Source organism: Passer domesticus, chromosome 3 (genome assembly GCF_036417665.1).
Source record: "Passer domesticus isolate bPasDom1 chromosome 3, bPasDom1.hap1, whole genome shotgun sequence".
Taxonomy (NCBI): domain Eukaryota; kingdom Metazoa; phylum Chordata; class Aves; order Passeriformes; family Passeridae; genus Passer; species Passer domesticus.
Genome location: NC_087476.1, coordinates 28,255,518 through 28,327,606, shown reverse-complemented (window position 1 = coordinate 28,327,606; position 72,089 = coordinate 28,255,518). Strand labels below are relative to the sequence as shown.

Sequence of the window (72,089 nt, the reverse complement as noted above, 5' to 3'; positions counted from 1 at the left end):
AGAGCAATCCTAAGGAGAATGGTTTGGGGGTGTTAGTTGCAGAGAAGCACAATGTGACCAGGTGATGTGCATTTGCAGCCCAGAAAGCAAAACACACCCTAGATTACATCAAAAGAAGTGGGACCAACAAGTTGAGGGAGGTGATTCTCCTGCTCCGTTCTTGTGAAATCACACCCGGAGCACTGCATCCAGTTCTTGGGCCCCAGCATAAGGATGTGGACCTCTTGGGACAAGTCCAGATGAGGGACACAAAAATTATCTGAGAACTGGAGCATCTCTGCTTTGAAGACAGGTGGAGAGAGTTTGAGTTGTTGAGCATGGAGAAGAGAAGGCTCCAGGAAGAGCAGCTTTTCAGTATGTAAAAGGGGAAGGAGAAAGCTGAAGAGGGGCTTCTACAGAGGCATGTCATACTTGGACAAGGAGGAATAGCTTCAAACTGAAAGAGAGCATGTTTAGACTAGATATTAGGGAGCAGTAATTCTTTGTTATGAGACTTGAGATATAGGAACAGGTTGCCCAGAGAAACTGTGGATATCTCATTCCTGTAAGTAGTCATGTGGGATGCAGCTTGGAGCAACTTGGTCAAGTGTAACGTTCCCTGCACATGGTAGGGGGACTGGAACTTAGATGATCTTTAAGGTCCCTTCAAATTGAAACCATTCTAAAATTCATTGATCCATACTAGGTATAGAGGATGAGAGGAATGTTCCCAAGGTGTTTTATTTTAGAAGCTTCTATTAATCCTTTATTTTGGGTTGAGACTGATGATCACTACCATAATCAGCTTTGCAACAGTCAAGTGGAATTTGATGCTGATGGCTGGCTTCAAAAAACAACATATATATCTGCTGAAAGGTAATGAGAAGTGGTCTCAGCTGTGGGAAACAGCTGCAAACAACTTCTGTATGCAAACAGGTGGCCTTTAATTGCACACAGACTAAAGAAAATGAAACGTGCTCTCACAGGTGTTCACTGGAAGTAAGCAGGAGTGATTGCTACCTTCAGGTGGGTGGTGAGAGGCCCTAAGTCTAGTGTTTGTCATTGAGTGCTTCTCCCCTGGAGTTAGCCCATCTGACTGCAGATGAAAGAGGCTTTTTTTTTTCAGCTTTTAGGGAGCTTTGCAACCCTCACCTCCCTGCACACCTGGATACTCAATGTGTTCTCATTTATATTCAAAGGCAGTTGCCCAGGAACTGTACAAAGTCAATGTCTTGGGCTCATTTTTTGATCACTGCAGCTGTGAGACATTCTTGCCCGTTTCAATCTGTAGGCATCTTCACAAGCTATTTGGTGGGCCAAAAAATGCATATAGTATTACAGAAAATATTGTTACTACATATAATGAAATTAATAATTCCTTTATTCAGTAAGTAAAACCTAGTCTGACAAATTATAGGATTATTTTTTCACTTTTATTATGTCAGACTGGCATTCTGTAGACTTTCAATGACTAATATATGCAAACTTTTCTGTTTCTCAGCAGTTTTTGGCTAATGAGACCACAACTTCTTGAAGAATTTCCTCTCGTTAACTCCTAATTGAAAGATATTTTAATATCCAATGTTTATTCCATTTCTATTGCTTTGTTTCTCAGCTAAAAACAATTCTTCCTCCCAGTGTAACCTATCAGAACAATTAATCAACACATACATAAATTTTGTGCCAGGGGAATTAAAAAGAAAGCTGTATTGCATCACTCCATGGATATTTCTTGAGGGGTTCCATAGCTAGGACATATAATTTTGCAATTACTGATTAAAAAAAATTATGACCTTGACCTGTCAATGCCAGATTTTAGCTTATCCATAGGCTGAGCTGGGTGTTACTGGTTTAACCCCTGTGCCATGGGCAGTGACTGCTGGCTCCCCTGCTCCAGCTGCAGCTCTGGACACACACAGCCCCCAGGCCCCAAGTCATTGTCTGCCAAACAATATCCTTCTGTGTGCCTGGGGCTGGGGAACACTACCAGGCTGCAGTGGGAAAGTGAGCTGTGATTAAAAAAACTAAACCAGGAAAAGCTCACATTCAAGCAGGAGGAAACCTCTCCACCATGAATACCATAGGCCTCCCTGAAGAGACCTCACAATGCTGAAAATTTGCTGCATGCCTCCTACACCAGCTAAAACTATCCTTCTTAGAATACAGAGGAATATTAGAATAATGAGTGTACTACCTGGGGAAAGGGATAGATAATGGCAGGTTTGTCATGTAGAATAACTTCTACCTTTAGTATTACTATCAAGATCTATATTGTATTGATTAGATAATTTAGAAAGTGAATGTTAGTATTATTGTAGCTGGACTAATAATAATGTTTATTGCATTTTTCTACACTGGTAAAACTTTTAAGAATACTAAAAATGAATTCTCGGCTTCACATATATATTATACTCCTCTTTTTCTTTTGTTCATATAATGTCTTAACTGTTAAAAGCTTCACTAAGTGCTCATTTTAGTAGCCCTATTTCAATATGATGTATCCTTGAGTACACTTCAGTTAATTGTCTCCCCATACTCAGTTTCTCTTTCAGTCCCTTTTTCCACTTTCATTCACCTTTTCCTATTTGGCACCTTTGCAAGTATATATCTGGCTCATGCTGTGTGCATTGGTGTACATGCACTTCAGCTGGGCTGTTGAATCCACCACCTTTCTGGGGGGACTAGCCCTAATTCCTGTGTGATCAACCTGGGATCTTTAACACTGGATGGATCTACTTCTCCTACTTACACTGAAATAGTAGACTGAAGGATCTCAAACACTGCTGTACTGCTCCCAGGTTTATCCAAACCTGGATTTACTCCCTTCCTCATTCAAATTTATTTTAAAGCTCCCTGCTAACTCCTGTGCAAAGATCCTTTTCCCGCTTTGAGACAGGTTCACAGCAGAACCCTTATTTACTAATCAGGCTCCATCCAAAAACCTTAAAAAAATATGTTGCTTACATACCAATCATGTCACTGATTTAGTCTTTACTGATGTGTAGTTTATGTTCTTTCAATCTATAGGATCAACTCTTGCATCTTTGATTATAGCAGTAAAGTAAAAAATTTGGAGCTCTTTAGAACCTTATGGGTCTGATCAGTTGGTTGACGAAAAAGAAAATGAAAGAAAGATGATAAACACCACACAATGGCTTCCTACTCTTGTTTGAGAAATGAAATGAAAGCTAGATGTCCTCTAGTGCAAATCCTCTATGAAGTTCTTTCAGTCAGAACTTCATGACTCTGCATGTTTAATTGATAGGCCCTTTTGAAATTCCACCAAAAAGTTTCATAACACCAATGTTAAAACATTTCTGATTTTTCATTGCCTATATTTATAATTATTGCTACTGTAATCCATCATTACTTATTTGAAAAACGTATACAATTTCAGGTTACATGCACCAGATATCTTCACAGGTGCATCACCATTTTTTCTTTAGTCACTACCTCATATTTTTCTGTATCCTTTGGATGGCAGGTTTCTAAAAGTGTGGCTATAATATCTTAGAAGCTTAAGGATCAAGTGTGTCCTCCTCAGACTTCCTGGTGTTGTTTCTGTGCCAACTTTCATCAAAGTGGCAGGATGGAGGCAGACAACTCTTTCTATAGATAGATAAATTAGGAAGAGAAATTAAGGCAAAGGTAAATAGCTCACACTTGAGTTGTGCCAAGAAGCTGGTCTGTGCCACTGTAGCCTAGAAAATAGGACTTTTTCCACTGCTTGCATAAGGTCCTTGGCTGTGCATTGATCTGACAGTACAAGGGCTCCACTTTGTTATGACCTGGTCTGGGTGTTGCTTGTTTAACCCCTGTGCAGGTGCTGGTGGCTGCTGCCTCCCCTGCTCCAACTTGAGCTCTGGGGGTATCCCTGTTGGGGCCAGACATCCCCTTTCTGTCACTGTCTGACAAACCCTTGGGACAGAGAGGGGAGGGTGGCTCTGGGGCCAGTGGCAGGCTACAGCACTATCTGTGGGGGAAGCAAGTGAGCTGTGACAGTGAAACATATAAACCCAAACTCAAACATACTGCAGACTTGAACTGGAAGAAATTATCATCCCCATACTTCTCCTGGCAAAGAGTAGGAGGAAAACCCTAGCAGACAAATCATCCTCTTCCCTTCAAAGCCATCAGGGTGCTGACAGCTCATTGCAGCCTGCCCTTGTTCTCCCTTCTTCTAGGCTGATGATGTTAGGATGCCAGGGGTAGCGAAGGGAGAGCACAGCACCAGGACAAGTGGTTTGGTTTGGTTTTTTCTCTTTCCCCCAGTACAACCTGTTATTACAGAGGTTTCTCTGAGTTAATTTGGATTATTAGTGAATATTAGCATAACTGAACTAACACTTTGGGCTATTATGTTTAAACTTCGAGCTAATAATAAACTTTTTGCTCTATGTATGTAGTTTGTGCCCTTTTGTTTATAGCAAACCTGTGACCACAGTCCCATTTAATTCCAAGAATGTGAGCCTCATCTTGACCACAGGTGCTAAAGCAGTCTAAACAATCTGAATACACGTTGATGAACATAAGGATAGGACTGCAGGATTGGATTGTCTCTACTCAGTTGTGTATCATTCTGTTTGAAAGGGTCTACAATATAATTTTCAAGAAGTATCAGAATCTTAGCTGACTCATTAGTTTGGTTAGGATTTCTGTCCTGTTTTATTTCCCTTGGCATTGCAAAATTGTTTGGTTTTTCAGTTGTTCATGTGTATTCATGTACTATATTATGCATGCAAGTCTCAGACTGTAGCTATTTTTATCTATTATTTATCTTTTCTTTTCTTTGTTGTATTACTTCATCCAATGCCTTCAAAGTTAAAAGTGCATGCTTTTTTGCAGCAACATAAAAGCATATATTTCACACTTCAGTGCACTGAACAATAGTTAATGGCATTCTGATTTAGTCTTACATTTGAGTAAGCTTGATTGTATTCTTATTTTATTTAAGCAAGTTGCAGTATTAGGGAAACTAATTAAGGTTGTACTTGCTTCTTCCTCAGGGAAGGCTGAGCCATATTTCTCCAATTACAATATTCAGCATGACAGAAATACTAAAGAACTACTTCACATGGTGTCATTGTCTTCCCACAAAATGGGTCACAGAAACTAAAATATGTAGAAAAGTTTTCTTTGGATAACTTTTAGATGTACCAGTACTGACTTTTATTTTTAATTGGAGAATGTGATACTTGAAAGCTGTCAGTGTGGCACCTCCTACAGTCTGAAATTTTCTCTTTATGAATATGAAATGTGCAATCCTCTAAGTAGGTGCTCACAATTTCATAGTCTTTGAATCTCAGCCATGGAGAAACCACCCTTAGAACTGTGAATCAGATCTACATGTCTTCCAAAGAGAAAAGGTTAAAAATTATACAGACTAGCATATTTATTTCAAATGTGGGTGTTGATCTGTCCAAGAGGGGTCTGATATTTAAGCCCTTCAGTTCTCAGTATGACAAAATCTAAAAAAAATGCTGAATCTGATCTTCTGAATTTTTCCTCATCAAATACAGACCTATAATGTTCTTTGAGGATGACCAATTAAGTCTTTGTGTATCAGTATTTCCCAATACTACAGTATTTTGAAACTTAAAGTCAGCTCTAAACAGTTCCCTTCAAGTACCCAGATACCTGTATTATCCAAGTGATTCTGCTTACAGAGATCACTTAAGCTTAGCCCCAAAGAGAAGCATTTTCCTCTTCTTTATGTTCTTGCAATAGACGCTATCTGTCAAAATGTCAAAAGCAGAAACAGAATAAATCTCTGGTCATAATCTGTTTTGAGGTCCTCAGTTGAAAATTTTAGCACAAGAGAAATATTTGTTTATTTCAAGGGAGCAACATTCGGATGCTGGTTTTGTGAAAATTATATGCATCTCTATAATTGTTTTGTCAGGTGAGACTCATACTCTTCACAAAATGGAAGAGACATCTCTTTTAATATCTTTTTCATGCAACTTTATGGTCAATTTTGCCAGACTGGTTTTTTTTTCCCCTTTGCCTAGTAATGAGCTGAGAAACAGGAAAGACTTGTAAAAAATTGCTTTAAGACTAAATTTTTGTCAATTTAAGTTTCAAGTGAAGACAGATTAAAAGATCCAAGAGCTTGACTCCTAAACAATCCTACTCACACAGAGCAACACATATATTTTAATTACACTATAACTTCATCAATTGAATATATTTGTATTTATTACATAAGGACAATGAAATAATTAGAGACTATGCAGCTTATTGTTTGTGCCACTGGTCTTGTTATGTGTAGTTAGGATTCCTTTCACTGGACGTCTCTGAACAAGATAAAAAAGGTAGTGTTGGTCATGGTAGGGAAATCTGTGGGAAAATTGTATCATGGGCATAAATGTAGCCTAGTAAGCTTGTTTTGAAATGAATATACACCTGGCTGGGGAGCTCACTGAATACAGAATCATTAGTTGATTCAATGACCATAATGTACCAGTAATTTTAATCTCAAAGATAAGAAAAACCCAAAAGCATATTCTACTGAGGCAACATATCAATCACAATGTAATTAGAAGAACTGTTAAATTTGCAGAAGGTTGCAATGTCCTTTATAATAGCCTGAAGGTTTTAGATAAATATAGACAAATTTCCATAATGAACCGTTATTACTTTTGTATTTATATTTTTCTTTTCCTTTGAAGTAATCTGGGTTTGTAATGCTATCTTTTTAAATGAATAAGTAAATAAAGTGAACTATACACTTCCTGTTGGGTAAAAATTTCTGGAAAACAATATAATGCTCCTTATTTGCCCTGATATTTATATGTAGTTATTCAGTATAAAATTCACCTGTATTATAATTATAAATTTGAGATATATATATTTTCCTGTATTTGTCTCAGTTTTTAAAGAAATATTATTGAGAAGAAAGTTAAAGAGAAGATTGAAATAAAGCAAAGAAATTTTTTGATATATGTATTGCTTTTACTTTGTAATGAAAGTTTTATTTTTTCAAAATGATTTTGATGTTATTGGTTGGTGATCTTGTTAAGGTGTCCATTAATTTCGAATACTTAGATATTTCAGAGGCACTTAGTCTCACTTTCACTAACATTTTCATTGAAAATCACTTCAAAGCTTCATCTTATACTGAAGTATGTCCATCATGCCCATCTAAGAATATTTTAGTTCTAGTCCAAAATTACTACACCTACCAGCTTGATTCTTAATAAAGTTAAATATATATAATAAGTTAAATTTCATTACATATTTAAAACTACATTCTATTTATTAATTATAAATTTCATTATATGTACATATTCACGCACTCGGATTAACACCAATTTTTTTCCCACTGGCCTACATTGTTGGTATGAGCTGCATTTAAGGTTTGAGGTTGACTCTTCATGAACACCTGCTTTAATTTACTTCTGTCTTTGCTGTTTTCCTTATCCCTTTTGTGAAGTCTTACGGTCTGACCACATCATAAATATATAACAATATTCACTTCTTTCTCTGTGCACAAGGTAGCATTTCTGAGGAATGTTCCATTTATAAATTCATTCTACTGAAAAGGCTGACCACGGAAGAGGAAGAAGCAAGCTATAATATTTTTATCTTGTGAGAAACAGTGGGTTAAAACTCCAGAGATAATTTCCTATATACTATATTTCAGCAGTGTTTCTATCTATAAGCAATCTGCTGATTATATTCCATGGGTTAGGAAAAACAAGGTGTGGTTCTCCAAGGAATTATAGTGTGCTCAATAGCTCTAATTAATAAATGCCATGCACATACATCATAAAGCAGGGATTGGATCACCAACTAGGGCTGATTGCTGAATAGTTATCTGAATTTATTTTTCAGTGGTGTACAACATCAGGCATAATTTTATAATATTATTACCATTGTTTGCATTAATTTCCCTTTTAATTTTTTCCCTTTTTTAATTAAAAGAATATCAGTGAACAGCATCTTCATTAATCTTGTTTTATTTTTAACTTTATACTGTCTTACAGGACCTCTCTTGAGTATGTGATCAAATTCTGATGACTATTCTTTTGTATTTTCTTTTCAAATACTGTCACTTTCTTTTCCTTCTCTGTTGGCAGATGAAACTTATTTGATTAGTATGATAAATATTTAATGTCTTTTTTTTTTCCTGACAAAACTGGAGCTGGATTATGTTAATGCACAGTTCATAAGTAAAAAGGCTTGATTACAGTTCATGTTTTTGCCTTCATTCCCGAAGTCCTAGACTTTAAACACTGAAGCAATTCAGGCCAAGTCAATGAGAAACTGGCTTACAAGTTGGGTATCTAAAGTGCATATTTAATTTCTGTGCATGAAGTTCAGGTCAAGCAAGTAAGAAGCTCAATTTTTCCATCTGTTAAAACTCCTCTGCAGCATAAGGAATGTAATCATATTAGATGGATTGTTGTATTAAAGTATGGCTGTCCTAAAGACAACACAGCACCTTAAACTTGCATAGCTTAAGGGAAGCACTCTTAATTGCAATTACCTTGGTAGGATAGCCATTAGCTCCTTAGTTATTTGAGAAATAACTCACCTGGATTTGATGCATGGTATAGTAATTTTGTCTGTCAGAAACAAAATATTGAAAACTTCTTACTTTTAGCAGATTAAGATGGTGAGTCTCCTAGTTTTAGAAAATCTCATTCGCTGACATTTGACACTCTGTCTTTATATCATTTTATTGAGTATAGAAACTAAGTACTTAGTACAACAAAGAGAAAAGAAATGTTAAAATAGTGTTATGGATTTAGACACTGTAGATCTAATAGTCTGTATCTAGATCTAAAAAATAAGCACCAGGTATTAATTTTGGAGCATTTATTTGAATTTTTACAAAGGTACTATTAAGTAATTTTAGTTAATAATGCTGCAATATAAACATGTTTATGAAAACATAAAACTTTTCACTCACTCTCCTTCTTAAATGTTGTGCTTCCACATCTTTAAGCTGTGGTAGATATTTTTTGCTCCAAATCAGCCTGGATAAGAAAAAGAATATTTGATCATGTTTTCTATTTTCTGGTCCTGTTACCATTAGGGAGAGGTGGATCTTAATGAACTGTGCACCTTTCTCTCAATCACTAGAACGGATTCATTGACATTTGTATCTTAAATGGTATGTACACATTTGCTATCAAGTATTATTTGGCTGTACAAAGATTTATCTGCCATAATACTGACCATATTAGTATAATCTGACAAATAATCAATAATTATCTGAAGCTCTAGAGGCTTGACAGCTATTCCAAAATAATATAATTGGATGGTGAATGATGGAAAATATGTATATGATATTTGACCTTCTTCCAAAGTTCTGCATATATTCAACCGGGTTTCCAAGACTGACAAGTTCAAATTAACTCTTAGAATTCCAGAATTTCATCTGAAAAAGAACAACTTCTTCAAGGGGAAGCCATACTTAGCATTAATGAAAATTGATAAAACCAAGATTTTGCATAGGAATTTCAAAAGGAGTTCTTATTTTAAAAAAACTTTGGGGATAAGCTTGTTTAAAAAATATTATTTTTATTAAATTAGAAATATCTTTAAATGTGCATCATTTTTAACAAAAAGTCTTTCAGGTAAAGAAGGAAATGCAAAAAGTTGATAAGAGAAGAAGAAAAAGAAAAAGGAGAAGTGGAAAATGGGAACAGGGAAAGAAATGGAAGAGCTAGTAAATAAAAAAAATGTTTTGCCAAATTAATAGGACAGTCACTTAAAATAATGGAGAGCAAGATCTTTCTCTCTAATTTTTAAGGTAAGTATCCATCCAAATAAACTTGGTAATAAAATAATCAGAGTTCTCATATTTTTTAGTTTAGCAAAAGAGATTTCCTGTATATATATAAAGTTACCAACCTTTTATATTTGGAATGACAAATTTTTCTTGGAATCAATATCAGAACTGTTTTGAAATACTGTGGATTCTGTTCCTACATTAGCAGGAAGTAAACTCTTGCTCAGTTATACTCTTGAGCTAAAGGCATTTTTAAATGTAATTTGAGGAAAAGATTTGAAATTTACATCTCTGGAAGTTCTGGAAATAGATATAGTTTACTATTGTGGATTAAATATTATTCAGTGGTAATTTACTCCTTTTTTGTAGCTACTAGAAATGTTTGATTAAAAAAAAAAATCCCCTTAAGTCTCAACCTAGAAAATAGTTGAAATTGAGCCAGAATGAGTCTTATTTATTGTGCATATATATATGATACTGCTGGGCCTAAAGGCCCAACAGTAAATTACTTTCCAGTATCTTGTAAAAGTAAACGTCAGAGATTAAAAACTGAACAACAAACTTGTATGAACATGTTTGTCAGATTTAGCAGACACAGCAATACCTGAATTTATACAACCTTAGTCTTAAATTCACTGCTTCTATACTTAACCTAATCTAGTTTTCATTAACTTGAATGCTTAAGTATTTTGTTATTTTAATCAAGATAAACCAAAATAGTATCAAGAGCTATACCAGCTATGTTTTTAAAAATCCTTTCTTGAAGAATCCTGTTGGTTTTGTATTAGCTTTTTGCCAAGAGGAAGCAAACTAAAATCTGTCACCTATTGATTAAAACTTTAAACTAGTTCATCATGTGATATAAACTGCTACTGAAAAAACAAATTACCAGTATATTCAGTAGTTCCCGGTAGCTCTTATTCTTCAAGTAAAAGTTTCTAGTATTTTTATACCTGTTAAAGTGATTCTTCACCTACCTGGGTCCCAAAACCCCCGTGCAGTGCTACAGGCTGAGGCAAAAGTGTCTGGAAAACTGCCCAGCAGACAAGGGTCTGGTGGTGCTGGGCAACAGCAGCTGAACATGAGCCAGTGTGTGCCCAGGTGGGCCGGAAGGCCAGCGGCATCCTGGCCTGTATCAGCAACAGTGTGGCCAGCAGGACCAGGGCAGGGATTGTCCTTCTGTACTCAGCACTGGTGGGACTGCACCTCAAATCCTGTGTCCAGTTGTGGGCTCCTCGATACAAGAAAGACATTGAGGTGCTGGAGCGAGTCCATGGAAGGGCAGTGGAACTGGTGAAGGGTCTGAAGAGTAAGATCCTATGAGAAGTGGCTGAGGATTTTTAGCTTGAGGAGAAAGGGGCTCAGGGAGACCTTACCACTATATAATTACCTGAAAGGAGAGTGTAGCAAGGTGAGAGTTGGCCTTTCTTCCAGTCAGTGACAGGATAAGAGCATATGGCCTCAGGATGCACCCGGAGAGGTTCAGGCTGGGCATTAGGAAGAATTTCTTAGTGGAAAGGATTATTAGGAATTGGGACAGGGAGGTGGTGAAGTTAACATTCCTGGACGTGTTCAAGAAATAACCGTAAATAAACCGGCATTTAATGCTATGGTCTATTTGTCAGAGTGCTATCAAAGGTTGGACTCAATGTTCTTGGAGGTCTTCTCCAACCTAAACGCTTCTCTGATTCCAAAACATGCTGACATCTTCCATTTTGAAAATTTTTGTCACAGTTGTTGTCAATAACTCTAAATTTTGCACCTAGGTTCTATACTTTTCAGAAGCTCAGAGGAAGATAAAAAACACCTAAAATCTTTGAAACTATAGCAGTCCCTCAGTGGGGCCCAGCTCAAAGCTCTTAACTTCTCAAATTTAGCATGCACTTTAGTTACCGTGACTGACACATTAAGTTCAAGGCCAGTAACTTCAGGCATAAATTTATTAAAACTCATAATCCTGGACAGTATTGTAGTATATGTCATAAAAAACTTCAGTTAATCTATGAATCCACGTGTCTTCTAAGCTAGGGCAGTATTTGTGCTCTCTGTCTGTTTTAGTACCTATTAAAATGTCTTTAATTGATTTCCTTTTAATTCAGCTTTCAATATCATTAACTATGTTAAATATATAAGAGTGTTTCTTAGCCATATGCAAGTCTGTCTTTCCTAAGGTATTTAGTGAAACTTAGGTTAATCCCCTCAATAGTGCAGGAATAGGGTTCTTTTATTATTTCTCCAGTTAGTTAGTATTTTCGAATATTTATTTTATCAGGTAAGTCCCTTGTTGCATCCTGTGAGTTAGACCATGTGATGGCAGTTACCTTGCTATTTACTGTCAAATGTTTATGGAATTTAATGGTGTATTTTGAGGCATATATTTATGGCAAAAAAAATTTTCTAGGAGACTGAGTCTATGCCCATTTGTCTATTAATATGGGATTTTTAAAAAAAGATATGCCGTAAAGAGAGTCTGAAGTTGGTCTGACCTATAAGATGTCTGGTACTCTTTGTCTTTGAGTAATATATATGATTAATTTAAAAAGAAAATACTAATAATATCAGAAAAATATGAATTATAAAAAATAAAATGTGATCTTCTGGTAAATATAAGCAGATGGTGTGGCTAATCTGTTCAACAAACCTGTGTGTCTGCTTTTGAAAATAATATCCTCCAAACTGATGGAAGAACAGCTATAAAAGGAATTTTTTAAAATTAATTTAATTCTTTAAATAGCCTTTGAGGGTTTATAACCAGACTTTTTGTCAGGACATATTTAAATACATACCCAAGTTTATGCAGCAGAACTGTAGTTTTGACTTCCAAGGGGCCAATCTTTACCCAGTATACTAAAAAGATCTAGAGGACCCATGTTCTCACCTAAAAAGCAACCTAGTGTGAAAGAAAATTGCTGTTACTTACACTAGTTATGTTGTAGCTCTCTTACAGATTTATTTTAAATTTTGTCTGAGAACTTAAAATTTGTGTCCCCATTCAAAAAGTGGAAAGATGGTAAATAATATTGCATCTTGGTACAATGTGTTAGTAACACCCTTCTAGTGAAAGCATGAGAAAATTCAGTTTATGTATGCTCACATACACAGAAATAGGTTTCTGCAGTGATCTGGCACAATGAAAACCTGAATGAGCTGTTTACATTCTGTACAAGATAAGGATGACTGAAGTCTAGCAATAGTCTACAAATGATAATATAAAATATTGAGCAGGTATTAAATGTAATGTTCAAAATTTAATTCAGATTCTCCAAATAAATCAGGTTCCTTACTGTGATCATAGGCATAATTCATCAACATCTAGAAGTCATTTAATACCAACTTTACGTTCACAGTCTTCTAAAAATTCATCCAATGTAGCACAGAATGAATGCCATTTTTCAGTTATAGGTAATATAGCTGATAAACAGTTTTACAGAATAACTACTCCTGCCTTTGGCTAACAAGGAAAGCTTATTTGAGAGTTTTAGTTGTTACTCTAAGTAATCATGCTTTTAAATTACCAAGACAAAATTAAACCCCTCTATTCTTACATTGATGCAAAGCAGGTCCATTTACCAGACTGTGAGAATATACCATTCTTATCACTCAGGACATGTTAGTTATGTAAGCTTAGCCCTGAGTATATGGAGTAATTTATCTTCCTGAAGCCTGTGAAAGCAGCTGAAAACTGAACTTCAGTTTAATTTTTCTACATGTGTCTTCTGCTAATTCATACACTGGGTGGCAAGTTTTACTGTCAGAGGAAGATGTTAACAATAATCTTGTATGACCTCCTGTGTAATTTTTAATTGCTGTTTAAAATTTGCTAATTTTCAGTCCAGAATTACTTTTTAAACCAGAACATACAATTTGGCTATAGTATGGCCTTTTGCACTAAAAAAAAAAAAAAAACAAAAAACCTGTTCAGTGGCAAAAGATGGTCTCAGAAGATTTCAAGTGCCTTCATCTCTTGGCAAAATTAATAGCAAATATCTTAAATTTTTATTTTATTGCTCACAGATCTCTATCCAATTTTTTAACTTCCATTACAAAATAAGGACACTAGAACTAACCCTAATATTCTAGCAAGAGACCCACTATGTCATACAGACAGTTACTACTAGTATCTTATTCCTACTTAATATTTTTGGTTTGTATATCCTGCCATGCTATTCAAACTAGAAATAAGTAGAACCATACCTTACAAAATGTTGTGTTTTCATACAATAATATTATCTAGTTTGTTGATAAATGAACTGGTTCATATTGAAAATTTTGTAAGTTCTGTGACGCACTGAGTTGATTTTTGTTCCTGATTTTTGTTATACATTATCTCTGATACTGATTTGCCTTTGGGTGTAACTGCATGATTATTTCATGCATTAGAGAGCTGTTGTTGTGTTAGATTCTTTGTTTCACTCAAAGTACTTGAAATATATGACCAATGTGCAAATAAGAACATGAGGTTACAAACTGTAAAGCTGCATCAAACTTCAGGCTTCAGAATCTGAAGCTGAAAGTCTGAAAATAATCTTAGACTTTCACTTTCTCAGAAAAATAATCTTTGTTTTTAAATTGCAGGAATTTGCATTGCATACTAAATTCTGGAGTTTAACAGACTATCTATAAGTACCAGATTTCATTCCACTTAAAAACTTTTTGCAAAACTGGTGCAGTTAGAATGTAAGTATATAATAAGAATGAATATTTTTGTAGCTGACATAATGTGATTTTAATAAATTCTCCAGTAGCAACCTCAGGATTTTCTCTTGGTAGTTTTTACTTATGGGTAAGTTGAGATCAATGAGCATGAAATAAATCACTGTGACTAAAAAGCATATTTTGAACTTGCTTTCATTACATTTTATTTGGGCACATGGACAGAACACTCCTGCATTTAATTTAGTTACAATACACAGTAAGCAATAACATTGTATCTGAACAGAGAAGCTGAAGTATATTTTTCATAGATATGTAAGTATTGATAAATTATATTAATAATTTCTGTGAGGATTTATTTACATTATATACTTTATAAATATTATAATATTTATTTACATTTATATATATACACACATATATTAGTCTTACTACAGTTTACTGTCTTTTTCTTTGGGTGGGATCATTCAATTCTTCTTAGTCAATCTTAGTCGACAGGTATCTGATATTGTCAGCACCAATTTGTACCTGTGTACACTGTGTTTGGTACAGACAAGTAGTAAGAGGACAACTTCTGCATGTTTCAGTCATGAATTTAAACTTACTGGTTTCTGATTAAATTTACCAAGTCATATTTAATGGTTAGATGAAAGAATTCTTCTGCAAGATGACTTCACCATGTTCTGCTCTGTGCTTTTAAGGTATGAACACTCCTAGTTAAATCTGCAGTATTCTGCACTGTTCTTAAGGCAAAAAAAACCCCTCCAATAATTCATGTTTCATTACATTAAGAAGAACTGTACCATAAAATCCCTGTCATGGTTTAGAAATGGTATTCTCCAATTTAGTGCTCCCACTAAAACCATGCACTGCTCCTCTTCCCTGCTATGACTGAAAGCACAAAAGGCAAAGATCATGAGTTGAGTTAAGAACAATTTCCTGGAAACCACAATGAGATAAAATGAACTGTAACAGCAGCAATACCAATGACAGAGGATATAAGTCAGAACCAACTCATGTATACACCCTGTCCTCCCCCGACCCCTGAATAACAGATATTACCAGAAGGCTCCCTCAATCACATTTTCTCAATCAGAATGAAACCCTTCTCCCAGAAGAGATCCCTTTTCCTTATCCCTGGCAATGATCAGAGGTTATAACATAAGCTGTGTCCTAGCCATGTCCTCTCATGGCTACCGCAGAAATGAACCTTGTCCTGGCTGGAATCTGGAAAACCCAAATCTGTTTCTTACGTCTACACTACTTGATCTTATTCAGTGTCAAATCTGTATTTGAGTCACTCGTTATTCTGTTTCTCTTCTTTTTCTTTTTTTCTTTTTTTCCCTTAGCTTTCTCATTTTTATTTCCCAAATACATAGTCAAAACAGAGCAAAAGCTGTGAAATGGTCCTGTGTCATTGTGCTTTACAAGTGCTTTTCTTGACAGTGATACCTATTTATATCTCACACTGATATTTATATCTTTGGCTATTGCCAGTGATGTACTATTTATGATGAAGCAGGCCACTATTCTCCTCCATGGAATTCTGAGCAGTCATGTGACTCTTTCCTAAGTGTCTGTGCTTTAGAAATACTTGTCTGAGGGCACAAAAGCAGCAAAACAGTGATGTTTAGAAAATGACATATTTGCCTGTAGGAAGTCCATTTACAAAGCCGTTTTATATATAAACATGGCAGAAATTTGCCTATATTTGGGAAAAATAAATCTCCCAGGATTTGCTAATCACAAGAAGAATTTTGAACAGCTTTTTTGAGTCACCAAGAAAAAAAGATTAGCTGTGGTTTTTGAATAATTTGAAGTGGATAACATGCACAGGTGCTGAAAGCACCAGGGCATTCCACCCTTTGTTCTTGGGCTAGATTGCCAAATTTTCTGGTAGAAATCTGACTTGAACTGTGTTTGCTGAAAATGACGTTATGCTTCTTTTGTGCAAACTCTCAGTGTGTTGCATTTTTGCACTTTATTTCTCTTCTGTGAACCTGAGTGGATTTTTCTATATCAAGACACTCTAAAGATGTGGCTATATTACCTACATAGCTGTGATTTTTAGTAAGGGCCTTCAAAATGGACTTGATGATCTCAAAGATATTTTCCAACCTAGTTTATTATGTGATTCTGTAATAATTGCAAACTTTTCAGCAGCCGCTGAAAATAGAATGTTTTATTGTGATACTCTATTTCATATCCCGTAGATCTCCTGTAACCTCCCTTAAAATCTAAAAAATTAGTACTTTACATCTGACCTAGTGATAATATTTGTTTGAGTGTATAGATGCAAAAGCATAGTTATGCCTCTCTGAATGCACAGGGCAAATTTTAAAATGTAATTGTTAAGTGGAGAAAACATAAATTACCTAAGCAAAAGAATGAAACATTTTTAGACGCAGAAGTACTCTGGGGAGACTTCTCCTTTAAAACACTTAAATGTAATTCTAATAAAAATTATAGGTAGTTGTAGAAAATATTTGCTTTTAAAGCTAAACTAGTAGGATAATAAATATTAAATAAAATATGGTATGGTTACGAGTATGGTTTGGATCATCTGGTAATTTGGTTACAATCTGAGATAATTATTTCAACACAACCACATGCAAAGCTGTCTATATGAGAATTTTATGGGACATCTGCCTTGAAAAGCACTAACTCAGAGGTTTGGAGATATCTTCCTCATACTGAGTGAACCACTGTGTTACCAAACACTAATTAAATGTTTATAAAAAGAGAAACAAGTAGTGGACAGAGAAATCAGTTTTCCTTTTCCTTCAGCACTTGAGTGGACAGCCCATAGGAATCTGACCTTGCTTCTGGTGTCAACTCATTGGACTGAATGGGAAATTCCTGGAAAACCTCTAACTAGAAAAACAGACATAGTCCAGTATGCAAAGTGGGAAAAGCTGTACTATGTGAAACTTGTGGAGTGTGACCTATTTGCCCTATTAATGGGCCTTAGAAAACTTTACTAGTTACTCTGTATCTGTGTATAAATCTCTGAAAAGGTCTGAAAAGTTTGAGTTTGAAAGTCAAAGAAATTATGCATGAAATAGATTTCCTAAAGAAAGTTAATTCATAATCAGATAAAGTTTATAGGAAGAGAATAAACTTATATTAGCTACACTTTGTAATTCATGGACATGTGAGAGGTCTTGCATTAAGCCAAGCTGGTTTTGTCCTGACTGCCATGAGAGTTACTAACTTAAGACCACCATCAGTCTGCTGGATCATGCAGGATTACTCCAGTAATACAAAATAATTAATCTAGTAACTGTATAAACTCTCTCAGTAGTTCTAGACCTCTGCAGCCCATGGAGGGTGATGGTGGAGAAGATGTACACCATACAGCTTCTGGGGAACCCTACACTAGAACAAACGGCAATATCTCATACAGTAACAGGTCTTACTGAATAGTTTGTCCCCATTTTTCTCATGGGGAAAGACCTCTACCCCTTGAAGTAAAGAAACACTGCAAAGAGATAGCTCCACAGCCTTCTCTTCTCTAGTCTGAACAACTCCAACTCTCTCAGACCTTCCTCATAGGAGAGGTGCTCCAGCTCTCTGATCATTTTTATGGCTCTTCTCTTCCCACTCCAATCAGTCCTTGTCCTTCTTGTACTGAGGACTGCAGAGGTGGACATGATACTCCAAGTGGAGTCTCACCAAAGCAGAGTGGAAGGATAGAACCAGCCTCCCTGACCTACTGGCCATACATATTTTGATGGAGCCCAGGTTTTGAACAGCTTTCTGGGTTGCCAACTGACATTGTCAAGTCATATTTTGCTCCTTGTCAACCCACATCTCAAGTCCTTCTTCTCAGGGCTACTCTCAATCCGTTCTGCCCAGCCTGAATTTGTGATTGGGATTACATAGACTCACATGCAGGACCTTCCTCCTGCCCTTGTTGAACAACATGAGGTTTGCAAAGACTCTCCTTGCAAGCTTGTCAAGGTGGATGTCCCTTTCCTTTACCATGTCATTCATCTAGATGCCTTCTGCAAACTTTCTGAAAGAGCATTCAATCCCAGTATGTCATTGATGAAAACTTTAACATAATGTAGGATCGAAAAGAAACTTTTTCCTTTCTGAGGTAGCAGAAATCATATTCCAACTGCTATGATTCTAATTATGTTTTGGAGTTTTGCCTATTACTGGATAATTTTTACAGATTAAAAGCACCACCAAATTCACGTGACCCAGGTTTGTGGTTATACAGGATAAAATAAAATATTACCACCACGTGTACACATGGTTTATATGTTACACAGACAGGTGATGTGTAAGCCTGAGGTGAGACTCATTGTCATACTAGTGTAGGTATCTCTGAACATCATATATTTGATCTTCCTAGGCAAGGATTGTAGGCTGAGACTATAGTACAAAATTAATTCTCTCCATTATTGACAACAGTATGGAAAGAACTGACTGATCTCTACTATTAAAATGTAGGTACTCTTAATTCAAAGATCTCCTCCATGTCAAGAATACCATTAGCATTCTAATGTAACTGGCTTCCATTCCTGGAACCGATATGCAGCCAGGAGAAATAAACATGAAAATGTTATCATCTCTTTATACCAAATGATATTTTAAATGCAACTGTAAGTATCATAAGCCTATCTGATGCCATTTTTAATGTTTTCTTATTTGCTGTGTGCAAACTAAACTCCTGTCTTATCTGATACAATGAAAACACACTTAAACTTCTCTTTTAAGTTGCAAGTCATCAAACACGTGTCTGTATGGCATGTGGGTCTTGTGCTAGTAGGACTTATGCAAAGATAGAAAAGGAATAAGTACATTTTAATTAGAATGAATGTAAGAATAACAGATCAAATATATTGTGTCATATCTGCTATACAGAAAGTAGAGAGGCCTTAAGAAAGTTTCTGTTAATTAAGTTAATCAAGGCATTGCTTAACCAGACGTAGGAGGTATTAGCATGGACAGAAAAGAAAAATGAGAGAATGACCTGCTATATCTGTCTGTACAACGAGGTTTCAGATAAACTCATACAATTCACCAATGGCTTAATTGTTCCAGTGGTACAGTACTCAATTATATGGTTTAAAAAAAAAAAAGGAAAAAAGAAAAAAAAAGAATTTTAATGAGCTGTTCCAGCACTACGAGTAATTGCTTTCATAACTAATACAAGTTAACTTCTACTGGATACAGAGGACTTAGTATTATATCAACTAAAAAGGCATAGTTAAACAGAAACTGTAGCTGAAGCTTTTCTGGCATCATTAATAGGGTTGGGGCTTTTTTTTTTTTGTTTTGGAAAAAACTGTTTGTTATACTCTTTGTTCTTTTTCTATGTAAAAGTAAAGTAAAATAATGTTATTAGTAAAAAGAAATGTACAGTTTAGTAGTTCTCACTTTAGTATTGCATTTATATATTTTTCATGGGCTTTCTATTCCTATTAAATACTGTAACTCATTTCTCAGCTCTTTAACTCATGTGATTTGGAATTAATAGAGTAGTATCACTAAAATCTTTGCCTTATGTGATACTAAGTATATGATTTTTGGCAAATTAATACTTTCTGACATATTCTGAAATAGAATTCTAAAAGAATTTGTTTTGTTTCCTTCCTTGAAAGATGAAAATGTCATACATGGACATTTTGTCTTACAAAGTAGAATTTGTCTCTGACCTGTCATTATTGGGGGTGGACTGAAATCATATAGAAGTACACCACTGGAATTCAACACAGGTTTAAGAACTGAAGGGATGTTTGTAAAGATACATTGAGTTTAAGTAGTGTAGTGGACTTTGGAATACCTGTTTGCATAAAGACAAAACCAGGAAAAATTGGCATAATTTCTCTATAAAATGATTGGAAGTTATCCTGAGCCATCTGTGGTCTTGCATTACTAAAGTGAACCTATTGTAAAACATTGAAATGGTCAGCATACAGGTCCATGACTGCAATAGCTGTAGGATTTTTTGTCTGAAGACCTTCACAGTGAGAGCATACAGTAGTCTTTATAAAAATGGTGCAAAGAGTACTGTGTTCAGGTCTGCAAACCCCAACAGAGCAAGGAGATGAACCTCTTGGAGCAAGTGCAAAGTAGGGCTAAAGAAGATATTAGAGGATGGAGCACCTCTTCTGTGAGGAAAGGCTGACAGATTTGGAATCATTCAGCCTGGAGAAGAGAAGGCTCCAGAGTGACCTAATTGAAGCCTTCCAGTACCTGAAGGGAGCATACAAAACAGATGGAGAGGGACTTTTTACAAGAGTGTAGCGACAGGGAAAGGGGGAATGGATTCAGACTGAAATAGGGTAGGTTTAGATGAGATATTAGGAAAAAAATTTTACTGTGAGGGAGGCAAGGCACTAGAACAGGTTGGCTAGAGAAGTTGTGGATGCCCCATCCCAAGAAGGGCTCAAGGCCAGGTTGGATGGGACTTCAGGCAGTTTGATGTAGTGGGTGGCATCCCTGCCCATGTTGAGGGGGTTAGAACTAGATAGTCCTTACGGCCTCTTCCAATCCAAACCATTGTATGATTCTATGGAGAAGTGTAGAAAATTAAATTCAGCAAGAAAGTTTCCAGTTAGACATTTAGAAAAAATTACAACAGATAATTAAGTGCTGGCATGCACTGCTTGGAGGAAGATTGTGGCATTCATCAGTGGATGGGTCTTTAAAAACATATTAAACAAGTGTAAGTCAGGAATTATATATCCTTGGGTTAGAGGGATAAAATTTAAGCCTTCTCAGGGTCCTTTCTAGACCAGTTTTTATAAGAAATCAGAATGACTAATTGGTTAAAATTACCTCATTGTTCTTAAGAGACAAATTTGCAAAATTGGGGAAAATAAGTAAGAAACAGATGGGAAATATGATTTTGCCTAAACATAGAATTAGAATTCCTTGTTTTATAGGTTTAATTTGAGGGATAAACTTTTTCTGTGATTCGCTGAGTTTGTAAGTGTGAATTTCTATACTTTTTACTTTTCTTGTTCTAATTCTATATGTTGGAATGATATATTTTTAAATCACAGTACATTAAGATTTTTTCATCTTGTGTCTGCTATGCATTCATTGTCATTTCTAACTGAAATGCCCTGAATTTGGGTTTCCATTGTATTAACTCACAGATGCTGGGGACATATTAAAACATATTCTTGCAATCTGTCCTTGCAATGCAACAGTAGGATATAGGATATAGGTATAATTACCATCTCAGCAACAAAAACAAATTAAATTATATCAGTTTAGTGATACCAAGCTGAAAAGACTGAACCTCCATGCATTGTCATGATTTTTGTTGCTGAGTTAATGCTAGAATGCCTGCATGGTTCACCCTTGAAAACTTTATGGATGACAACACCTGTGTAATGTTGTGTGTGTTAATAATGTGTGCACATCCAATAAACTGTCTGGAGGGTGTTTGCCCAAAACCTCTTGCATTTGAGTGAAAAAGTACCTTTATCACCTCAAATGATCATGTTTAACATGGAAGTGGGCACCAGCTTTTGTGTCTGCTGCCTGTGTTGTCTGTGTCCAGGTATTCACAATGCTTAAGCAAGCACAGGAAACACAAGAGAGGAAAAAGGGGTGAGAAAAAACAACAACAAAAAAAACCCCAGAAAAATTTACAGAACACATCTGTGACCACCAAGAGAAAGAAGAAGGGGACAAGGTGCTCCAGGTACCCGAGCAGGTATCAGGAATGTAGCATATTGAGGACCTGACACCTGAGAAGGAAACTGAAGCCCATGCACAGCCCATGATTAAACAGGAAGAAAAAAGAGAGGAAGAAAAGACAAATTTATGGGCTAACCATAACTACCTCATTCCCCCATCCCCTTGCACTGCTTGGGGAGTGGGGAAGAATGAAGAGTCAAGAATGAAGAAGTTAATTTCAGCATTGAGAAAGAGAGGATGGAAGAAGGTCTTATTTTAATTTTGTCTTTGCTTCTCAACATCCAAGTCTATTTTAACTTTTCCTAAAATGAGTCCATTGTGTCCATGACTGTAATTTCCTAAATCATCGCCCTGTTTTATCTCAATCCAGAAGTTTTTCCACTCTATTTTATCCCCTCATTCTGCTGATGGCAAGAGAGAGAAAGGCTGGCTGGGAACTTGGCAGACAGTCAAGGTCAAATCACGGAATTACAGGAAGACACTAAAATTTAGTGAAATTGAAAGCAAACCTGAAATTTTTTGAAAAGTGGGAAAGAAGCCTTGAAGTGAGATTAGCAGCGGTGACCTTGACTGGATGCTGTCACGTATCACCTTGTGGCACTTGAATTCCTGCCTGGGCCAGGCCTAGGTACACAACTTCCCAGGATGCATGTGGGGCTGCACCTTGCTTCTGCCCATGGCTTTTCCCTTGGCTGGGCATGGGCAGTAACAAGCACACATGCTCAGCTGGAGCACCCACATCTCCAAAGGAGAGTCTGTGCTTGGGAAACATGCTCCCAGACTCTGGGATGGGGGTATGTGTAAACCACACTGGTTGGGATTACATGTAAATGTGCATGTGTGTGTGACTGTGATCTTCTGATATAAGTTAGTTTAGCAAAATATAGGTCTTTATTAGCATTTTGTAACTGAGTGTATTGCTGATTATCTGCTGTATTACTGATATGGATTCTCGATATATAGTTCATTGACTGCCAGTTAATTAAATGCCATTAATAAATGGATGAATCAATCCTGATTGGATTTAAACTTCATAAAGTGAGTTTAAATTGAACTGCTCAGCAGTTTTTGTGAGCAACAACTTGCTACTGGTCTTTTGGCAAAGCTAAAGTTTGGATCTGTAAGGTGTTATAAGTGACAAACTCTAATCACAGAATTTACACTTTGTTGTTAAGTACGTTTTCCCCAAAAATTCCTTAAACATTCACAACTTTTGAGTGATAGTGTCAATTAGTGTAGATTTTATTACCGAAATAAATATTTGCCAGCAGATTTTGATGCCATTCTAGGTTACTAAGCTTCTGTCACACACACAGTAAAATCTAATCAACATAGTCAATAGCAAAAAAATTTCTAAAAAAACCCAAAGTTATTCTGACTAATCACTCAATACTGGATTATGTGAGCATACTAATAATGTTTGAAGTGACAGCTGGGTCTCCCAGCTGTCTTAAAGGTGTCTTCTTGCTCTTCTGTATTGTTATATAGGCTCTGTGTCACTCCTCCTAGAAGTGTATTAATGCCTTAACTGTTCTACCAAGTTCTGTTTGGGAATAGATATCTTTCAGGAGCTGAATGAAACTTTAGAGGTTGATTTTAGAGTGAGCCAATTTTGGGAGGGAGTTTGTTAACTAAGCATCTATTATTCCTTAGACCTGGATATTTAGTGCAGGTATAGGTATTTTTATGTAAACTTCTAAAATAAGTTATTTTTATCTGTAACTAAATTTCACCCTGTGTGTCAGGTATTAAACAACTATCTTAGCCAAAGGCAATTTAGTAAGATGAAAATCAGACATATGTAAGTGACATTTTTTCCTTCAGTCTATTTGTAAACATAAACTTTGTAATCAGAGCTCTTCAAGTAGACCATTTCAAGTCTCACAATTTCAAATTTGTAGGAGTTATCTAAGCTAACCTGATATCCAAACAAAAAATTATCCTCATTGGTGGACTGCATTATCAGAATGTCTATTATTATTTAATTTCAACTCCTATGAATTTAGCATTTCTGGTTGCAGTGTTGAATGTCAACTAAGATGAAGGAACTAAACTTTATACTTGTTTAGGCTTGCATTAGAGCACAGTGCTGGCCATCAATCCAAATCTCCTCGGACTAAGATTTACTTAGGTTTCTGCTTCCCAGATACATTCTGTAATCCAGAAGCTGCTTTGAAAAATGGGGCAGCTGCTCCCTGCAGGGATCAAGTACAGGCAGCCAATGTCAGATATTTTCTTTGTCTTGTCTATTTGGCTGTTATTTGCATTTTGCAAGTTCTCACTTTTCATTCTGAGTTTTGCGAATCTCATCCCAATTTTTCTCTACAAGTTTCTAGTTCTGTGTTTTGAAATGCCCTTTCAGAACTAGATACTTATTTCTTGCATACTGTAGTCTTGTATGTCAGAGTTTCTTCAACCATTTGACAGTCTGGCTGTTCATCTTTTCTGGCCAAACTAAGCCTTGTGTAAGTTGCTGCAATTTCAGCAAATTAAGCTACTTGATTCCAAGTCTTCTTTCTGTACAAACGGAATGGAGAAATCAATTTCTAATTCCTAAAATTGCTTAGAAGATTAATTAGTTATTATTGTTGCAATTCTCTTAACATTCAAATACTACATGAAGAAAATTATTATCATGTAAATGTTCTTCCTGAAAACATGTTGCCTTTTATTTGTGCTTTAATACACCACTGGTTGTAGTCCTAACACAGTTTACAAGAACTTTAAACACAAAAGACTTGGAACAGTGAAATTTTAAGTAAAATAATGTATCTAGGTCTATACTAACCATATAATGTCTTCCAGTGCTACTAGCTACATTTAAGAAGTTTCAAAGGAACACTGTTAATATCAGATTTGTTTATTCTTTAATGTTTAAAAATTAAATAATCTATTTAAATATTATGATCACAGTGCAACATCTTTTATCTGAGAGCAAGGAACATCAGGAACTTTGCAAATCCTGGAGAACCTCCTGGAACTACTAGGATGACTAACATGATAGTAAAACCATTATCATTTGACACTGTTATATATTTCTTATTTATAGGTTTGTTACCAGTGGTTGCTCTCGAGTAACTTACACTTACTTTCCTTTTATTTTCTTTTGGTATTTTTTCTTCACAAGAGGTTAAAGATATAGAGATATGCTGGCATCTGTTTCCTAAATATCTAGTATCCTTCTGAAACACTGAAAGGTGTCTAAGAAAAATGAGAGATGTGACACAGATCCTAATCAGAAAAATTTCTCTCTGAGCTGGCAACAGGAAGGTGGACAGGATACTAAAATGGCATTGCAAGTTTGTTTTTAGGCAGGCGAATCACATCCAGTTTTGATTCAGTTCAAGAATTATTTACCCACATTTATATTTCCAACTCTCTGAAACTGCATTGTGGTGTATAAACCTCACTACAATCATCGCACATCTCAGTACAGTCCATATAACTTGGGAAGAAATTTAGTTCATCCAAAAAAAAAAAAAAAATACTCCTCTAATGCCTGAATCAATCCCTGAGGCTCTGGCATTTGAAGTCACTTGAAACATGCTAGGATGTCCTACCTGACCACCAGCTGCCCTTCCAGAAGAGCTATGACTCATGCAGTGTCTCAGCTGGCACTTGGTCCTATGTCTCAGCAACCAATCCTGACCTGGTGGCTGATTAGTGGAACATGCTGACTGTACTGACTAGACTCATTCACTTACAAGTTGACACAAATTTTCAGAGACACCATATTATATGTCCTAACCTGGAGTTGTAGTCATCCTGTAAAAGGCTTTGATTGTGTTAAGGCAGTCCTGTAGTTTGTAGCCTGTAACTCAAAAAAGTCACCACTGATCAATTCCTTCCTATCATGGCTCTGAAACTCAGTTTACAAATGACTTTTCTGTCAGTCTTTTCAGTTTCTGGTATGCAATTTTATATTCTCTGCAACCTCCATTTTGCCATAGATTAAGGATTCATGAGAGTTATCTCTCACATTCTGAGTTCCAGGAAAAACTCAGAATTTTTTATGTCTGAAAACATACACGAAAATATTCTATTGTATCTGCATGGGCTCTGCTCTGTTCCTCAGCTCTGTACTCATTTCACAGAGTAAACTGCTTCTATTGAAGTCTGTAGATTCTCTTGATTAGTATTTGGTAGTTAAAATGAGGAGCTGGGCTCAGAGTTTGGTATTGTAGTAAAGAACTCTGATTTTTTTCTTTTAGCTGAATTTGAAAGCCAGAGATTAGTAGTACCACTTCTCTTGCAGGAGGCCAGTAAGACTAATAAAGCTGCTACAGATGACTGTTTTGTTAGTATACTTATTGAGTGGTTGACAGAACAATACAATGATGCAAAGGAAAAACCAGAGGATATCAGTGGTAATAAAAAGTTATGAGAAAATGTTTTGCTAAGAGGAAATATTATAGATTGAAAATAATAGTATGTTCTCTTAATATATTTCCCCTGCTCTTCCAGTTTTGGGGATTTACCAAGTAAAAGCTTCCAGCAGCAGCATACCAAAAGAGGAAAACCACTGTCAATACTAAGAAATCCTTTTTATCAGAGCCCTGGGATCTGTAGCAAAATTTTCATTCATTCAGGTGGCTGACAGTGTGAGCCGAAGGTCTAAGATATCCTGCTTTTCTCCTGGGACAAAAGAAGACCTCTTCACAAGGGAAGAAGATGAACATAAATTATAAAAATATACATATGTATGTATATCAGAGCTAGGAGGGAAGAAATGTGTTTAATGCAGTCATAACCACATCTACAAAATAATCCTCAGGTGCCGTCCATCCTCTGATATGTCATCAGGTTGCATCTGCATGAAACAATTATGAATCAGAAACAGAATTCTTTTTTTGATACAGTATAATGCCAAAAGTACTAGAAACAGTACCAAAAAAAAGTTTAGATGATGCATTTTTCTGTACAGCTGCTTTTAACAACCAAATGGCTTTCCAGCTATTCATTCAAAGGAAAACTCGTACAAAGTGTATGCATGTGAGTCCTCATGCTGACATGCTATGGCAAATAAACTTACATCTATGATATGTATGTGTTTATATAGGTTATAGATAAGGCCTTTTACTTCAGCTCATTTAGGATTATACTTGAGTTTCACATGTACAAATTTGTGTGTGAGTTTGGGGAACTACACATCCCATGGTAATTAGATAACAGTGGCAAACATAAACTGCTGATGCCAATATTAATTATGTTATATTTAGGAAAAAATAATTTAATAACAACAACAATTTACTGAGTCAATTGCAGGTAAGTTTTTAATTTCCCAGGCTACAGAAAATAAATGGTTCTGCTGTCAATCGTCTTATATGCAATAAACAAGTCTTATCTTCCTCTACAATTCTAATCCTGTGACACCAGAATGATGGTTCCTCTGTGTAATTGAATCACATTGGGAATTCTCTCTTTTCTTCTTCTTCTTGTTTTCTTTATATTTTTCTTTTGATTTGTTTTTAACTTGTGGGAATTTTTGAACATTATTTGATTTGTGAAGATTTTTTTTTTATCTCAAAACTGAGATAGCCAATAACTTATAGTTTATATCTTCAAAATTTTTTAAATTTAATTTTAATACAAAGAAGTATGAATAATTTGTGCTTTTTCATTAATATTAAAATTGATATGGAAATAACCCTCTATTCATGCACTTTAAAACAAAAATACAAAATAATTTTTCAATTAAAAATGAATAGGAAAGCAGAAAGGTTTTAATAATCCTAGTTATTGTGAATTCAATCTAGGCCATGATTCAAGAAAATAATTTAAAATACTAGTAATTCCATAAAGTAAAAGGTTTTCTCGAGGGTTTTGCAACATCAAAGTAACAAGAATGCTTCTATAAAGAATACAGCAATCATCTAATATCTTTAATAAAGTGTAAATTTTTCTGTGCTTGCAGATTTAAATTTTTATGCAAATCCATTCATAAGCGCATGTAACTATATTTAATCTAATTTATTTGCTATTAGGGATATTACACTTAAAAGTGTGCATAAAGGATCAAAACCCAGTGCCTTTCATTCAGGTGAATTAATTTCCTTTAGTCAAAGAAAATGAAAGTGTTGACAAAAAATTAGTCTTGTGTAAAAAAAAATTATATCATTTAGCAGTTTTTTCTCACATTATGGTCTAATTCAGCTGTTGCTAGTATAAATAAAAAACCTTTCATGGAATTAGAATTGGTTGTAATACTCAGGAAACTAAGCCATAGGCACAGTTCATATTTATTTATTGTTCTTCCAGTGCTGTTTGTAGTCTAAAACATTCTCAAACCTAAAACAATATGGAAAGAATTGTATGTAGAAAAGGAGCATCATTAAGTGAAAGAAATCATTCATCTGAAAATGTTATACCTATGGTTTACATGGCCTTCAGAAAGGCATACTTCAGTATAGAGGCATGAAGTTTAAGATCTCTAGACTTTTTTAAAAACAGAACCAGAGTTTTCAAAGTTATAAATCTTGGACTCCTTCTCTATACTCTCTCTGTACTTCTCAGATTGATTTAATATCTTTACTATATGCACCATATTTAACATCTCATTAAAGCATCTGAACTAGGAGCATAATAAATGTATATAGTAGATATAGCTGTTTTGATCCAACTCTCAAAATTTTGTAGGGTGATCTATGTTTTTAAATTTTTATGCATGGAATCCAGGCAATTTATGCTTCTGTATTAGGTTTGCACGGCCAAGCTTTCCCAGTGGAGACACTACAAATGTGGTGTCTGTGGCAAGCTGCTAGAAGCTTCCTCCTTGTCCAGCAGAGCCAATCCCTGGTAGCACCAAAGATGGATGTGCTGCTGGTCAAGGCTGGGCCAATTAGAAATGATGGTAACACCTCTGTGATAAATCTGTGATATTTAAAAAGAAGAAAAAACATTGTTCTTATGCTGTTGTAATTGGAGCCAAAGAAAAGCAGGGTGAGAACACGTGGAAGGAACAGATCTGCAGACACCAAGATCAGTGCAGAAGGAGGGGCAGGAGGTGCTCCAGGTGCCAGAGCTGAGATTCCCCTGCAGCCCCTGGTGCAGCCCATGGTGAGGCAGCTGTGCCCATGGAGGGCCTGGGGATGCAGAGATCCACCTGCAGCCCTTGGAGGAGACCACACCAGAGCAGGTGGGTGCTTGAGAGGAGGCTGTGACCCCATGGGAGACCATGATAGAGGAGCCCATGCTGGAGCAGCCTGTCCTTGAAGGACTGCACCCTCTGGAAGTGATCCATATTAGAGCAGTTTGGGAAGGCCTGCTGCCCATGGGATGGACTCAGGTTGAAGCAGTTCATGGAGAACTGTCTCCCGTGGGAAGGACGTCACTGTGGAGTGGGGCAAGATCTTCTCCCAGAGCAGTGGGAGAAACAAAGGGTGATGAACTGACCATAGCCCCCTTCCCTGTCTCATTGGGCCTCTGAAGGAGGAGGTAAAGGTGGGAAGGAGGGAGGGGTGAGGGGGAAGATGTTTTGAAGATTTTATTTTACTTCTCATTATCCTGCTCTGATTTTGTTAGCATCTAATTTGAGTCTGTTTTGCCAATTAAAGTATTTGGTGGGTGATCTCTCTCTGTCCTTACCTCATGAACGCATTGTTATATATTCTATCTCATGTCCAGCTGCAGAGGGGACTGATAGGTTTTGGTGGGTGCCTGACATCCAGCTAGGGTCAACCCATTTCAGCCTCTAACTTGGTTGCCTCAAAAACTTAGCATGAATAAATATTTTTAAGTGTTTCCAGTCTCCTTCTTTCTGATGTGAATAATTACTATTCTTTGAAATAATTTAACACAAAGGGTTCATAATATAGGTCTTGTCTAATTCAACCTGAAAACCAAATAGTGTTTTCTGTTAAGTCAGAAAGAATATTTTTTAGACCTTGACTTGTAAATCATGGTGTCCTATTACCTAGAAAAGACCTTTGGGAAGAATAATTCAACAGAGAATACAGTTAACATTTGTGAGTGCTGAAAAATCCATTTCTTGAAATGAAAGTGTTTCAACTGTAAAAACTTCTATTGCTATACAATATTCAAAGGGACAACCAGAGTGTGGAATGTGCTCATCAGAAACAGAGAACAGTCTGTCATGTGATGAAAAGCCCTTTAAAGGATTACTTAGTTTATGAAAAGACAAGAAGTTTATGCTTTTAAAGTAAAAACTGTGACAATATAATCCAATTATATTCATTGCATTAAAATTAATTTCAAAGGTGGATGAAGTAGGCAGAACATAAGTTTTACAGTGAACATGCCAGAAGTAACATACCTAACATAAGAGAGCTCATACACTCAAATTCATTGGTGATATATAGAGAATCTAACAAAATAGTGTCTTCAAACTCTTTGTTGACGTTCATCAGCCTCTTCATGGGTGCTTTAACCTTTTTTTAAGAGTTTCTTAAGTATACATTCATTATGCAAAATACCTTGGTGTTGGCTCAAGCATGTTTTACCACTGAACTCAGACTAGAGACTGGCTTGTGTATAAAATACCTAGCTTTTGAAAAAGCAACAGCTTTTTTGAATGGTATTTATATATCCCTTTTCAAATGCTTGCACAGTATCTAGTTGTTTGAATAATCAATCAAGGAAGAATGATACTTTTTAAAGGACAATTCACCTGATTGATCACACTCATATATTTTAGAAGGACGTTTAACATTCTATAAAAATATTTCTGGAAATAGCTATTTCTCTGGACTGTTACTGAGAAAATCTGTGCTGAATGGTTTAGAATTCAATATCTGGTTTTCAGATGACCCAATTAGGCATTTGGAATTATTCCATTAGCCTTAATTTTATTCACACTGAAGTGCTGCAGCCAGCCATCCTGTGGCCTTAGGTATTCCAGAAAAGTAAAAAAAAAGGTTATCCAATTCAGATAGGATAAATTCCTCAGTGTTTAAAATGTATCCATTTGCTGTAAATTTTAATAGAGTTTATACAACATTTCAATACATATTTTGAGATTTCATTTCCCACCAAATGTCTCAATTTGAAGCAGAAAATTCTCACTGAATTTTTGAAAACTGTACACTAGCCTGGGAAGCATGCTAACAAGAATGAGCACATCAACTATAATTTGTAGTCAACTGTTTTATCTCGATATTTTATGTTAGAAGTGTTACAATCACAGTTTTACTCATGATTTTGTTTCCTAAAAATGAATGTATCTGTGATATATGTCATGGACTTTTTCTAACTAGTGAAATAATAAGAACTGTGCAGTGTTTTAGCTGAGTTATGACAACCTATACCAGTCCTGAAGGCCATTTTTAGTGTTCTTGGTGTCTAAATTTCTGATAAAAGAGGCAACACATCTGTGCTGGCTCACAAAACTATTCATTTGCTCAAGGAAAGGAGGCACAGAAAATTATGAACAAATGGCAGTCTTTCAAGAAAAGTTATAGAAAAATTTCTCCACACTAAAATACTATAAGAAAACCTATTTCCTTGACAAGAATACTAAAATAGTTCCAAGTGTATTCCTGAGACAACAGGAGTATGTCTAGTTGTTAGAGATGTAAATTGGTAGGTATAATTTTTCTGATGCTGATGCACATAAATGAAGAGATGTTTCAAGTCTAAACTTCAAGCTGTGAAGCAAATACTCTGTAGCAGCAGACAGATGTTTTAGTTGATTGATTATTTTCTGAGTGTTGTTTCCAAAATCATAATAAAAAAAAAAAAGGAAATAAAAGTATTCTGAAGAAGGTTGTCAGTGCCCTTATTGGACAAATCTGTTGAAAATTAGTTCCTCACAGATTCAATGCATTCTTATCTTTAATAAACAGCTCGTAGACTCACACTTTTATTTTTCTTTGAACAAGAAAGAACAACTTACTTGTGGCCATTCTTATATATATTTCTTGCCAATTTGTGAAAACACAAATGCTAATATGCCACTAACTGGTTTCCTTCTGGCTCCTTTTCCTTTAGTCTCCTGCTCTAAACACTGTAGTACTAGTTCAGCTGCAGTAAAAGGCTTTTCAAACTAGTCATCAAAGACTGGTTATTTACGTATGCTATCCATATCTGCATGTTCCTGTGAGTGAAATGAACATGTCAGTGCTTGTTACTGTGGTATAAACATTTGGCCCAACAGGAATGGATTGAAACAGATGTTGGTTAGATTAAACTAGATTTAATATGGTCCTTGAACATTTTGCTTACATCTGATACAGTACTCCAAAAGGTACCAAGTCTGTCTGTGCAAAACTGCAGGCTGAGAAAATGTACTCTTAGTAAGAACTATTGGAGGGTTCATTAACAAATCACACTATTCTGGATAAAATACTCATGCAGATAAAATCTGTATGCATTATTTATTTTGTCTCACTGAAAATCTGTTTTTACATAGCTGAAAAATGCTTATGAATTGAAACACAGAGATATAAGAGCTTTCCTTTAAAGGCAGATTCACTACATTAACAAGAGATATTGCATATAGGTGAATTCCCAAATATTAGAAGAAAACTACATTATTTAGAATAATGAGAAAATATGGAAATAATTTTGCTTGGGAAGAGTGTCTGAGAAAGAAGTTTTATGATTCCAGTATTGAATTTCAGTTGTCTATACACTCTTTGGGCAGTTTTAAACAGATCTAACAAAGGTTTAATATTCGTCAGTAGAATTTATAACATTCTCTCATAGAATTGCAATATTTACTATTAGAGTATGAGTGCTAATATCACAAATTTATAGTGTCAGACATTTTGTTTTTGAATGTTGAATTTAATATCAAATCACAATGATTTTTACTATTTCACTACTTAAATACTTGATTGAACTGTTGTTCTTATATGTTTAGGAACTTTACAAATAAATCTAATTGAAAATATAGCTACTTAAAAATGTGTTTTTAAAAAGGTTTTAGTATGTTTTTGAAAGCAGAAACTCATTATTTTCCTTTTCAATCAGAAGAATAATTTCTTATGGCAGGAAGTACTTCTCTCCTCAGACTGCAAAGTTGGCAGCTTCTTAGTTGGATATTAATTAATCTTTTTCCTAATTCCAGACTACATTTATCAGTTTACAGCTCTTCAGAATTAAATGTAGAGATAAGAATATGTTTTAAATTACATTGCTGAATTGTTCCTGTATTCACAAATTAAAAGTTTACTAAAAAACTAAAAAACTTCTTTACTAAAAAAGAACACTGGACTCGATTTTTCCATGGTATTCTGAAACTTCGCCTTAATTGAAACTAGAACTTTTATTTCAGTTCATTTGGGTCTGATGATTTAAAATGGTCCCTAGAAATAAAACACATTAGAGAAAGAGGATGTGATAAAAATGTGATTTAAAAAACTCTTAATGTATTGTCACTGACATAATTTTTGTTTCTGTTTTTTTGATACCTGATAGTTTTGAGGACTTTGTTGCTTTTGGGAAACTCCTAAATCCACTTTGTCTTCTGCAGCTTCAGCTTTCTGTAGAAGGTTAAGCTATGTCTTCTACAATAGTACCATAGTAATACAGAAATATTACCATAATAACACAGAAATTTTGTGCTACTTTAGGTCATTTAGTTTTAATCTTCCTGATACGCAAATGGAGTCTCAGACACCACTTGAACTCATTAACAGACCTACCACTGACTTTAACAAAGGTATGACTACAATGTATATACATAAAATATATATACAAAGCTAAAAGGCTTGCACATTTAGGCCACTGATTATAGCATAACAGAGAGCCAGAACTTTACTGACATTTTTAATAATCTTGCATCACTGGCGATAGTGTTAATATCAACATTGACTTATTGTCAATAAAGTAAATGCATTTTCACAGAGGGATCATATATACATGTTGGATTTTCAATAAGAAAATCACTAAATTCAAAGTTGAAACACTGATATTTATAACTCTAAATATGATGTGTATGACATATTTATACAAGAAATTTTGAAACTAGAACATAACTTAATACTCTTCTTCAATATATTTATGTTACATGTGCCACTGATCTGTCTCAGGACAGTCCAATTACAAATGTAAACTAAGTAAAAAGCACATATGAAATGTCATCTACTTTTTTTTTTCTCCATAACTGCTATTTCAGTGTAAAATTTCACAGGAATTAGGAACAAAAACCTATGATGCTGAATATGATAATTTTAGAGGTACAAATTCTCATAGATCATGAAAGTGAAAATAAAAAAATGTCCTAAATGAAATGGTGGTTGAATATTTGTTCCTATACATATAAACTTTATGCACACAAGAGCAGCCAAGCAACCAAGCCCCTACTTATAATCACAAAACTTCCTTTGCTACCTTTCCTTAAAAAAAACCACATTTGCTCTATAAATAGAGTTGTACTAAGCAGATAAAAGTAGTTCAAGGATTTAAATCAGTCATGAGTAATTCACAAGATTTACTTCCACCTGCCAAATATTCGGATCATATGTTGTCTATTTACAGTCACAGAATGTATCCAGAATGAATTCTGTTGCAGAACACCTAATGGCTGACATTACATTATTGTAACACTCTGTATTGAATTAGTCTGAAAGGAATATATTGATGTGCTAGTATAATGGCTTTCAGATCAGACACCATTTATCAACTACTTAGCTAATATCCACTCTTAAATTCAAAGAGTGGACGGAAATGAAGGGTAAACACCAACGTCTGCCATGCTTATCGCTTTCAATTGTATGGTTGGCTGGCCATCTGTATTTGATTTGGCTAGTTCAGTATGTCTTTTTTTTTTTTTTCTTCTGCTAATGAATACAAATTCACTGTGCAATTCTGGATGCAGTAAATTACACTATGATGGCTGATGCTGTCAGTGAAATGCTAGTCATTGAGCCTGATAATTAAAGAATGACATTTAACGGAATAGCATATCTGGAACTGAATGCGTTTTGCTGAGAAATGAACATGAAGGCCAGACAGAGGTTCTTGTTATTTTTAAAAAGAATGTTGGCAGAAAGAATGGTCAGAGGAGATATGCCGATATCTCTGCATTAGTTGATGAGATAGCATTGCCTGGCAGGTTTAATAAATAATAATAATTTGTTATGTAAAATTCAGAGTTGCCTTGAATACAAGTTCACTTTTGGCACTACAGCTTCAAGAAATGCACACATTATTATACTTCCTTTGCATATTTTACCATACAGTACATAATTTAGAAGCTCAAACTATGTAATAATTTTTACTGACATTCTGATTATTAGATGAAGCAAGGTGCTTGAAGGCTGCATAAGGGTCTGTTGATAGAAGCAGAGAAACAAATCTTCAATTCCAAACTCATTGCAGTGTCTGATTTTCCTGCTTCTCCCAGCTGGCATTTACAAGATCCCATTTACAGGTGAGGTCAAAACCTTAAGCTATAAGCTGTTTAGAGCACTAAAAAGCTATCATGGACTAATGTCATATGGGTTTTGATATATAGAGCAAAATAACTACTACTTTTATGGTTTTTTTGTTTACTTTATGTTTTACTTCACCTCAAGTACTTGACAGACAAGGACAATTCAGTGAATGCAAAAAAAAAATTATTTTTCCTCAAAATATTTAACTTTTTCATATATAACAAATCTAATTTATATGTTTTGAAATATTAAAGTCTTTTAAACTTGCTCAGAATATATCCTAGCCAAAATCACTGAAAGAGACTGTCAAAGGATGCAGCTCTGTCATTTTTTTTGTTTTGGTTTGGGGTTTTTTTTTGTATTAGAAAGCTCTATCGGTTTGAATTTTTAGAAAAATACATGACTGTTCAAGAGAAGCAGGGGTTAAAAACCTGGTGTTATTACACTGCATCTGCATCAGTTTATCAAGAATCATATTTCCTCAGTAATATTGAATTGGTCTCTGTGTACTACGGAGTGCAGTTCTGAAGATATTTAGCCTCTGGTTAAAACAATATACATGTCAAAATCTATTAAAAAGTATATTAAAACTTCTTAATTTTTTAATATCTATATATAAATAAATATCAAAAGAGAAGGAGCATTTTATAAGAATAATGTTGTTTTGTCTGCAAGTTTCTGATAACTATTTCTTTGCAAATGAATATTTATATTTTACAGTATTTTATTTAAATACAATGTTGATTCAATTTAATTGAAATTGAATATTGAAATTCAATATTGAAATACAGTGATTTTTTTTTTTAGGCATTCATAGGGCAAAACCTAACAGACAGCTTCGACTTTTTCAGAGGTTAAACACAATACAAATAACCTTTAATACAGCCTATAGCAAAAGCAGAAAGTCACTCATGTCTTTGGAGAATTAAACTCTTATGCAGGATTTTACATAAAGATCAGATCATAAAATTTACCCTTTGCATTCAATTTTTTTTTTTTTTAATCATAGAATCATTAAGGTTGAAAAAATCTCTAAGATCAAGTCCCACCATTTACCTAACACTGACTGTTCCACTAAACAAACTACGTGGCCCTGTGTCAAGTTCTTCTTTATCACATGAAGTGAGAGAGCTTTTCGACTAAAGGCTTTACTTCTAGGGACTATTTTAAAGCATCAGACCCGAATCAATCCTACAAGTGCAATACTTACGTAAAGCTTAAATCTCTTAGGTTAAATGGTATCATAGTAGTAAAACATTATGTTAGGGGCTGATGATTTTGGTTTACCTGTCATAATAAGTAAGTGAAATTAAACTGATGAAACTGATGGGAAACAGTTCTCATTTATGTTCTGATTCTATTTCATTTTGCTGTAAATAGGAGAAAATCTTTCATCAATTAAAGCTAGTATAAGGATATGTTGAAAACCTCTTCAGAAAAATATTATATTAAATTCACTGTAGTTTTATATGTTCACCATGTGAATGAGAAATCTTCTGGAGTGATAGAGACCTGAATCTTTTGGTAAGACTTGTATCATGCCCCTCATCTGGGATAACCATGCAGACAGGATGCAGAATGGCATCACACTATGCTAGCAGATGATGTTCAAATTCACGCATATTTCAAAGTAATGTTATGTATAAGGCAGTGAGAAGTATGGAATGAAGCCAGTGTGTAAAACTGAATGGTCTCCAGGCATATCTTGGATACCTTTATAGTTTAGCCATTTCAAACAGGCATGATTTATTTCTGTGTATACCCTCTGAGGTGGATAATCATGTGCAGAATGTGTGAAACCAGTAAATTTTCCCTTACTCTAGCACAGAATCATAGAATCATAGAATGGTTTGAGTTGGATGAGACCTTAAAGTTCATCGAAGTTCAACCATCCTGCAATGGGCAGGGAGATCACTAGATGCAACACTTTCTAGATGTTTTCTTAATATCTGTACATTTTTCTTCCTAAATTCTATAAGCAGGATTTATTAGACTATAACTAGAAGAAAACAAAACAAAACAAAGCAAAACAACAACAAAAACATCAACAACAACAAAATTTTTAAAAAAGAAAAAAAAAGGAAAAAACCCTGGGATTAATAGTTTCACAATATGTTATAAAAAGATTAATTTATTCTAGAACACAGATAAATAAAGAGATTATGCCATAACCATGCAATGCTTTCACATATTGGAAATGAAAATTTAGTGCCTTCCTGTGCCTTAGGAGTTTCAAACAGACTAGCAGACAAGAGACTGTCTGAATTGGATAGTGATGAAGAGCATAGCACATTTCCCCAGATGGATAAAGTGATAGCATTTTCTGTAGGAAAAATCTTGTGATGGACAGAAAAAGAATGGGAAGAATCTGTCTCTCACAGTAATTGTATAGAGTGCTCATCTGGGAAACAGGCTAATCATCTGTATTTCAGATTGCTCTAGGAACAGTACCCATTATTAAATATTTTTTCTAAGTAAATCTATTTCAAGTTGGAGACAATGCCTATGATTACTTTTGAGTGTTGGGGGCTGTTTTTAAATGTGTTATAAATAATGGAGTTCCGTTTCTGATGGAAATTAGCATTCTTCATTCCTCCTAGGTAGTATTTCCCCATTGAGATGAAAATTTATAAAACATTGGAATCAGTAAAAAGGAGGACTCGAGAAGATCCCATGTATTATTTTCATTTAACACCTGAACAGTAGGGTTGGTTTGTTGAAGGTAGATAAGAATCTCACTAACTTTTTGAATTGACATTTGGACACCTTGGTATCTGTCCCTCTGACTGAAGTGTGCTGACAATGCTGTATTTTCCTCTACCATGTCGTAATGGAGTAATTGATTATTTTGCTTCCTTCGGGGCTCGTGGTCAGCAGCAATGTTTTTATGCTCAAAAGTCTACTCAATTTTCATAGCAATGTTATTACCCGATTGTTTTTATATGTTTACTAACCCATTCAGGGAAATGATATATTAAATTTGCTTGTAAATAAGGGCATTATCAAGGCCTTATTTTTATTCATTTTTTCAGGCTTTATTTTTGGCTGACACTTTGGGTTAGAGGAGTGCAATACAGAGGTTTGCCTACTGAACAGAGGCGTAGAAGATTCAAATATGTATAGGTAGAGAAAAGGATACTAAATCATTATGATAATAACATCATGAAAGAAACTCTCCTACATCAATACATAAATGCATTTCAAATATAAATGAATTGCAAATATTCTGGGAATTTAAAGGTAATAATCCTGTATTGTATAGATTTATGTGTTTCATATTTTGAAGACAGGTAGCATTTCCTTCTCATAAATAACTTATTAGTAAAATTAATTTTGAATGTGAGCCGAGTATCATCTCAACTGGAATTATCATTAATAAGAGAACAGCTGAGTTCTGTATAGAAACTAGAGGTGCTTTGACAGTGTGAGACCCTTTGAAAAGATCTAGCAATTGCTTATGATTGGTTTGTGAACTCGGGAGGACCCAGCTGAGACTGAACTGCTGCATTTGAGGCCTGTAAGAAAACTGCTACTAAAAGATGGTTATCTAGACTGAGTAAATGAAAATACAGGATTTCTGTTCAGATAGACATGCATCCTTTCTGATAAGGAACAATACTTAAATAAAAAGTATTACTGAATGCATCTTGTGAGTAATTGCAACCAATAAAAACCTGATCCCTCAAGAACCTCCATATCAGAATAAAGATGAGTTCACTGTGCACCTATGTTTTGCAATCCTGTTACATTTTAAAAAATCAGTTTGTTCCTGAAGTCGAGTTTAAAGATTTACAGAATGAATTAAAAAAAAAAAAAGAAAGAGAGAAAATTAATACCATTTACTTGTGACATGGAAAAAATGAATGCTTTTGTGTTATCCTATTTTAAGTTTCAAGAGAGTCCATTATGAGATTTAGGTTGAAAGAATCATACTGAGGTGGAAGACTGTACGATCCAATCAAAAGAAGATCAGGAGGAAATTGAAATATCATGGTAATATGAGTGAAAAAGAAAAAAAATATTTTCACATTTAAACAGAGCAACAGTTTTAAAAATCCCATTAATAACTCCAAAGTTAAAATTAGTTGGCAAATATTTTGGAACATCAGGTGGGCTTCAAAGGAAATTTGCTAAAATATCTTCTCAGTTATACCAAGAGAAAGAGTTAGACATCCTTTGACAGAAAGTTTCCATTGTCTTCTACTTTTGAGCAGCAAACAAAATTTTGAGGGAAACAAGAGTTTCGGGATCTGGTGAAATTCAATTCTGATTTTGAAACAAAAACTATATTTGATGAAATTTATTTGTTATTCAATGCTTATTTTAAAATATCGACCAGCCTATTTTTTATGAAAAATGTACATTAATGTACATGGACATTTTAATCCAGCATATCTATTTGTCTGTCAGTCTGTCTCTCTCTCCCTCTCCATCCACACCCTCATTACTAAGTCCATCTTAGTCAAGTATTTCACTAGACTAATATTTTGTACTTTAAACTTTTAATTCCACTGAAATTCTGAGTGCTATGTAACAATTAGTTTAGTGCACACTTGATGATTCCCTCTTTTCATTCATATTTCATTCAGTTGCACCTATTACATTTATCAGAATGTTAAAAGATATGGTATTACTACAAAAAATAATTACCCTCTGGGCTTAAATTGTGCTTCTGTGCTTCAGAAGCCTTATGGAGACATTTTTTAATTATTTTTTTTTTTAGATTTAGTTTTTTCTGCAAGTTAAGTGCACAGATATTATGAAAAGAAACATAATTGGGTTACACTGTACAATACACATGTAACTTCAAACATTCCTAACCCTTGGTATAATAGCTGTATTTTCTAGTTAATAAGTACAATTGGATTTCTTATATATGTGTAAATTAGCACTTCAGTGTAGCTTGGTCCTTCCAGGGAAAGCTCCCATTGAGCCATAAATACATCAAAAATAATGTGCTGGTCCTAAAAGAGTTACATACTTAATATACATGCATAGGAATAAGTCATAACCACAGGTTGAATCCTTCACTGCAAAATTTTCAAGTAAAGTCTTCAAAATATTTCACAATGTTGGGAGAATTCTAATGAAGTATGAAGGTGTTTAACTTATCATAAATCACAGTTCAGTTCTGTCATATAACTTTCCCTAAAGCTCTGAATGCAGTATTGCATGTTCTATGAACAGATTAAACTAGCATTTTCTTCCTATGGGCAAAATTAGAAGCAGTTCTTCTAATTTGTGGCATACAAATCCATTCAGTATTTCTGACAGTTGTAAGAGAAATAAAGGTCAAGCTGTACCCTGTGGTACCTGTATTCATTCAATTTTGCCACTTGAAAAGTACATTTAATCAAACTTTTCAAAGTTATGGCTTTATAAACGGCTATTTGTTTCTAGCCTTTGATTTGCAATTTGCATTACTTTTTTTTACCCACTTCATCATGCGCATAATTATCTATCCAATTCAAAACTTATGAGCACTTTTTGAAGAAGTTCAGGTCTAACCAGGGTTGAAGCCTTGTTGGTTTGTCCTCTATGCTCTTTCCAATACTTAAGTAAAACATCAAGGTTTGTCTCTACTTTATCTTCAAATGCTTCCTGGAGGACTACTTACCCTGCATCAAACACACACACACACACGAAAAAAAGCCCCTCAGTATTGTCATCTGACCTCAGAGTGTTTAGCTATCTGAGAAAAACATGCACGAGCAGCGAATTTAAAGCTGACCTTTGAACACTGAAGCCACTTTTAGGTTGAGATTTTTATTTGCTAACTATAGTTTATACACTTCACTGAAATACAGATGGTAGGTGGAGAAGCATAGCACCAAACAGAAGCAAGGAGATTTTAATTTAAATATAACTACTGCTTGCTAAGAACGATTAATGTGGGTGCTGCTCACATACACAATTAGAGTGAAGGACATTTTTTAGAAAAAAATAATAAAAATATGTAGGAAATGCAAGCTAAAAGTTAGATAAATCCTCAAAGTCAGCGGATCTTATCTTAAGGTTAAACTATAAAACATTTCCAGAATGGTTTAGAAAGTTCTGAAGTTTGAAAAAATAGAATAAATATAAATAATATATTGTATTAAAAATATTATAGTAAAAGATATTATTAAGTTGGGATTTTTTTTGCTTTGTTTTTCACAAAAATATTTTTAATAACTATTTGTATGGAGGAAAAATCCATTTGGGTGGATAAATAAAGCAGGATGTGGGAATAGTAGACTACACATTGCAGACTACATGTGAATCTTGAAGTCAGAATGAGAATCTTGGAACTGTTTAGCTCTTTCCCAATTAGACAAAAAATAATGAAATATTCTGACCCTCTGCAGAATATGCATTATAAGCATTTACCTTTATTTATGTTGTTATGTTGGGGATACATCTCTCTTATTTAGGATATATCCTGATTCAGTTCCATGTAACTATATCATTTTCCGGTATACTCTGTAATATACTCTGGAAATGTATATTGCTGACATTTTTTAGGGATCTTTTTAAGCTTTGCATGGTATTAGGATGGCCATGCTGATATAATGTCTCTTCAGACAAGGAAGATATCAAATGTGCTAATTACAGACGAAAATGTTCTGCCTTCAAAGCTGTAGACTTGGGACCTCCATGTCTACATGAGAATGTAGGATGAGAACAAGGATTATCTTGGACGAGTTTTGTTGAGACTTTAGCCTTATGATAGTGAGGATGACGGAATGAATTTAGCATACACAGCCTGGGTAAGCAATCATTCAAGTCCTACTGGCAAATTCCATCAAAATTTCTGAATCTGTCTGTATCTTAAAAGTCCAATGCTTCTGACTACAGGTCATCAGCACGGAGATTTGATGCTGGTTCCAGCAGCGTGAGCAAGCAACTGCAGCTAGTGCTGTAACAAACCTGTTACAAACTTCATCACATCCAACGGAGTAAAAAAGCATTGAGTGGAGAACAGCATCCTAACAGTACAACATAACTGCATAAAGTCAGTACACAGTTACCCAATGTCGATTGAACCTCAACCCTGCTTACGCTACCTGGACAGCCATGGATGCTGTCAGGACAAACAGTAAAAGCAGTCATGAAGCAATCTTATCACTACCCCAAAAACTAGAAAAGAAAGAAAAAGTACAAGAGAGCTAGACAGTGATTCAGTGGGTAGAATGGCAGCACTGAAATCAGCCTTGCAGCACTTGGAAATTATAGAGCGTTCAGACTGTATTTTGGAGTTGTTGCTAACAGCAAAGAGCACAGAAACTTTATCAGGAGAGACAGCACCTATGCTATCATTTGTTATACTGCCAGGATGAAGAAAATACAAAAGGACGATGAGAAAATGGCCATGAGCTACTGTGTATATGGCTGCAAGGATCATGATTTGTTTGGTTTTTATTGTTTAGCTTTAGTACGTATTCAAGGTTGTATTTGTCATTGAAAAGAGTTTGAAAGAAGTACTTGCAATTGGAAGAGTTTTGTTCAGCCATAATTTTCTAGGTAGTCCTCTGAATTCTTATTTATAAATACAAGGTGAAGTCTTTGTTGTTTAGAATATGGGTGTGCTAATAATGAGGGAAAAAATCCTTTTGTGCATAATAGATCTACACTGCAAACATTGCTGTGCTTGAATATTATCATTGCTTTCTGCCTGTAACTATGTATGGATCTGTGGTGATGGAATATAATTTTTAGTTATGGAATTCAGGCTCCTCTTACATTCAGATGAGATCACTGCAAAGTAGTCTCTTTCTTTCATCTCCAAAAATCTGTTCTATTTGAACCTTCTTTCCAAGCATGCAGAAAGAATTAAGATCTGAGAGTTCTAATTTTATTATTAATAATTTTATTAATGAATCTTCTACTGCTATTTTTAATGTTCATTGGTTTGCTGTGATTGCAGCAAAATATAGTTGGGTCTTTGGGTGGCCTTTGTAGTGTCATGTCCTGTACCCCCAGGTCCTGCCCTCTCCATCATTCCATTCCCCCTGTTGTCATCACCCCCACCCCACCACCTTGCCTGCCTTTCCACCACCTCTGATCAGGACCTTGAAGAGGTTTGTACTGTATCCTACAGACAGTAACATCTGCTGTCACAAAGCACATGGATGAGACCTTTCACATCCTGAGAAAGGGACAATTTCTTCCTCTTGCTGTACCTCATCAACGCTGACCTTAGAGCAGCTTACTCAGGGTTTGTCCACCCAGATCTCAGAAACCTCTAATGACAGAACTTACACAAATGGCTTGGTAACTTGTTCCAATGCTTACTGATTTTCATGGTGAATTATTTTTGTTCCCGTGTTCAGTCTGTCACAAAACTCTGTCATCTTGTTAGGGTTTTGGACACTGATCCACCTATCACATATGTGGGTAAATGGCTGGCTCTAACATCTTGATGATCTCTCAAAGGTATTGGAAGATGGCAATTAGCTCCTGACCACCTCAGATGGCTAAATTCCAGTTTATATATATATTTTTTTTTTGGGTTGCAAAACTGGACATAGCATTACAGACACAGTCAAGCACAATCAATAATGTTTTATCTAGACGAATTTATGCTAGCTATTTCCAATCACCTTTTATCTGTCAGTAAAAAAGTGAAGGAGATAAAGATGAGATAAGCACAAAGTTACCTTTTCTAAAACAGAGAGAAGCATAAAAAGAGCCATATTTAAACTCAGTTTTCATATCCATCAGAAATAAGACCAGTTTTAAGAGATCAGGCTTGACAATTTCTCTTTAGATAAAAAATAAAACAAACTACAGGAGGGAGATACTGAGAAGTATTTCTATACCAATAACAACAAGAAACAGGTATTCACTCCACCTGGGTGATCAAATAGTTATTTTTTCTGCAACTAGAAGAAGGTGGATCTGACACAGTGACAGAGCAGCAACATCCCAAATTCCTCTATTCATCTGAAAGAGAAGTCTGACTCGCTGACGCTAACATTTTTCTACCATATCTGGGTTGTCCTAGGATCTAATTTCATATTTATATGTACTTTGAGGGATGATGTTATGATGTGCACAGGTGAAAAAAGGTATTATATTCTACAAAGCTTTCTTCACTTGTAAATATTCCTCTTTTTCAGAAATTTATGTGCAATGATTATCTTACAGGAAAGTGGATTCTTTTCTTACAGAGGAATTTCATGTGTCAGAAACTATAATAACCATTATTTACTTAAATCTTTATTCAATTCCATAGCTCAGTCATGCAGCAAGTACATATCATTATAGACCTACCTTTTGTGCATGCTTGGCTTAGTAATTCTTTCATTAGAATGAAATATTGAGATGAAAAAGAAAAGTTTTGGCAAAGTGTGGAGAAAAGTGATCACAATACTATAAATGGTATTTTTTAACAATTTTGCTTGAAATAGAAATTTATCTCTAATATAGTCTTAGAAATATTTTGCTTATACTTTGCTTATAATTGAAACAATGAAAAAAATCTCATCCAGTAATCTGTAGACCCAACACAATTCTTCACAAATAATTGTTACCATTTTCAAAGTGTTTAACATAGGGCATCAGAGTATTGCTATGTCTTTTCGTGTATTTAATAAATTTTTCCGTTGTCTTAAAACCATAGGCACATAATAAAGTAAGAATTTTCAGATCACACTGTTTGTGTATATGCTGCTAATTTGGAGCTCTTCTTCCTTCATTGCAGAATGAACCATACATAATCAAAGTGGTGGATCACTCTCAGGTTCTTCCTGGGACCAGACAATTTGTTTGAAGGAATACTTAGGAGACTGGCAAAACCTGGTAATAATCTAGTCATTAGATGTAGTCACGTCTCTGCAATAAGCATTATGCACAGGACCACACAAAACCATCTTCCTTCCTCAAGCCACAGTGTCCAGAAAGAACACTTTCAGGTTTTGCTTCAAAGGAACAGGGTACTGGCAAAGTTGGTTGCTTGGTTCAGAGAGATTTATTTGCTTGGCTTTGATATTTTCACTCTAAAAGGAAGACATTCCTCTTTGAAATTTGATCTGGACTAAAATTTTAATGCTGTCATTCCTTTATTGGCTGAAAATTAATTTGATAGTTTCAGTTGCATTTTAAACTCTTAAGTATTAAATGTTTCAACAATGCAGCAGAGTGGTAATTTTGTCCTTGTAGAAAGATAGTCTAATAACATCTTTACAAAGTTGTTTTCAATTATATTTCTTTTTAAAGACACTATTTTGGATGCATCACTATTATGGATAAGACACAAAATTCTGTTTAAAAATATTCCTAACACTTGTTATGTTTTCATACAAATGCTTTCAGCCTAAGGGCTGTCTTTTACATGAGCACCAGAGACAAAACCCAAAAGCTTTTCAAGATTTATTTTCTTTAGATTTTTAAAATATTTTTTGTTATAAATAAATGCTTTATGACTTTTAGGTACATTACTAGTCCTCCTATTAAATTAAATATTCTACACTAGGCTTGATTACTTTAGCAATACAAACCAATTTTGTTATATTGGTAAATACATACTTACTAACCACATGACAAAGTTATAAGATATTTATACTTAGAGAGAATATTTCAGAGAAATAATTTCCTAGGATTACTCTGAACAGTTAAATAATTAAGAAGGGAAAACTATTTCTAATTTTTAAAGCTTATTTAAAATTTTATAATTTTTAAAGGGAGAGAAAACTCACAGTTAATTATGGTGCATTAACTTTCCTTTTTGTGTAGGGAAAGGAGACTGAAGAAAAGTAATATCCTCTTTTCTGTCTTCCTGATCTGGTGCTTGTAGATGAAGAAGAAAACTGAGACCTTTCAGAGATTTTCCCTATGAATAATTTACCTGTCACTGCATAAGCATTATTTTATTATTTTTTTCCTAGCTACCATGAGTTTAGAAACAATAAATTTTTACCAAAAACATACATACAGTTTCTAGAATGTTATTGCCAAGGTCTCAACAATTTTATCATGCCCAAGTTACAGTGAATTTGATTTAAAAAAAACAAAACAAAACAAAATCCTGGAATCTGTAGTAACTTATGAATGTTTATTTTATTCTACATTTCATATCTAAAAGCTTTATTTGCAAAGATGCTTTATCAGTTTTTTAAAAAATTGATTCTTCATCTAATTAAATTTTATGGAAAGTATTTCTGGAAAATATCTTTAGAAATATAATTTTCTATCAGCTAATAGGTTCTAAGTCCATTTTTCACTAAACTTTGTCAAAATTCTTATGTCATTGTCATTACATTTGGCATCTGTTCCTGATGACATACAAGTCATTACCCAGTAACATATATTTCAATACATTTTGCTCCAGTATTTTGTTTAATATTTGTGCTCTGAATGGCTACCTTAAACAGTCCTTCATGCTATCACACAAAATCTCACATATCCCACTTTGTCTCAGTTTTCTTCTCTGAAAATAATATTTACTAGTAATTACATTAATTTTATCAGAAGGAGTTTACACTTGCTCATGCAATTCAGGATTAGCAACTATAGAAAATAACTTGTAGATAAAAACATACAAATTTAAATAAGATTTTTGCAAGCTGATGTCTAATTATTCACCTTTGAAAAAAGAAAAACCAGATTTTTAAATAAAATTAAAACATTTTAAAACCTTTTAAATGTGGTTATTTTCTAGATGAGTCTTTAAAAATATAAAACAATTCAAGCCCATTAGAAACTTTAGTCCACTATAAATACTTAATCTTGTTTTTACTTTTGACCGTTTTAAGAAAATTCCAGCTTCTTTTGGTTTTGGTGTACTACCTATTTTACTTGACTTCAAAATGATGTTAAGCTTATATAGATTATATTATATAGATTATATTATATAGATTAGTTGATATAGATTAGATGATATAGTTTATATTGTTTAATTAATAAATTAATGATTATGTAATCTCATATAAATCATGTTGAAGACCTAGGTTTCTATTTCAAATTGGGAAATTATTTTTCTATTCACTTTTCTTTTAACTAGACAAGGACTGTGTATTTATTTGTAAGAAAAAAAAAACCCTATTCAGAGAGAATGACATATAGTAATGGGCATGACTTTTGTTAATTTTTGTTTCAGTAAAACTTTCAATGCCTTAATAAACTGCTGTTTTCTGGTCCTTCAGAAGTTGCCATATTTTTCATGTAAGTTTTAAAGGCTGTTGCTTAAGAAATGTTATTATCTCATGTACACATTTTAAAAGACACAAAAACTGAGAAATAGTTGTCCTAATTGTAATTTGTTTCATTTTTTATCTAGAACTAAGTTATCTGCTTCAAACAGAAAGCCTATCTATACCTTGAATCCTCCCTGAGCCCTTGAGATAATGTTAACAGATAGTAAGAATTTGTGTTGAGATTTTAATGAAGTTAATTTCATGTGGATTATGGACTAGGACCTGGTGAGGGACGTAAACACTAATAGGAATTGAAGAAAGTATAATATTTCAAATTTTGGTATATATAATTTTCAAATTAACTTATTTTTCTCTCAGGTGGTTTTATTAGATTAATTATGCTCACACACTTCAAAAAATTATATATATAAAACTCTTCCTTTATTCCTATGAGATGAGTGACCAGTTATGCAGTATTTAGTGTTCAAGACAAATTCACATGTTTGTCACAAATTACCTACTCACTGAGACTTTCTGTTCATAGCTCATTGTACATGTGCTACATATTGTATAGGACAAGACGGGAAGCAGAAAGGAAAAGTGATTTCATTGTCAAGGCTGCTGCATGCTTTGGCAGGTAGGACCAAGGGGAAAGGGAAAACTTCTACTTCTTTGAGTTAATGGATGCATGCATAGTGGGGAGAACCTCCAAGGTCATTGGTTAGGCAAGTACACAGGAGCAGAGAGGGCACACCATGACCTGTGCAGAATGTGGCGAGCAAAGCAGAGGCTGATGCAGAAAGCAGAGTCAAATGTAACATTAAAAAGGGTCAATGACTACCCCTATAGACAAGGAAGCTGTTATGCTTACAGTAAGAATGTTTGAAGACCTCAAAGTTGCCAAATTTGTCAACAAAATGGAGTTGGAAAGTCAGAAAGCTGGAAATCTTTATTTTTTAAACCTTGTTTAAAAAACCTTAATCAGTTTGGTGCAGCAAGTCTGATTTTTACTTTGCTCAGGTTTCTGTTTTGTGTTCTAATAAAACTGTTATATTTTGACTAATTACTGTGCACCATTCAGTGCTAGCTCCACTTTTTATAATGCGTATTGCTATACTTGTGCAAATATATTGCTATTATTTTTACTTTTATAAACACCAGTTTTAGGTGCTATTAACTGAATAAAATATGAAACGTTATAAATAATATATTAACAATCACTGTTGATATAGGAAGGGGGAAAAAAAAAAGCTAATGCTGTTTCATCTATTTTATCAAAGGTCTCTCCTTTCTAAAACTCCTGTGAGGGTTTTAGCCCATCAAACCTTTTATTACACCAATGAATGCAAGCACCTTCAAGCCAAGACAAGACAGGAGGCAACCTTAATATCCCATTCTTAGAAAACACTATGTGTAATTTTTTAAGCTGTAGCTATATTGTTTCCTTCTATAAATTAATGTACATAATGTTTAAAAGGAAGAATAAAAAGGGAGAAAACTCCATCACAGTAATTCAAAGTATTTCTGGGCTGAAGTTAGATCAACTGTTGGTTTCAGTCAGGTTTTCTTCGGTCCATATTCCTCCTGAGGTGTTTTATCTCTCTGATATTTATGTGGTATTGTGGTCTGGATTTATCTACCTTCTTTGAGAGAGAGACTGGGAACTTAATTGTTTTAAACTCCTTTTACATACAATGTAGAGGGGCAGATTTATTTGTAGGAATTCAGCCTTTTCTTAACAGACTAAAGGGTAGTTTGTAAATGTTCTATGTAGTTTTTAAGGTATTTTACAAAGACTTAGCCTACTGACTTGTTTATAGGGCAGCAATTCTTAATTTTCCCTTTTTATAAATGTAAACTCTTCAGGTTTTCAATTAAAAAATCTTTATCATGTTATAGAAGATCATGATTATGAGAATTTGTTTTGTACTAAGACATAACCCAAGGAAAAAAGTGAGAATTAAAAAGCTTCAAAGAATTCAGGAAATAAAAAACTGAACAAGAACTTGGTTGGAAATTTCTCTTTCTACAGAGAAGGGAAAATTTTTCCCTAGATAGGTTTTAGAAAAGGTGATAAATTCAGAGTATTTTCCCTTTATGTAGATTTACAGCTATATTTGCAGCTTACCTTTCAACTTTTTTTCAAAATGAGACTAGAAATTGCCAAGATATTAATCATGCTTCAAATATTTATAGTATAACAGCCAATTCAACTTCAACTATAGAATTGCTACCACTATCCCTGAGGTAACTCAATTATACTTATTTTGTATTACATGATGTAATGCATCAGTCTAGGAGCATAATGACATAATAAATAAAATCTGAGAGAAAAAGGAAACCTGAAATAATTAATTGAAATAGGCTTTGCAAGAGATGAAGAGAGACTGAAGGAATTAACCAAAATAGTATTTTCGAGAGATGGAGAGACTTACAGCAAAACTTTGGGCTTCCATCCAAAAATATCTTCCATTTACCCCTATCATATTAGAGGCACTCATTAACTTCTTGCAGTCTCAAGATCTAAGTATTTAAAATTAATTTTCTGCAAATGATGCACTGTACAACTGCTCATCATCCAACGACTGATGCACAACTCAGCCCCAAATAAGGATTGGGTCCTCCCATCTAACTCTGTCCTGTTTATGTACTGACGATGATGCTATGTGGTGTGGAAAATCCCTTTGGCTGCTTTGGGTCAACTGTTCCAGCTGTGCTTCCTCCCAGTTACTCGTGCACCTGCTCACTGGCAGAGTGTGACACACTAGGAAGTCCTAGATTTAGAATTAAAACATCAGTGTTTTATCAACATTATTCTCATACTAAATCCAAGACAGCACTGTACCAGCTACCTAAAAGACAACTAACTCTATCCCAGCTGAAACCAGGTCAGTTAGAAAAGGAATTTGAAATTGTGAGTAATCTGTAGGTGGAAGAGAGAAAAAATAATTATGTTGAAGTAAGATGAATATTACCAGTCAGGTAACCAAGTAGGTAAAGTACTTATTACAGTACCAAAAAAATAGACCCAAAATAGCTATAAATACAGTAAATGTATCTTTATAATTGTTTTCAAGAAGGCAAATATGTTAGCTTATCTTCCAAAAAGCTCCTTATTCTATTAACGAGATTTTGTCTTCACTTCTTTTTCACTGGAACTATTTATTAAAGTGGGTTCCTTTCTCCATAGGTGTTACATATACTGTGTGACTAGTAGCAGGAAAATGTAAACAATTGTTTAACATTTGTGAACCAACAATTCTAAACACAGTCTTTGTGTTTGTATTTATTAACATTCAAGCATCGTTAAATAGATCTGATATTTTTCAGTTCCTTTGGGCCAAAATCCCACCAACGCCTCTCAGCGTGAATCCAACGTGTCTCCAATGTGACCAATTAATTTTGTAAATGAAAAGCATCTGTGCAGGGTGCATGTCTCAGATTTGAATTCATTTCACACTACATATATAGCACACTGTATCTCTGGAAACATTTCTGTTTAGAAAATGATGGATAGAAGTATGAGGAGGAAGTTAAATAAAATAACAGTTTTCTGGAGAAAAAAAGTCCCAAAAACAACTGTAAATCTAAACTTAATTTTAGCACTTTATGTCTAACATTTCTTTCTTTTGGACTGTCTTCTAAATAGTTAAGAATCAGTGCAACAACACATAGAACAACTATTACATTCCCTGTGGACAAGAAGACAAATCTTAAAATGAACTGAAATATCAGAATGGACTTGGATGGAAATTAACTTTCCAAAATCCAAGATGGTGACTGGAGGGAAGGGAGGGGGCAAGAAAACAAAACCAAACAAAACAAAAAAAACAAACAAACAAAAAAAACCCCAACCCCAACAAGTTCACAGAAACCCCAAACCCAAAACCAAACAACATAACCCAAAACCCACAAAGAAACAAATATATTTAGCTGTCAGTAACTAGTAGGTAAAGAAGAAATGGGAAGGGAAGTTTCCTATTTCACAAGGTTAGTTCTAGGTGTGTAGTGTAGCCATTAAGAAGTAGTAATTAAGATCTTTGATCTTTGAAAGGTAGCTGTGTTTTGAGGAAGGGACTGATTTTGAGGAAGGGTTTTAGATTTACCTTCAATAGATGCCTTCTGGTTATTAATGTTATGAGGAATAAAGTGGCTCTGTATAACTAGAAAAGAAAGCAGTGAAGTAAATAGAGACAAGATTAGACTCTTTTGCACCCCTCCACACTGTTACACCATATAAATCTTACTAAGGCCTTGTAAGACTGAGCCTAAGGAATTCCTGTTGACAGATATTCAGCCTGTGTTTTTCTGTTAGGCTTTTACAGGAAACATTTTACCCCATCACTACATTCATTGCAGTATCTACTGATACTCTATTGTAGTGTCTCTCCTCTTCAGCTGTACAAGAAAAAGAAACACTTCCTCAAGGACTCATCTAGTACAACACATTTGACCAGATAGAGAAATTCTCTGCTTTGGACTGAGGCTTTATAAGATAAACTACTAAAATTAGTGGGTTTTATACCTACTGAAAACTTTTTTTTTTGACAAGATGTAAAGACTGTAGGTACTCTTGTTTTTAATATACTTCCTGTGGTTGCTGCTGTAAATAATGTTCAAGAAAGATTAGACTTTTTTCTCGTCTTTTTTCTTTTTAATTTCAGGCATCTACCATTAATTATATCTCATTGCAGTATGTCCCATAGGACACATAATTGATTAGGCATTGTATAAACAAGTGTTTCTATTTATCATTTTTTTTAATTTGCTACATACCTATGCATGTTGTTAGTCAAGTAGTGAATATTTAGGTGTTTGTGACCTTTCTTCTTAAATGAATTTCTCAAGCAATCTAATCATGTTACCTGCTCTTCTCTGATCTTCATTCAGCTTGTTCCTTTTTCCTTCCCAATCAGGTACCAAGATGTTAAGAAATACATAAAGTATTCCAGACACAGTCTTAACAGACCTGATAGACAGTGACTAATACTTTCATGATTGATTAGTTAATGTTTTGGCATATGATACCAAAATCTCTATTGACCTTGGATTATTTTTTCCTCTGAAATATCACATTTAGAGCTGGAAGAGGAATTTCAATACTTCCAGAAATGTTTTAAAAATTAAATTCTCTCCTTTTTTTTTTAAGAAATTAATTAAATAAATAATTAAAAGAAATATATGAACCAATAATTCCGTATATTAAAGTCAGTTTGAATATTTCAGTTTGACATTTTCCAAATGCTGCAATTTTATCTTTCTAAATGACGTCACCTATAATTAACTAACATTTTTGCACAAAAAGCTAATAATTTTTTAAGCATGTTGAAGGTCAAAATAGGATATTCTGAATGATTCTGAATGATTTAGTATGCATCGAGATGTATAAAGTCACTTTTTCCATGGATACTCATGCATAAACAATTTGACACATCCTAAAAAAATTCACTCAATAAAAATGTTCTGACCATTTTTAATCATAGTAGCTATTTATTTTCAATTATTGCTATTTTAACATTATCATCCATGTGTTACCTTCCTGCCTAATACTTATTTTTTTCCCAATTAAACTGTTTTTTCAAATTTTTTCTTCAAATACTTCTGTACTTTCTCGTTGCATTTGTATTCTTATCAATGCTCACTGCACTTTCAGTTGCAAGTTTCATTAATATGCTCTTTACTCTCACATTCAGGTTGTTAATGAAGATGTCTAATAGGACAAGAGATGATTCTGACCCCTGGGGCAGTATATGACACGTCATTTCATCTTGAAATGTTGTTCCTGATTATTCTCTGCATTGCCTCAGTGAATCTTCATCCACAGTACTTCATGCCTATTTAGATCTGAACTAAAGGTCTAAAATTTCTTTGGACATTATATCAAATAATAAAATTAAAAAAAAAATCTCCCCAGCCCAAATCCTATATGTCTAGATTGCTCTCTCTAATTCTTTCTTCAGTTCTGTCAAAGATAAGATGGGTTTATCATAGAATTGAAAGAGCTTCTGCCATGTATGCTTCTTGTTGATCATGATTCTACTACTATTAATGCACTCCATATGTAGGCAATGCAATTCCATGAATTTTGCATGACCCAGGGAACTAAGAGAAAGACACTTTCTTGAGAAGTTATTGCCAAATTTTACATGGTCAGAAGAAAGCAAGAGTGCTGCAGTGACAGACCTTCTTCCTCAGCCATTGCTCAGTCACCCTAAGTAGGTGTCCATATCTTCACCAGACATTGTCTGCAACTTCTCTTCTGGGATAGATACAGACCCAGAACTCGTGGATGGAATGTGTGTGCTTTTGTTTGACCTTGACTAGAAATAAAGAAAGGCTAAGAGTTAGACAGATAGCAGGGGAGCCCAGCTCCTCTGAAAGGCACAGCTTGACAGCTGCTCTTAGCGTTGCCCTGCTGTACCTACAGACCAGGATCAGCCCCCCCACTCTGAGAAGATAGAGTTGCTAGCTTTTTTATAGCATTTTATTTTTAAGTTGAAGAATGTAATCAGGAGGTTGTAAAGATCTTGTGTTAGAAAATAATTAATGAAGGTGTTTAGGAGTTAGGAAATCCGAATTAATTGGTGTCTTTGTCTAGATTTCTAAGTCTTAAAGATAACTTTCTCATGGAATATGCAGCAAAGCATGCTTTAGCAGAAGGATGACTTAGTCATAAGAAATTACTTAAGTCCAGAGCGCTCTTGAGTCATCTGAGGACACTGACCAGTAGCTATATTCTTCTGTTCTCCTTCCTTCAAAATAGATAAGGTTTTACACTAGCCTAAGGATTCATAAGGAATCTTTATAAGTGGTAGTTTGCTATCTGTCAGAGAAAAGTTTAATTGACTCAGTCTTGAGGAATGTTTGGGATTACCTTCAAAAGGGGACCAATGACCATGAATCTTAAGCATATGAAGGTACACAAAACAAATAAATTTTAATTGCACAATTTACCACAGATTTAATCATAAAGTTTTATATTTTGTTTTGTTTTCTTTGCAGAACTGGTGAAACATCTGACTTTAGACAGTTCTTCAGAACCAATCTGTCACATCCTCATCTGTTGTAAGTCAGCCATGGATAATTTGGCTTTATTTTGAATCTGTAAGCAAACTTATTTAGACCAACAAACCATCTCAAGGGCTCATACCTTTTTTTTTGATTGATGGTTCTGATCCTTTGATTGTGATTCAGAAGATTGTGAGTCAGAAAGCAAGACTGACTCACATTAAAAACAGTTCAGTGCTCTTTTCAGCAAGAAGGGAACAAAGTATTTTCTGCTTATAAATCTGATTCAAAATTTCCTTTAATGTCATTTTTTCCCAGCTTCTACTGGCTTCGTTTGTAGGAGGTGTTTTTGTGGTTTTTTTAGGTTTTGTGGCTTTGTTTTGTTATTTTGAGGTTATGTTTTGTTTTAGATTTAATGTATTTGGCTTACAGCAGGGTTTGGGTAACAAAAGCAGGGTTTGTGAAGAGACACCAAGAGCTGCCCCAGTGTTGGACACAGACAGTTCCAGCCATGTCCAAGGACCTGTCACTGGTTGATGTTAAGCCATCAGTGATGCTGGTGGCATCTCATTGGTAAGAAGGGGAAAAAATGCTGAAGTTGTGAGACAGAGGAGTGAGAATATGTGAGAACAAAACTGTGTTGACTACAAGGTCAGTGAAAGAGGAGAAGAAGCTGTTCCAATTCCCAGAGCAAAGATTCCCTGCAGCAGTAATTAATAATTACTTATATTTCTGCAGGTTATGATTTTCCAAGTTATGATTTTTGCATGCTACCTATATCAGTTTTATCAGATTTTTGGAGAAAATTTTGTGTTAAAGGTAGGAAAATGTGTTGATTTCCTTGGCATAGTCAGCCTTTTTAAACATGGAAAATGCTTTATAATAAGACATTTCAAAGAATATTGAACAAAAAAGACTCTTTTCTAAAAAATAATTATGTGCTTGAGATTTACGGAGTATGGGCTAAAGAAATAAATAAAGAAAAAAGCCACCAAATTCTGAACAAATATCAAGGGTCATTTCTTCATGCAGTGAATTCTAACTATGTTATTGTTACATAATGGTTTTCAACTCAATTGGGCTGGAAAAATAGAGAGGAAAAGCAGTGAATAATCATAAGAGTGCTCCCTGTGGAGGAATAGAATTTGAGAAGGGAAAGGACCAATACTTCTACATCTTCATGGTGAGAAGCTTTAAAGGAATGTCTAATTTACTACACTTGTCTGCATTCTTGCCCAATAGTTCTTCGGTCAAAGTCCCTACCTTCAGTGAGAAAACTAATAATAAAATTTAGCAATGTGAAGAATTTCATTGGAATGAAAACTAGAAATGTTTAAATATACCAAGGTAGTGGCAAAAAACCAGTCCATGTGTGGGACCTAAAAACAAAGTTCAGCAAGAAGAATTGTGAATATTGGCTACAGCACACAGTGACAAACTGCACAATACAGGAGCAGAAACACTGAGGGAGCTTGGTGTACTGCTCTCATGGATATATGAAACAAAGGATTAAGAGGCACATAGGTGCTTACAGTGGTGCTCTGTTGAAATCAATGCAGATATGAAACAAAGATGGAGCAACACAGAAATGTTGTAGTTGTGCTCCATCAAGAACCATACAGCCAGTAAGAACTAAATCAAAGGATGATCAGATGATAACAGAAAGCTGAACTTTGCTTCATTAACTTGAAAATGCATATTACTTTTTATGTGCCTACCTATGCTAATGACTAAACTCACTTCAACTCCACCCATAAGTATAGTTTTATAGTCCAAAAACATGAAATAATATCAACTGTAACTTCATCATTTCCCCTTCCTCAAAGGAAATAATGTAAATGGCTTAAGTTGGCCAAAGACTACTTCATTGTAACTTCTGGGATTGGTCAGTGAGCTAAACCTGTCTTTTCTTCCATATGGATGCCTACTGGGTAAGAACCTTACTTTATATGTGCTAAATGATGACTTCGAGCTACTTTTAATTGGTGACTAGAGTTTGTCTGTGTAGTGCATCAGATTAATCTTTGCAGTCAGTTGCAATCAATGAAAATCTCTGAACTTTGTCACTAGTGTTTTCAATTATCTCTATGTTTGTTAAGAAAGTGTGTTATTCCATGAACTGTGAGTCCTTCAAGGACAGCAGCAGCAGCCAGCAGTGGAAGATATACCAAGAATGCATGCTGTCACTGTGTGACCCTGAATAGGTTAGTCAGACCACTGTCTGGTACAGTGATCTGTTCAGTGTGATGCCTAAAAATTTTTGATTGTTATGTATTTTTCATATATTCATAGCTCTGTATACTAATTATGAAGCTCCTGGTATTTTTCCTACCCTATTTGTTAGATTTTATAGTAACAAACTAACCTTCTAACATATTCCTGAAATACTGTTTAATATTATTTCCAAGTAGGGCAAAGAAGACATAATAAGAAGTGGGACGAAGAAGCCCTTGGACCAGCTCCAAGGGGCTGACCCAGGGTTAGGTTACTGGGGCAACTGAATCTCCTATTGGATGTACCTGTTAGCTATCTTAATTAATAAACCTTACAAAATTTCAGAAATCTGATGACTTTGTGCCCATCACCACCAGGACACCAGGGCGCTTCCAAATAAAGGTCTGCTTTTTACTTTACTATTTTAACACTGTTGCAAGGGTTTTTGCTCTTTTGATTTCAAGCAACAAGTTGAATCCCTAAAAACAGGCACTGACAGACTGGTAGAGCCCGAGGATCTTGTTTGTACTGGGGCTCTGATAGTTTGATCAAATATAAAGGGTTCAAGAAAATCTTCACCTTTCATATGACAGCATGTCATGTCTATACCTGCTTTATGAATATAATTTTGATGGTAAGAGGTCCAGTAAATGTTTAACAGACAAGAATTGTTTAAATACACTATTTTATTAGAGAGTGCAGCTAAATTATTGATGTTCACCTCACCTAGGAACAAACTCCTGAAAAAAACCACTTCTTGCTTTGCTAGGTTGCTGTAATAGTTTGGTGTGTTTTTGTTCCTTTGGTAGGTTAATTTGTTCTTCCTGTGATGCCTGTTAATTTTCTGTATCTTTCCAACACAAAATCTTCAGGACAGGCTCTTCATATATGCACTGTTATGTAAGCTGCTCTTTTACAAACCAGACACACAAAGGAAGTAAATTAGCACTGTGTCATTAAAGCCCAGCTTTGGATTGCCAATTAACCAAAGGTAAGTCTAAAACTTCTTAACAGTCTGAAGCTTCTTTTTGGATGAGAAATACTAATAGTTTTTTTCCTACTGTTGAACCAAATTGTTTATTTGAATTCCATTGTTCTTTGAGTTAGGAATTCATAAACACTGAAAAAATACAACTTTTGTGCCTAACCCTGCAAAGCAGTTTTGAAAGAAGCCTTTTCTTTTTGTTGCCCACAGGCTGGATCCACAGTCGTTGTCAAGCTCTTAACTGCCAAATTGTAGACAAATGGAGACAAGGGTTTAGTGAATTTTCAAAATAATCATACCAGGGATGTATGATTATTGATTATTGATATGATTGTATTGTATTGTATGATACAAACAATGCTATGAAATCAAATGAGGCACAGTCAAAGCAAAACTTGGTGTGAATGTACAAATAAACAGGTAAAAGTACTTAATATTATCTCCTCTCATGAGACTGAGCTATATCATTTTTGCCATAATGAGAACGTGATGTTATTTTAATTGTAATGTAACAGGTTAAAAGGCAATTTTTTCTGTTAAGTCAGAGTTTCACAGCAGCATTGAAAATCTAAGTTCCAAACCAACACAGTGTAAGATGTATCTGATTCTCAATTAATATTGAAAACTACTAAGTCCTGGACAAGTGCTCAGATTCAGTATACAAGTAGCACCAAAACTGCAACACCACAATCTATGTTATACTCAGAAGTGTCTGTCATGAACCTTTATAGACCCTTTCTTTTCATGATTACAAGAAAGGAGTCATTAAGTTGGTACTTTAAACTTCTGAATTGTTCAAAGGAAAGGATTGGGATTTAAGGCACTACCATATTTTCTGCCTGTTCATTTTACAATCATGTCTTCAAGACAGGAGTATTAGTGAGATGATACCTCTCTTGCCTTTTATTCCTGGTTCCTATAATGGGTTCCTATGTAAGCCACCTAGTGTATAAACCATCCAACCATGACTACTGGATGTAGCCAAATTCATATTAAAACATGCAAAGTATATAGCCTGAATTAGTAAAATTGATCTATTTAAACCTGTTTAAGGGATTTAGCCAAACAGCTCTAATGTAAATTGTTGTTAAATATTCTCAATACATAGAGAATATTTATTTATGTTTCTCAACACAATCGCTGATGATCAACAGATGTCATTGTATATACCATAAACTACCTTTTCAGAATATATTTCTACATAGTCATCTGAAAAGAGTATGGTTCTCTAAGGTCTTAAAGGGCACAGTTTCCCATCTCAAACGCTGTTAAAGACACAAAGGGACATTGCCATGAGATAAGCACAGAACGGAGAGACAGGATGGTACTAACTCCAAGCCTGGCTGAGAAAAGATTTAGTTAGTATGTACTGGGTAATATATCCAGACAAATGTTCCCACTGTGCAAACCCTGTGAAGAAGCAACTGCTTATACACCTATCACCAGTCAAACAAAGATCAAGTTCTGAGACACCTGTGACTACCAGCAACCACTGAAGCCCCCTTGAAAATCCCTCCATGGATACCTGGAACTGTGGTTAAGCCACCACAGCAGGAACTTGAAAACAAAGGTGATACTATCATCTTATCTCAGACCTTGTGTGAGGTAATCGAAGCTGAGGAAAAAGACTTTATCACTGATAATGGACAAAATAATGTAGAATTTAAGGGCTGCAAAGAAAGCCAGCTCAGCAACTGTTCTGAAATCAGCTCTGACTAGGTAAAAGATAATTTTGGATGGGGGAGATCATGACCACCAACTTGTGTCCCACCAACCCAAGAACTCCACCAACTCAAAAGAAGAGAAAGAAAGACTAAGCATATGAATTAATTAGCCTTAGAAGCAAGGGACTGATGTGAGCAATAGAATAAGACAACTATGTTGTGAGTGAGAATTGCATACTCAGTTGTTAAAAAGTATGAACAGTGAAGTTTTGAGTGCCCTCCGAACCTCCAGCAACGAGAGGCCCAGAGTAAAGAAAGACCAAAAAAATACATGGCATATCTTCTGCTTGATATGTTGATCTCTCTCTCCCCCACCCCTTCCTATTTATTTCTATCTCTCTACGTCACATTTTATTGTTAAATAAAATCCCTGTGACTTCAGCACATGGTCTCTTTTGCACCTTAATTCAAGCAGAGGCATCTCTCAATAAGCATATCTTAATAGGTTCAAATATTTTTGATGTAACAGGAAGAGATGACTTACTGCTCAGCTGCAGTTGGGAATTTGATTTTCCAATACAGAGAGAGCAGGTATTCCTTTCATGCCTCCCAGTGCTTTGGGGTAAGTTTGCAATGCAGTATGTCATATTCATGTGAAAGCACTTAAAATGATTCTTTAAAATTTCCACTCTCCTCATGCTCACTACTCTTTTACTGATCATTCACAGCTGTACAGCACTATAGTCCAAAAATTATGTGCTCTAAATTCTGATAGAACAGTTGCAGACTATAATTACTCCTTTACTGTTTTGCCCTTCAGTGACTGATTAGACACATCAGAATACTATTTCCAATATCCACCAAGCTATTCATCTCTTAGGTGTTATTGACTTGACAGTTGTTAGGTTTTGTCTTTGAACAATAAAATATTTTACCACATGTAAATAGAATTAAAATTATAATTTAAGAAAATTATAGATTCCTTTAATAAAATAAAACGAAGGTAATGTTTGGTTTTATTCTTTTTGACCATATAAAAACATAGTAGACATAATTTTATGTTTGAGAATTTGTATTAGTATTAAGATATTTTATTAATATCAAATTCTGTTTCAACCAGCATAGAGGATCTAAATACAAGTGAGTTGTTGGTAGTTAATCACCCTCTTCTAGCTCAGGCATAAATGGATAATAAATCCACTTAGTCTCTCAAATTAATTTTATTTTTCATGTATGAATATAAGGATCTAAACCATCAAAGCAAAACAAGCTTGACATTATCTAAAGTCTGTGTGTTCTTCAGCTCTGGCAGGAAAAGCATTCTGTTTCATGTTGGAGACATCCTTTGAATTTCTGGTGATCTTTCAACAGTTTTTTATCAGCACCTACATGTCAATTTCTGCTACAGCAAGGTGAGTTGCTTCCCTGTGTTCTTTGTGTTAAGTGTACACTTTTTTGGTCTTCTACTTAACTGGGGGCAGAACGGGTCAATAAAATACTGAGGTATAAGGGAATTAATTCAAAGAAAATATTTCTGTAGGGGGCAGTCTTAGTTATGTTTACCCCCAGCTCAGATGATAGATCCAAACACTTCAATGAGCATGGTATTTTTACATTTTTGAATGATATTTTGGAGGGGTTTGTTAGAGTTTAGTTTGTTTTTTACTTTTTTTGCCTTTTTTAAAAGTGAATGCTGCTATATTATTTATGACTACTTTCATCTATTTTCTAATGTAACTATTTGAATTTAGAATCTCTGCCTGCTTTGAAGAGTTAAATATATATTTCAATAAAGTGTTTGAAAGAATAGTTGGACTGAACTTATGTGTCATTTATCTGTGTCTACATAAGCCACTAAATTTCTGAAGGTTCTATATTTTTTAAGTCTCATTATCCAGTTTTCATGTTAGAATAAAAATTGGAACTTAATAACAGAGATACAAGTGTCTTGTGAAAATTTTAAGGATTAAAAATATCATTACAAAGAAAAACATTTCCATTTGCTATATCCTTATTCACTGTTTGCACTATTTGCTTCATAGTAGGACCCCATATTCTCTCGCTTCTCTGCATTAATGATGATACACTTTGCATGTTTAAACATCAAGGGACTTCTATCACTCAGCCTTCAGCAGATGTGTTCCAATTTTTGTCATATGAAAGGTGTTTTCTCACAACTGTAAAGTAAAAAAGAAAGAATGGAATGCATTGGTCTGGAATAAATCACATCTATCATTCATGGTTGCCCTAAAAACTACTGTTCAATATAAGAAAGGTAATTTTTTATTGTTCTATTAACTCTGTCAATTGGCAAGTCATGGTAGACAGGCACAAAACAAACCATGAGGTAAATGGAATAGTGAATTTCAAACAGTGATTACATTTTGTAACTAGGTTCTATAACATTTAAGTCTATACTCTCAGTCGAAAATATCTGATATTTGAAAAAAGAAGCTTATGGAACTACAACTTGCAACCTGCTTAACCAAATATAAACCACACAAAATTAGATATTTAATTCCCAGGAATAGACCAATTAAAATCTGTGATCTTACAGAGATATGGATTTTGTTGAAATAAAATCTCTGTTGAATTTAATGAATTGGTTTTAGATTACTTTGAATCATTTTTTGCAGCTTCTATACAGACTCAGCTTAACTATGAGAAACCATGCAATCAAGGAGGTGTTTCTCACCTTGAAAAGCTACCTCCTTTGTTTAAATTATGAGAAAGCATGTGTTAGCACAGATATAATCTTTATTTTTCAATCTTTGCAGCAAAATCTACTAAATCTTTTTAGGGAACTACATCACTTATTCCACCCACAGAAATTTTGCTTCCAGTTATTATTGTGAATTATTTTCCTACTTACTAGCATTGAATATTGACAACTGTTGTCTAAAGTGAGAATCTTTAGTGAGAGTACAGAAGGCACAGAAGGTCTGTCAGTGTTCCTTCTCTCTGTACATTAGACAAAAGGAATGAATTGTTTCATAATACACAACCATAATGCAAGATCTTAGACTAAGAGTGTTACTAAGAATGAGTATTAAGATGAGGAGCTGGGTTATTATTAGTTTACATTGACTCTCGAACTAGCAGACTACGAGAGGGAGAAAAACAGGCATTTGTAGCATTTGACTTACCTGTTTAAAGATGAGATGAGCTAAACCTTAAAAGTATCTCCACAGACTATGAGTCAAGGGTATCTAAATCCACTACAATTTTATGCATTGTAGGCATCTGCATTTCATGAGTTGATCCCCTGCCCCAAGACCCCGTTTTTGCAGCAATTCACACCTTACATTACACCTGAAATAAATGAGATTTATGTCTTGAATAAATGAAATTTACAAAATTTGACATTCTTCTAAGGAAGCAGATCTCAGAAATCTCAAAATGTTTATAAGCTTCAGTAATTCATATCTCTTTGTCACGGCTCCCCACATTTTAAACAGCAATAATACCCTCTCACTTCACAGGAGTTCTGTTAAAGCAAATTAATTACTATTTGTGAAGCATTAGATGCTATAATGATCATTGCCAACAAATAAAACATGAGGAGATTAATAATTCTGTCTCCCTAGCAGAACTTGAATAGTGGCCTAAGGTTGCTCAGTGAATAATAACAAGAAAGCAAAATATTGAATAGCTACCTATTTACTGAATGCTATTAATCATGTGTGCTGAATGATGCAAGGGTCTCATGGACAGAACAGTACATCAGCAATGAATTAAAAACTGTCTTATACTTCTTGTGTACAAGAACACAAGATTCTGTGGATTACTTCATTCTAGCCTATTCTAACTTTGGAGTGCTTTGCTTTGCAAATATAATATCAAGTATCACTAAAGTTGAAAATGAAAGGCACTTTCATAATTTATCAAAGTTTTTTGATGTTGTTTCCACAGACCTTCAAATGAATTACATCCATCTATTCAGAAGTATATTTGAAGTTCCATAAAAACTAATGTTAATACTATTTATGGTTGTTTTACCTTGTAATTTTAAAAGTAAATAAGCTTAAGAACAAATTGCATGGATTAACTTGCAAATTCAGAGACACAGGCCACACAGAAGAAAGGCCTGAAAAATCATGGCATATTTTTCCTTTTGATAAATAATAATAAACAATTGGTGAAACATTGGACTTTCATGTCTAATTTGGGGGAAAATATAAAGAAAAGCAAACCAGAGTTTAATAAACTGCTGGTTAAGTACATCTTGAGAGACAAAATATATCTACCAGAAAATAATTCTGAAAAACAAATTGCTTTCACTTTTGAGCTACTATCAAATTGATTGCCTTTCTCAGATTATAAAATTATACATTGTGCACCCCTTTCTGGAATATGTGAGGCATGTATTTCTTCAAAGTAACAGTCCTCATATATGAATAATAATTTCACCATTTTTGGTACTTACTATTATCAGAAATTACTTAATTGTCAAAATTACTCCCCTTCATTTCATCTTTTCCTTTTGCTTTGTCTTGCATAAATACAAACAGTGCAATAATAAAATAGGCTTTTATTTCCTTTCATGCTTCAAGAAGCCACTTTACCTCTGAGTAGATTGATCCATGCTCAGAATAAAATGTTGTATTTTTATAAAAGGAAAGCTGGTTAATCACTCAGAAACAAGTTTCCATATTTTTTCTGTCTTCCATGTAACTGTTGCCAAGTGTTGCTAAAAGGCACCTTTGAAATGAAATTACACTAGACACTGTGTTTTAGATCACATTGTGTTTTATATATATTATTCCATTTAGTTTAAAAAATGTAAATGTCTGTCAGATGTGTGGCACATTGTGGTCTCACATTTGATGAATATTTGTATCAGAAAAAGGGTACAATATTTGTAAATGTTTCAAAACATTTCCAATATCAAAAGTCAAATGCTTCTTTCAGTGTGCCTACTAAAATTGCCTCTACTCTTTCTCTTATTTTGATGTGAAAGCAAATTGAAATTAAAACTCAATAGCAAAGCATGACTCAATATCAGTCTATGAATGCAATAGGGTTACTAATATCTTTCACAATCTTCATCTTCCCCAAAACCTGAGCAAAAAAAATAGAAGCAGAATGAGCAGAAAGCACCAGTTTCTAGAAGGGCTTCTTAATTCTGCTAGTCATGTAATTGGCATTCATCACAATACTTCATCTGTAATTGCCATGTTTTGCTCTTTCTCACCTTTATAATATGTACTTTTCTTCCCAAACTATTGCTCAAATTTAATACAGAAAGTATTACATTAAAGACCTGTCAGTTTTGAAAGAGCTGAAAAAAAAAACCAAAACAAAATCAAGCAAACAAAAAAACAACAACAACAAAAAAAAGAGTAATAATCAGGTTGACAAAATTTGAATTGTACGTTTAAGAGTGATTTGTTATGAATAAATTATAGGCAAAAAAATAAACCACTACACCTAATAATGAATAGTACCCAGTATAAGTTCAAAATGTCTATAAGAAATTTCGGCGTTTCATGTTATTTCGTATTTAACACAGAAAACTAAAAAAATTCAGACAGCAAAAGTCACACCTGATTTGCAGCTGAAGGTACTGCCCAGTGTATTCAAGTTGTGGCTCTTGTTTCAGTTCCTATGAATCTTACATTTATATTACAGCTCAGCTGAGACAGCAAAAAGATGTAATGATTTTCCTTTAAAAGAGGAGATATTCATTTATCATCCCTAAATTTTAAGAATTACTGAAACTCAGGTTTTCACCTTTCTTTGGGAATTAATTTGCCATCTACCTCTTCTACAGAAGTAGATTTTGCAACTTTTTCCTTTGATGCCTAATTAGAAGCTAAAGATCCAGTGCAGGGCCAGGACTTGGACTCAAATGATCCTTGTGGGTCCCTTCCAACTCAGCATATTCTGTGATTCTGTGAAATTTTGGTGGAAGTCAGACTTGTGGGAGCACTTTCCTTTCCATTTAGTATTGTGCCTAAAGTGAATCCCATGCTTAGGCACCTCTGTCTTTTCAGTTGTGAATAAAGATTACAAATTATATTATTGCAGAGAAAAGCATAACTCAGTGCTGAGCATCACAATGTTCATGCATATTTTTTGACGTTTACCATCACATTTTACATCAAAGGACTGTTAGAAGTAGCAAATAATGTACTTCCTAAAGCCGTAAATATACAGATTTATCCAGCAACAACTTTCCTTTTTCTAGGAAGCCTATTCCTATATCCATTTTTCCATTATTGCACAAAAGTTACTTTCACCTCTTGTGGGAATCAGCTGAAGCTTTCCAATTACTTTAGTGGCAGTGAACAAGGCATGTATCACATAGTATTTAACAAAAAAAAAAAAAAAAAAAGATCTTTTCATTTCTCATGCCTGTAAGCTTTTTTTTTTTTTTTTGGTGGAAATATGTTCATTCTTTGGTTTAAGGTTTTCTCTTAACATTTAAAGTGCTATTTTCAAAACAGAACATTTTTTTACATTCTCAAAACTATCTCTGAGATGTGAACAGCCACAGTAAACTCTGTATTTGCAGACATGTTCAGATCTCACCTGAGGTTTTTCTTCTTGGACTTAAACGTTAAAGCACTGGCATTGAAGCTAAAAGTCTGCCCTTCTTGTATCTGAGCATACTATTTAACTAAGTACAGGCCAGATGAGACAGGCACTTTTAAGGTGGATTTGAAGTGGAGTAATTCCTCTTTGTCTTTTTTTCCTGCAGGATAAATATGGAGCCTCTCAGAGCTGTCACATGACCTGGATGAAAACTCTATAAAAGGTGCAAAACTGTATCACTGGTACAACTGTTGCAAACATATCAATTACAGAAGAGGCAAAACTGGCAATGGAATGAGCACTGTGTCACTTCACATTGTTGGCAGAGAGATGACTTTTAGCACTCTAGCTAAGTTGTGTCATTGCACATGTCATCAAGAGTCATAACAATGTCATCTATTTAACTGACAAACCTCCAACTCCTTACTGAGCATTTAAGGGGGATGAATGCAACTATATCAGCTGGGAAAGAGGCTGTCACCTGACAAACTGACTTTCCTACCTGAAAAAAAGACATATGAAATGTATCAAAACAAGTTTCTTGCAGATAGCTTCTAGTTCTCTGAGACAGGAGTGAAATGTGACCATATTATACTGCAGCCTTCCTTTTTTTTATGTGTCCACCCACAGAGCAAGGGTCACCTGCCTTGCCCAGATGGTATAACCACCTCTATTTTTCTTCTCTCAATTAGAATTTAAATACATCAGCAACAAGTCAACATGACCTTGCAGAGCCTGACTCTGAGTCAATTATACACGAGTATTTTTTCTATGTGGGATGCAAGATCTCCTGAATAACAATAATGATGTAGGTATTCAGGTAAATATTGTGTTTCAGAGATGTCTGTATCATCTGCCATCCCTATCCCAGCTGCCTGTTGCTTACTCAACTTCAATGGATGACTGTAATGGCTTGGAGACTGTGCTATCTGTGTCTTTTAAAAGTAAAAAGAGAAAACAAAAAATTTCAAAGCAAGAGCATTAAGATATAGAGAGGGAGACAGATAAGTTCTCATAGAGTCTTAAGGCAGAGTTTCTAGACAAAAAGGGGTTTTTTTCCTGCATACCGCAGTGCCATGAAATATAGTTTTCTAAAAAACAACCAAAATTATGTATATATTTCCACATATATCTTATATACGTATTTCTATGTATAACTTTGTATTTAATTTTCCAACAGTGAATCCAAATGATAGGCTCTGAAATAAAATGTTCTTTACCCCATTTATGCCTACATTTCAGTCAACTTGAAATATAATTCTAAGGTTTGGCTTACAAAATGAGTAGTATTATTCTATAAAGCACGATAGTAAGCATATATTCTAGTTATGTATTAATTCTTATTACTGAAAATTTCAAAGAATAATATTTCTAATTCATGTGTAAGCAAAATGAAATTTAAGCCCAGAGCAATGAAACTATAAACTATTCCACATACTAACTTGCTTTAGTTACTTGTGGTATGTGCATAGGACTGCAGGGTAGACTAAATAAGAAGTGTGCTGCAAGACCAGTCTTGTAAAAACTGTTAAGATTCATGGTAACCTTCAGATTACTTAGGAAGCTTGGTTTTAAATTATATACTGAGCAAAGCATGATGATATAACTGCCCGCTACCTGAGCCACCCATAATAAAAAGACTGTATAGAAACTTGGCTGTTAGTTAAACATGGAAAATTGCATTTGTATAATGAACTAGTGGCGAGGCATGTTGCTTGACATTGTTTGTCATTGTTTCTAAAAGAACACATATTAATAGTGTATAAAGAATTAAATTTTCTCCTAGTGGTAAAAAGGCAAAATCCATCTGATTGAATTTTGGAAGATAAATTCAGATGCTCAAAATGAAGAAGCAAGCTACTATAGATCCATAAAAGTTTATGGTTCTTCAACTCAAAAAAAAAAAAGCATTGTAAGGATTTTATAGTATCAACTGAATCAGGTGGATTTTATACAGATCTTAGGGCTGTTTTCAATTTTAGGACATAATTTTAAGTTGTGTAAAATTAAACTGAACAAATGACAAACAAATTACACCAGGAGCCCATAGTTGTAATGTTCATAGTGGAAGCTTGTAAGGCCCTAGAAGGCACTTGCCAAAGTCCCTTAAAGGAGCTTATGGTTTTTTATGTACCATGAGTTAAGACAGAAACACTGACAAGACATTATCAAAGGTCAAAACAAAAAAACTTTACTGCAAACTTCAGAAAAACAGGGAGATTTGGCAAAAGTTTATGACAACATTCAATCAATATAAAGCATTTCACAAAGCATTACTTTAGCAAACTCTGAGCTCATTCAATTCAGCAAACTCCAAACCATATGATTTAAGTTACACAAACTTCAAGCAGAAGGAATTAGAAGCGCAAGAAAGAGCTAAGAGATGTAGAAAAGAACAAACAAACACTCCTGGTTCCAATGGTGTTTATATATGATATAAAATTCAAGGGAAGGTGCTCAGGTGATGCTTTGGCTTAAGTACTCTTTTACTTTCCTATGCTCTTCCTCCAGCTGAGACTTCTGGTCATTTTGCCACTTAGGAGCTGGGTTAGGGGCTCCAGGGTCGGAGTGTGGAGCATTGCCTCCCACATGCCAGGGTTTGGAATACTGGAATACAGTGAAATACACCTGGGGGTGCAGGGTGTGTGGAGCAGGGCAGCACGTTGCCAGGGCAAGACCTGACCTGCCCCTTTCCCCACACGTGTGCCTGAAATGTTTCAAGCCAGCAATCCTTCCAGTCCCTCACAAAGCCTGAAACCATCACAACAGATGTTGTAAGGCACGGGTCTTTGCAAATACATCTCTACACACAGTAGTTCATACTGCTTAGGATTATGACTGATAACTTTCATGAACAAGTAATCATTGATTAGCTCTAGATGGTCACATCAGATTTTAGAATGAAAAGTAAATTGTAGAATATATCATATGTCTCATACTCCATGGGAAAAAACCACCCCAGTTTCCAGAGTTCATGACCTCAGATTTTTCCATCAAACTATGTGAAATTAAAACTTGAACGTTTAAGTTTCTGTATATTTTATCTAGATGATTATATTTTCTATCTTACCTTCTCATTTTTGCCACTTAGTAGGAGAAGCAGAGCACTTTCACATCAACTTAAGTACTGCTTTTGAGAGAAAATATTTTTAGTTCTGGAAACAAAATTCTTTTAATGGAAGAAGCATATATCTTTAAAGTCACAAACTGTCACTCACAGATTGAAAAAATACTGGTTTCACAGATTCAAAATCACTCACATAGATGCGAAAAGTGAGCCTTCTAGTAGACTGGCAGATTGCCTTTATACAGAAGAAAATTAAGGAGAGATGTATTCTTTAAATGTTTTGTTTAGCTTGTTTCTTGAAAAACTTCATAAGTGACTATAAAAAGTCTGCAAAATATATTTGAACTCATGTATTTTCATTTCAAATTGATTTTTTTTTTTTTTTTTCAAAATAAAGAATTTATGTTTGTCCTGGTCATACCAATTCCCTGCATTTCTGCAATCCTTTTGTAGAAAGTACAGGGAAAATAGAAATGGACTGGATACCTTCATACCTGAATATAGTGAATGTGCACCATTTCAAGACAGACATATGTAGTTTTACCATTGTAATATATTCCATTATGTGTGATGGGTATGAAACTGTATTTGAGAGCATATAAGGAAATTGAAGTAAAATAATGCACCTGTGCAGATTTTCTTCCTAGCTTCAAATGTATCAAACACTAATTTGGCTGATAGATTCTAAAAATGTTAATTTCTTATGTGATTGTAGCCATGTTAAACATGATAATCCTCACCTGCGATACATATTTTGTTATTGTTATATACTCACTCCTCTCCCATACAATGCTTACTGAAAAACTATTGATCTTAAACTTTATATAATCATCTCATACTTGACCATTTTATTCCAAGAATTTCTTCGTTACTGATCTTTCTAGGTGAAAAAAGAAGCCCAATACAGCTCATACGTCAAAACTGTGCATGTTGAAATTCAGTTGGCATTTTTATTTATTTTGATTATCCTTCCATGCTTAAAGATTAGAGAAGAAAAATCTATCATATGTTCTCTTTTATTCTGATGCACAAGAATTTTTCACTGATTCTGAACCTGATCCACCTCCATTTAAACTGGGTGTATGGACAACCACTGATTTTAAAAGAAGTTAGACTGATGCAGTATTTGCAATATAAAACTGTGGGTATAATTCCAAGCTTCAAAACAGGAATATTTACTGTTTAAATCTGATTTAAGTTAGATAAAATTCTCCCCACAAAAAATGTGAAGCATATTAACTGTCAAAGTTTTGTATTAATTTAAAAGGAAGTGTATTAGATGATATAGTTACTAAACATATATACGAAGGGGGAAAGTAAAATAAAATATTCAAGTTAAAACAGCTAGGAGTAGGTATGATAATATTAAGACTAATTTTACAGTTTCACTCAGCATCAAGTCAATATCTGTCAGAAAATGTCAGGTAAGCTACACAAAAATAGCTCATCTAAAGAATTTGAACCTTAGAAATATCAGAGATCTTTCTCATAGCAACATTATTGGAATAAGTCCTACATATATGAGGTAGTAGAATTCTGCATTATTTTTTTTTCCTTTTTCATAAATTCTGTTCTTTATTTTTGCATGGACTCTCTTCCAACCTTTTGTAGTTAATGGAGCTTTATTTATTAGAAATAATTTAATCCCCAAATCCTCAGCCTGATTTATAAAGAAACACTTCAGAAAAATACTAATCTAACATAGTTTCCTGATCTTCTTTCCTCAAATTTCTTTCTCCTAGTTTTGAACAAGTCACTAATAAAATACTGACTCTAGTCATGGAAATTAATCTGAAGAAAAAAATGCTGCAAATACAGTCCATTTATAGTTTGCTATTAAACTTTGTGAGTTGTAAAAGTGTTACTAGATTATTTATTGTGGGATGATGGAAACTAGAGGAGGCAATAAGCAGAAAGAATTATTCATTTGTAGGTTTATGATAAAGTAGCTACAATTCAACTGCTCTTCTGTTCTGAATTGATAGTGACTTACGGACAATGTATTATTAGTACAGAATGCTGATATATGAAGATCAGTCATCTGAAAAATAATGTATCTATTGTGATCAGTGGGAATGTCATTAATTATAGTAAACAGAGGATACATTATGTTTAGTAGTGGTCCACTCAAGACAGAAAATGTTTTGGTACTCAGCTATATCTCACCATTAGAAGGCAGGAAAGTTTAGAAGAAAATAGGTTAATCATTCTACTTTAACTCTCCCATCACTAAAGTAGCTTGAAGTGACAAAAATCTATATCATACATCCTAGGTAAATTGTAATAAATATTAGAAGCTTTAATATTTTTAGGGAATGTATGCCTATATTCAAGCACATATAAATAAATTTAGAAAATATAACATGCAAATGAGCATTGACAACAGTACATAGTAATACCTATTTTTTTCTTAGAGTCTGCTATTTCTTAAAATAATTAAACACAGTATGATTGAGCAGCTAACAAGAAGCAACACTCTTCAAATTCCTTAATAGCCATGAGTCCAGTAACACACAGGATGGCTGACCACAGGCTCTACCATCCTGTGCCCTTTTACTTTCGACAAAGAACATTCTGTAGTTGTTCATTCAAACAGTCTCTCCAAACTAAAACATAATCAAAGTTTGTTAAAGCTATGATTGTCTGTCTTGGGAATTTATAGAAATGTGTTCTCTGCCAGTATTAAACAATGTAGTGCTCAGTCCCACAAACAAAATTCACAGAGCTTCTGAAATTAATCAGCCTGAGAGCCAAATGAATCCCTTGGTTTGATCCTTTCCATGTTGAAGATCCTTGATTTGATTCATGTCAGATTTTCATTTAATGGTTTGAAGGAATAAAAGAGGGAGATGTGCCAGACAGTGGCTATCATTCACTGCTCTGACAAATTTAATTCCTGGAATAAATGAATAGTTTTTACATTGAACCTTGAAGAACCTGGCTGTATTTTGACTTTGCATTGCCCTCCTGATGTTTAACAATGAAATCTTTCTGTCTTTCTTAGAAGGCTCATATTTTAAAATAAAAATAGAATGACCAATCAGTGTAATCACTGTACCCTTTGTTTATTTTTCTTTTCTTCTTTTGGAATCTTCTCTTAGTTCCATAAGGGCTGCTCT

At 34.5% G+C, this 72,089-nt stretch overlaps 1 long non-coding RNA gene across 1 annotated transcript; it reads left to right on the top strand.

Moving 5' to 3' along the window:
- Positions 1–45,058: 45,058 nt before the first annotated feature.
- Positions 45,059–58,655, top strand: LOC135297979 (uncharacterized). The gene is made up of 5 exons (XR_010359929.1): positions 45,059–45,162; positions 47,459–47,523; positions 48,040–48,132; positions 54,498–57,708; positions 57,913–58,655. It is a non-coding gene; the product is annotated as an uncharacterized LOC135297979 (long non-coding RNA).
- The last annotated feature ends 13,434 nt before the right edge of the window (positions 58,656–72,089 follow it).